Source organism: Phyllobates terribilis, unplaced genomic scaffold (assembly GCF_046119375.1).
Source record: "Phyllobates terribilis strain yellow unplaced genomic scaffold, ASM4611937v1 Scaffold_8__6_contigs__length_399053987, whole genome shotgun sequence".
In the NCBI taxonomy this organism is placed as follows: Eukaryota; Metazoa; Chordata; class Amphibia; order Anura; family Dendrobatidae; genus Phyllobates; species Phyllobates terribilis.
In genome coordinates this window covers 354,408,895-354,480,983 of record NW_027362768.1, presented here as the reverse complement: position 1 = coordinate 354,480,983, position 72,089 = coordinate 354,408,895, and positions in this window count along the sequence as shown.

Genomic DNA, 72,089 nt, shown 5'->3' with positions numbered 1-72,089 from the left:
AATAAGTGGCCTTCTGGAGAATTGGGGACAATAAATACACTTTTGAGAAATATGTAAAGGCCTGCCCATCCTGCCCCATGCTGTAATTCCACACGTTTACCAGCAGGGGAGGATAAACACATTCTGGCCTACACTATGTATGATTATTACTCATTATTTGAGTATTTCTTACACATATTGTCACATTACACAGACGAGGAGGTGACATTATAATAAAATAATGCTGCGTACTTACAGGTGTCATTGTAAATGGTGGACGTAACCTTCCTGCCTCCAATTCCTCCCAGTTTATGGGCGAGAAGAATGGATGTCCTTTTAAATTGCTGCAAGCAACCTGTCTCTTCTCTGGTGATTTACACAAGAGCTGCAAATATATAAGAACCATTATTATATCACAAGTAGTCATATGAATAATCCCAGAAAAACATCAGTGTCACAAATGTATTCTCATTTTCTTATAGAAAGATGAATTTATTATAACAACCATTGCTAGAAAGAAATAGGATAGGATAGGACAGGATAGTACAGTACAGGATAGGACAGTACAGGATAGGACAGTACAGGACAGGACAGTATAGGATAGGACAGGATAGTAGAGTACAGGATAGGACATGATAGTACAGGATAGGAAAGAATAGTACAAGATAGGATAGGATAGTACAGCATAGGATAGGAAAGTACATTATAGGATAAGACAGGATAGGATAGGGCAGGACAGGACAGGATAGGATAGGACAGGATAAGACTGGACAAGACAGGACAGGATAGTACAGGACAGGATAAGACAGGACAGGATGGGATACGATAGGACAGGTTAAGATAGGACAGGATAGGCCGTCTGTAGTAGATCAGACGGGGGCCGATGCCCAATGATCATGATGATTAGCTGTTTGAAGAGATTTTGGTGAGCTCCGCAGCCTCTTTATAATATGAATAAGGCTGTACATAAGAACTCTGTACATATAGGAGGGGCTGTGCCGGGGGCTGCAGCGTTGTCCCAATCACTTGTATTGGATAAAGCTGAAATACCCAACACAATGGTGATGAAATGTTCAGCGTGTTATCACAACTCATGACAGTCCTATCTGTTCTGTGTCTCCAGATATAAGGGTCTAATTACTCACTGTCTCTATGATGTCCCTGATGTTAGAATCCATGGTGTTCGGATAGCGAGGTTTATCATGCTGCACTGAACGCTTAATCCTTAGTCGATTCCGACCAGTATAGAACGGGTAAGATCCTGTGGCCATTTGGAAGACTGTGATCCCAAAAGAGAACAGGTCGACCGTGTAATTAAAGGGCTTCTGACGATGCATCTGTGGAAAAATCAGATTAAAATGATAAGTTAGTATATTTTCCATTCTGGGAGACAAAACAACCGTGGCCAGGTTTACCGGTAGTGTTCCTCCACTCCTAAGCCCCCATAAACATTACATAGGTGTTGGCCAAAAGATCGTTGTTAGCTACCTCCCCCATAAACAGGAATGCACGGCTCGGGCGAGAGCTCCTTTGTTCTCTATGAGAAAGAAGCTGCTAGACTCCTCCGAAGAACAAAAGATCGGTCATTGGAAATCCGATGTGCCGTGTTTTTCTCCTCCCGGGTGAAGACTTGAGAGGTCCTCATACACATTAGACCATTGGCTGAACCCTGTGATATTGGCAGGTTCGGCTGACTTTAGTCTTATATGTATAGGGGCCCTTACACAGTCCATTTATTAGACAGCATTAGTAAATGTGGGCCGCTGTGGTGATGGGTCTGTGATTGCACAAGCTCCACAGTAAGTGAAGATCACAGGTGGATAATAAGATATGAGATATCAGTAGTCACATAGTCACCTCAGGAGCCATATAGCCGGGAGTGCCGGCAAAGTCACTGATCTTCTGAGAGCCAAATACATTCATTGCAGCAAGGCCGAAATCAGCGATCTTAGCGTGTCCATCGCTGTCCAGAAGGATGTTGTCTGGTTTTAAATCCCTGAAAAAAGAAAGAAAAATAGTTCTGTGAATCAGACGTGGATCAGTTGTAGTGCTTGGGTTGCTGTGGGGGCGGCTGCACAGGACCACTCACTAAACACTGGGGGGCAGAGTTACTAATCCCGTCTTGTGAAGACGTATACCAGACTGTCTGAAAACACACCAAATTTCATCACAGTAAATTTGGAGCATCTTTAGTGACTTTTGTCTGACGTTACACCACCTATTATTCGGATTACTTAGTTCTGGCACATTTCACAATTTAACAAAGTAAACCTTCTCCTATGTATAAAAAAGAAATGACTTATTACCGGTGAATAATCCCCCGGCTGTGGAGAAACTCTAGTCCACTCAAGATTTCTGCTGCAAGGAACCTGAGAAGGAAGAAAAAAAATCCTATCAGCATTAATACTTCTATAGAACCACTAATAACTATGATGGGAGACAGCGGCCACAGATGTCACAGAGCTGCTGTTCTCTTACCTGGTCGTGCAGACATCCAGGGGGGCTCTGGAATTGATAAATGCAGTCAAGTCGCCACCACTCAGATATTCCATGGCATAAAATGCATAGTCCTGTGTGAAAGGAGGGAAGATGATGGTAAATAATGTGGCTTTTTTACATCCTGATAACATTTACCATGGTTCAGGGAACTATACTGTATGTTCAGGAAAAAATGTCCCCATGATCTGCAAACTCTGGAGGCGTACGAGTTCAAGATTCAGTCAAAATCCACTAACGATAGTCATCAGTAATGGCGGCAAGGGCACACAGCAGATCTTTTCATTTGCACTGGCAAAGATTGGATTTGCACTCTAATGGAAGCAACTAAACATGATGGGGGGAAAGGGGGGATTTCTAGAAGGAAAGGAGTCTCTTACCGCTGTCTGGAAGGTGCCATAGGCGTGTGTGAAGATTCTGCTCTCTCCAGTGATTTCCAGGACCTCTCTCTCTAAGCGGATGGCGTCTCTAGCGTTCTCCACCAATTCCCTCTTCTTGACCATCTTGATCGCCAGCTGATGTCCGCTGGTTTTATGTGTGGCCAGCATCACCTTGCCAAAGCTGCCCTCTCCAAGCTTCCTGGTAAAGGTGAAACTCTCCAGGGAAATACGGGCAGTCACTGGGTCTGAAATGCTTGTGGTCTGTGCACCAATTACTCCTAGAAAGAAAAACATTAGAACTAACAATTAATCTTACTGTCGCACTCGCATTTAATGCTACAATAAATTGACAATTATTTTAACCCAGTCATGAACTTTGAACATGATGAAGCTGGATACCACCATGTTCCGGCCGGAGAGCCCCAAGTATAGAAGGTGGAGAGCTCTGATGTACATGGTAAGATGTACGGGATACGATTATGTCATTAGGTTACATTTTGTAAAATAAATGAACACTATATAAAACATGGATGTGGTCTGTGACTTAATGACTATAGAATTTACCTTCTGGAGCTTGGTAGATGGCTTTGTCATTCTCACGTCTTCTCTTTGTAGTGGTCTGAGTGTCAGATGTCCTCTTTCTCTTAAGTTGTTCTCTACAACTTAGATCTTCACCACTCTCTTGATGTTTGTGAGAGCTCCTGGTTTTAGCTGACCCGCTAAACCTTATTTCAGAGGTATCATCCTTTCCACTCTCAGATTCCACCATTCTCCCTCTCTTATTTGGGGCTTCATCTGCCTTCTCAGGAGATGTGTTCCCTCTTCTTTTCCCCTTCTTAAGGGTCTTTTTCTGTAGAGGATGCCCAAAAGATGTTGTACAGGGATCTTCTGTCTTCTCAACAGGTACATCCTGTACAATGTCCTGAGAAGTTTCTCCTCTCTGAGAAAAACTCTCTTCCATGCATCTCTTTTTAGCGCTCCTCTTATTCTCCTCACCACACTTCCTTTTACTTCCCATGATAAGTTAATATCAATGAAAAAGAATTTGCTAAGTACACAAAAGTCGTCCTCACTCTTCAACAGTTGAAGGTAAAGTAAGAAAAGTGACAGTGGAATCTTAACTTTACAATTCCATAGTATTGTGATATCATCGCCATTGTGACATCATCAGTCAGAGCGTAAGCGATGATGTCATCAACCGCTGAAGGTCTAAGTTTGACATAATCAGATAACCCAGTATGAGAAAAGTTTTGTTTTGCAGTGTAACATACCTTTTTTAAGATTCTACTGATGGGTCCTAAATGTTGTTCATCTAACTGTCCAAAAAACTATGAGCACCTAGAAAAAAAACAAGGACCGATGCACCAACAAATATAAAGTTTAATAAATAAATGTATCTTTATTAGATATACAAAATTGCTGGACATAATCTGATTAAAAACAACATATGCACAAAGACATATTAAAATAACAATCGGCGATGGAGGAACACAGCAGTGTTACAGAATATAGTAAGGAGGACACCAAATCGCCTAAATATAGCAGCAGAAATAATATATTGTAACATTAGGGTACACGTAAAGATTGCAGATGGAAGAGGAACAGTGACTTCCCAAATAAATAAGTATAAGAGAAATAGTTCTGTGCTCCAGTATATGATAACACAACACAGGTCAAGACAAGTAAATCCCGGTGTTTTCAGGCCCATATTGCCAACGAGGTGAATGTTTCTGTGTCCTCCCCTCACCGTCCTGTTCACTAAACTAAGGTGAATTTACCAACCTGATATTACGTCCCAGGACTCATCTAAAACTGAGTATCTCCCTTCATGGCAGCCATGTTCCCTACTGGCAGAGGTCCCTTTCATTAGGAGAATGCCCCCTGCTACACGGCAAACATCACTGAGGTCTCCAAAGTACCCAAAATATTAGGCAGGTGGTGTTCATGTTATGGCTGATGGGTGTATATCTGCAGTGATGTACATGAATGAAAATAGGAACTAATCCTTATATTTCACATTCTGCCTCCTACTGCCGCTATCCACAGCCCTGTGTTGTGTAGAGGCCACACTGACATTTCATCTACATACAAGAGTATATAAATCTCTACATTCTCCAGTGGGTTTTATACTGTGGTGTTTTGTCCACATTGATGTAATACCCTGCAGTAGCCACAGGATGATGTAGTTTCATGGCTTTATCTCTCTATGGATGTAATGTTACTGTATTATTACTGCGAGGAAAAAAGTAAAAAGAAATTGGCCAGCACTATGGATCACTTGGCTGCACTGGAAGAGCAGCCATGTCATGTATATAATGGATCTCCCAGGATATACGACCACAAGGTCAGTGCTGGACACTCTGAAAGGTGTAGTCCACATACAGGATCTTCAAAGAAAAGATAAAAGCATGTCAGTCACCCTGGAAGTAAAATGCCCATATACTTTATTTCTGTGCAGCGGTGGATGGGATGTGCACACAGGCAACATGAAAATGTATCGGCCGTTTCGCACTGTGACTAACGCTTCATCTGGCCCGAGTCTATCATGACATCAGTGTATGCCTTATATACGCCCTGCTACAAAGTGTCATGGTAGAAACTTATTCTGCTGCATTCGATAGAGGAAGGTCAAGTGGACAAAATATGAATTAGAAGAACACTCTCATGTCAAATTTAGCATTTAACCCCAGAGGTCCTAATGTGTTAGTATGGAGGATCCATTATGCTTCTTTTCTTAATAGGATCTTATGTCTGTCACCAGCCCCGAGTGGTGATGGGACCTTTTCTAAACCTGCAAACTGTAATATATTAATTTTCCCTTCTTGGTGTTTATTTATATGTTCGATTAAATAAGGAGAAAAAGCTCCTGTATTAATTGATTTAAAATGTTCCTTTTGTTTAGACCTGTAGGTTACGTATTGTTCTTCCTATATAAAACGCTCCTCATTCACAGACCAGGACATAGACTATGATGTTTATTGGCATGAAATAAACTCATTACCCTGATGCGTTATGTTTCACAGTCTGATGTAGTTCGTTTTCGCATTATAATCACATATTGTGCAATTGCCCCATCTGTAATTTCCGTTTGGTGCGGATTTTTCTAACCAGGTGGTTTTCCTATCACTAAAGCGGCTCCTCACTAAAATGTATTTTTTTATTGCAATTGCGTTTCAGGTCACTACTTTATAATCTGGATAATTTTCAATTATATGCCAATAGTTTTATAAATAACTGATTTTATAGACGCAGGTAAGGGACGGTGTTTAACAGAAAAGCAAAAGTGATTTTCTATTCTTCTTTCTTCATCTTTAGAATATAAAAGGCAATTGGAGCTTACTCCATTCAGAGCTTCTGGGATTCATTTTTTGGGTACCATCTTTTTGTGAATCTTTCTTTTAATTATGTGTCCTGTTCCATGAAATTCTCCATAATATTATATATACATCACATTCACAAGAAGTGACTGTATGGATTGGATTTTCTACATGTGGAGCATGTGCACTTTCTTATTGCCGGAAAGACTAGTTTTCTGTAGTTTTTAGTAATGATTTCATTGGTAATTATAGAGGCTGAAATCTCTAATAATTCTATTCTGATATCACTAAACTTGCTAGTAAATTTCATATACATTTTTTCAATATTATTTAAATCATTAATAAACTGGTTAAATTGTGAGTCTGTACCGGAACATATCAGAAAAATGTCGTCCACAAAACAGCAAAAAATACAAATAAATCTGATGAACGGATGACTATAGATTAAAATATAATTATTTTCAAAAACGGTCATAAAATATTGGTGTAAATACATGTGACGAAGAATCCTACCGCGGTGCCGAACTGCTGATGATGCCATTTATTATTGAATTTAATAGCACTAGCAGTAGGTATGAAATGTAATGCTTCGCTCATAAATACAATGAATTGTTCATTTGTATTTGGGTTAATCAGAATGTCTTGGACCGCATGGAGACCCCCGTCCTGGGGAATCCTGGTGTACAGACTTTTAATATCAATAGAAGCCAAAAGGAAAACGGGTTGCCAAGTGAAGTCTTCCAAAGTGCTCAAGAAATAGTCCGTGTCCATTATATAGGACGGTACGTCACTGTACCTAATCATTATTAAGGGCCATAGGATTCTGCTGGCCAGGCACATTGGAGAATTTTAATGTTAACTATCTGAAAAAGTTTTTTTATATTACATACAGATTCCCAGAGCAGAGTTATTTTGATAACACCCAAAGTCCCAGGAAAATAATTAATGTTTTCTGAATGTTGTTCTGGAATCGCTGGATGGATCATAGGCTAAGTTCACACAAGTGTATAAAAAATCTTCCGATTTTCATCCATTAAAAAAGAATGATTTTTCATCGTTATTGTCATCTGTATATTATCCGTATATTATCTGTACGTCCTTTTATACATCTGTATGGCATCTGTTTTATAAATCACCAGTTAAAAAAGTTTACAAGACCAACGTGTCTATAAATTAGATGCAAAACAGATGATCAGTATGGGATACCGATTCTTTTGCCCAGCCATAGGCCATAGCACTCGGACAATACACTGGTGTGAATGTACACATGGGAAGAGATATGATTTGATTTCTCTACAGTTAATATTCAGGCACTTGTGTTTTATTGAAAGAACTTTACTTGCACGCTCATTTATATTTTTTCATTATAAATGGAATAATTAATATAATAAAAATCATTATTTATTTTCTTCTCAAAACACAGAGATACAGGTTAAGCGATTATATAAAATAGTATTTACCTGCTGCTATTATTTGAACCTGCTGGTAAATAACAATTTACACATGTGCTGCAGTCTAATTGGAAGTGCAGCTACAGGGAGAAAATGACGTTATATTCTCCCTGCAGCTTCTGCTTCCAGTCATTGGGGTAATGAATAGTCAGTGCTCACTACACAGTGAGGTCGCTGTAATCACTCCCTCCTGCTTGACTGATATCCTGCTCTGCACACACCCTGAATCAGGGTCAGACTGTGACTCAAACCCTACCAGCCCATAAACTATAACCCCACCCCAAACAAGGGGCAATGAACGGTTTAACAAATTTTGCTTTAGTTGTTCATGCCCCTTACCACTCCCTTGGAGGAGTCATCTGTTAATGATGCGGCAGTGCACATGACTGACCAGGACTCCATTCACACCGGGCACTTCAGAGCCCTGTCTTTCAGGATCAGTGGGGGTCCCAGTAGTTGGACAGTTATCTTCTACCCCATCGGATAGAGAATTGTTTCCAAAGTTAAAATTACCCTTTATGTTCAATATGTTTTATTAAACATTAATTAAACATTAATTATTGATTGTTAAACATTTTGCAAATCAAAAAATATATTGAATTTGAAGAAAACATAACAATATGGAAAATGTCCACAGTTCCAATGAGATCACCTCTTTCAATATCAATTCACATTGTAATACCTTGAACATCATATTGTTTATGTAATAATCAGCAATAAGAGGTTCTTATGTTGAGGTAACTTCTATATTATGTCTGAAGAAATCATATAAAGAGAAGAAAGAAAAAGAGAGAGAAAAGACATTGGGATGAGGGATGGGAGGGGGAGGAGGTCCTTATGCCCATGTAGCTGATTATGAGTACAATGACATAAATCTGTTGAAACTATTAAAACATAGTATGAAAATTATGTGAATCCTGAAACAGAATCCAACCGCTCCAAACCCTTCTGAATTTATCATTGGTTCCATTACATTCTGCAGAAAGTTCTTCCATTCTACATAAATTCACCATTTCATTGTACCAATCCAATATACTAGGTGGGTTTTTAAGTTTCCAAAACCGCGGGATTACCATCCTTGCCGTTGTAAAGCAAAATCGAAGTAGGTCTTTCTTTTAAGTACCTATTGAAGAAAGGAGAATTGACAGGAGAGCTATTTGGGGAGACCTTGTTACTCTGTTACCTGTGATACGTTGGTAATTATCGAATACCTTCTCCCAAAATGGTTTCATTCTAGAGCACTCCCACCAGATAGGAATCATGGAACCCACTTCACATTCACATCTCCAACACATTTCTGAAACTGTAGGGAACATTGCATGTCATTTAGATGGGTAGTGATACCATTGTGTAAGTATTTTATAGTTCTTCTCTTTTGCACTCCCAGCATTAGTGAGCGTGTGTGTGAAGAGGAACCCTTTTGCCCATTCAAGAGGGGACAAACTAATCCCCAAGTCCCTCTCCCATGCTCGCTGATATGCCAGCTTCTCCATTCCCTCCTCTCTACCCAATCCCTCACAGATCACAGAAATAGAGTGAGTCGGTCCATTTTCCTGAAGGAACATGTTCTCAAAGCAGGTGTAGCTTGGGAGCGAATTTACATTAGGGTTATGTGCTACTAGAAGGGATTGTATTTGCAAGTTTTCAAACCATTTGATTTTCACATTTGGAGACTTTGTTTGTAAAGATACAAAAGAAGGTATCATACCATTTTCCAATATTTGAAACAATCAGGTGTCCTCCACTGCCCTCCGACCGAGGAAGGACCCCCGTAGATATCCGGGAAGAAAGGAAAGGTTATAAAATATTGATGTGAGTGGACTAATAGTTTTATCTGGAAACACTTTTTCCTCAGTGAATGTCATGTTCTAAGTGTTTCCCTAGTTAATTTGCACTTGACCAAGGTCACTGAGTCTTCTTGACACCATGGTAGATGTGGTAGAGGGACTTCTAAGCCTTCCTGTTCCACCCCCACCCATTGTTTAGTGTCTGCATAAAAGTGCCAATCTAGGATCCTCAGCAAGGCAGAGGCCTGAAAATATCTCTTGAAATTTGGAAGGCTTGCACAACCCATTGATTTATGACGAGATAGTGTCTGTATGTTTATGCGAGGTTTAATCTTACCCCAAATGAATTTAATCATAGCTAATCTTAGTCTACGAAAGAAACTATGGGGAGGAGAGATCGGGACTGTTTGAAAAATGTACAAGAAACGAGGTAAAATGTCAATTTTGATGGCGTTCATTCTTCCAAATCAAGATAGCTTCAATTTACCATATTTCAATAGATCTCTATATGTTCTATTCAGTAAAGCTTGATGGTTAAGCGCAAATAATTTATTAGGATCTGAGGGAATATGGACCCCTAAATATTTCAATGATTCTTTCTGCCATTTAAATGGAAATTTAGTCATAAGTTGTGAGACTTCAGTCCGTGGGAGAGATATGTTCAAGGCCTCTAGACTTTAAAATTACTGACTGATCCAAACCTATCAAATTCTTTTAGAGTCATTGGAAATGTTATTTGTGGTTGGGATATATATAAATAAATCATCTGCATACAGAGCTGCTTTATAAGACTTAGATCTCACCTTGTATCCATGAATATTGGGATTATTTCTGAGAGCATTGGCCAGATGCTCCATTACCACTACATATAGCAATGGAGATAGGGGGCACCCTTGTCTAGTTCCATTGTTAATTGCAAATGGAGCAGAAAGATAATTATTTACTCTCACTCTTGCTGTTGGGCTTTTATATAGTGCCATAATTTTCTGTAGGTAGCAAGGGCCCAAACCTATCTGTCTTAAAGCTTCCTCCATGAACCCCCAGTGAACTCCATCAAAAGCCTTCTCTGCGCCTATAGATAGAAGACTTAGTGGAGTAGACTCAGTTCTTGCTATAGAAATAATGAGTAGTGTCTTAATAGTATTGTCCCTAGCTTCTCGTCCTTTGACAAAGCCTACTTGATCATTATTAACTAAAGAGGGGAGTAAAGGAGCTAACCTATCGGCCCAGGATTTTTGAAAATAATTTAATATCTATATTTAATAAAGACATTGGTCTAAAATGAGCAATTATTGAGGGGTCTTTTCCTGGCTTGGGGAGAACATTAATATGTGCCTCTATAGATTGGGGGACAAATCCAGCATTTCCATCAATTGCATTAAATGTTTTAGCCATTATTGGAGAGAGTTGCTCTCTAAACTGTTTGTAAAATGCCGGCATAAAGCCATCTGGGCCCGGGTATTTACATGATGGGGAGGCCCGTATCGCAGAATAAATTTTATTTATGGATATCACCTCTTCCAGAGTTTTCGTAAAATAACCCTTTAAACAATTTGTCAATAATTAATTTTTATTTGCCTATAGGATTGCAGACATAGAAAATAATAAACCCACCAATACTGACGCTCCCCAAGTCCAATGCCTCCCAGCCAACGAGCCAGAAGAAGTTGTATTGTGCAATGTATGTACACAGAATAAAAGCATTACCAAACAAAACTTAGGATAAAACAATGAGCAAATACCCTGCAGTAAGTAAAGAAATAATAGTAGTATTAATACATGTATATATGGGGGTCTAGCTAAGTATTTTGGTGAGGGATGAAGTATGTAGATGACTAAGATTAGACCCTTAGTCGAGGATCCCACTCTGCATATTCTCTCAAACCTAGTTGAAATAGAAACTCGGGTATATTGAAGTAAAGAGGAACCAAAGTGGTGAATTTGAAAGTAGTGATATCTGCTTCAACATGGAAGGAAAATTTAGATGAAAGGTCCTCAAAGGACTGGGAAAATTTGGATAAAAAGTCCTCAAAGGACTGGAGGGATCTAGACCTGTAATGAATTATCTCTACAAAAATATGCAGGATAAGGAGAAAGGATTACCAGCTTCATGAATAGTTCAAAAAATAGGTTTCTTTATTGTGAAAAAAGCTCTTTAAAAACAGATTTCATAGTCACATAGTGTAGCCAGGGCAACGCGTTTCGAACCCTAAAGATGCGTTCTTTGTCAAGACTGGCTTGCAAATGGCATACCCATGGTATATAAACCATTGTTCACCAATCACATACAAAATGGAAGTCACATGATACATAAATTTGCATACAAAAATATAAAACCAATTTGCAGAGTATATGCATAGTAAAAGCAATCACATGACAAAGAAGAAATCACATATGCATAGACAAGTTACTCGCTATAATGGAACAGTAGTTCCCTCCGTAAATTTAGTCCATTCGGTTGGCAAGTGTTCAGATGATACATCCAAAATGCTTCTCGATCGAGTAGGCGTCTCCTATTATCCCCGCCCCGAGGATCAAAGGTAAGTTTTTCAATGCCAAAGACCTGAAATGAGGATGTCTCTCTATTATGCTGCTCAATAAAATGTCAGGAGGCACAAGAAATGTTATGATTAGTGACATTAAAAATATCAGAAAGATGTTCTGCCACTCGCTGTTTTCATTTTCTTATAATGCATCCCACATATAACAGATCGCAGCTGGCACATCTTATGATGTAAACCACATAATTACTGTTGCAATTCAGATAGCTTTTTATATTGTGGGTTTCACTAGAATCAGCATTAGTGAAGTTTTTAGTGATTTTTACATAGCGACCAATGCCGCATCTGGTGTAACCACACTTGTAAAACCCTTTACAATTAAGCCAGGTATGCCGTTTTTGTAGATTATTTGGGCGACTAGATGCCAATAGCCCCCCTATTGTTTGCGCTTTTTTTGCCACCACCAGAACTCCAGAATCAAGAATTTTAGATAATACAGTATCCTCATATAAAATGGGAAGATGTTTCGGTATTATATTTTTAATCAGTTGAAATTGTGAACTATATCAAAAGGAAATAACATTTCGATTTTTATGTGCTGTAATATCATTGCGATTAATCCTTGCCCTAGACAGATCAATTAGATCCAGTCTATTTTTACTGTCCACAATTTTTTTTGCTCTCTTTAACCCCTTAAGCCCCGAGGGTGGTTTGCACGTTAATGACCAGGCCAATTTTTACAATTCTGACCACTGTCACTTTATGAGGTAATTACTCTGGAACGCTTCAATGGATCCCCCTGATTCTGAGACTGTTTTTTCGTGACATATTGTACTTCATGATTGTGGAAAAATTTCTTCGATATCACTTGCGTTTATTTGTGAAAAAAATGGAAATTTGGCAAAAATTTTGAAAATTTTGCAATTTTCAAAATTTTAATTTTTAAGTCCTGAAATCAGAGAGATATGTCACACAAAAGAGTTAATAAATAACATTTCCCACATGTCTACTTTACATCAGCACAATTTTGGAACCAAAATTTTTTTTTGTTAGGGAGCTATAAGGGTTAAAAGTTGACCAGTGATTTCTCATTTTTCCAACAAAATTTACAAAACCATTTTTTTAGGGACCACATCACATTTGAAGTCACTTTGAGAGGTCTTTATGACAGAAAATACCCAAAAGTGACACCATTCTAAAAACTGCACTCCTCAAGGTGCTCAAAACCACATTCAAGAACTTTATTAACCCTTCAGGTGCTTCACAGGATTTTTTTGAATGTGGAAGAAAAAAATGAACATTTAACTTTTTTCACAAAAATGTTACTTTAGACCCAATTTTTTTTATTTTCACAGGGGTAACAAGAAAAAATGGACCTCAAAATTTGTTGTGAAATTTCCCCTGGGCACGCAGATACCCAATATTTTGGGAAAAAACACTGTTTGGGCGCACGGCAGGGCTCGGAAGGGAAGGAGCGCCATTTGACTTTTTGATTGTAAAATTTGCTTGAATAATTAGCGGACGCCATGTTGTGTTTGGAGAGCCCCTGTGTGCCCAAACTTTGGAGCTCCCCCACAAGTGACCCCATTTTGGAAACTAGACCCCCCAAGGCACCTTTCTAGATGCATAGTGAGCACTTGGAACCCCCAGGTGCTTCACAAATTGATTCGTAAAAATGAAAAAGTGAAAAAAAAAACACTTTTTCATTTTTACGAATCAATTTGTGAAGCACCTGGGGGTTCCAAGTGCTCACTATGCATCTAGATAGGTGCCTTGGGGGGTCTAGTTTCCAAAATTGGTTCACTTGTGGGGGAGCTCCAATGTTTGGGCACACAGGGACTCTCCAAATGCAACATGGTATCCGCTAACAAATTGAATGGAAAATCGGCTCAAATTGTTAGCGGACACCACGTTGCGTTTGGAGAGCCCCTCTGTGCCCAAACTTTGGAGCTCCCCCACAAGTGACCCCATTTTGGAAACTAGACCCCCCAAGACACCTTTCTAGATGCATAGTGAGCACTTGGAACCCCCAGGTGCTTCACAAATTGATTTGTAAAAATGAAAAAGTGAAAAAAAAAAACACTTTTTCATTTTTATGAATCAATTTGTGAAGCACCTGGGGTTCCAAGTGCTCACTATGAATCTAGATAGGTGCCTTGGGGGGTCTAGTTTCCAAAATGGGGTCACTTGTGGGGGAGCTCCAAAGTTTGGGCACACAGGGGCTCTCCAAACGCAACATGGTGTCCGCTAACAATTTGAGCCGACAATTTGTTAGCGGATATCATGTTGCATTTGGAGAGTCCCTGTGTGCCCAAACATTGGAGCTCCCCCACAAGTGACCCCATTTTGGAAACTAGACCCCCCAAGGCACCTATCTAGATTCATAGTGAGCACTTGGAACCCCAGGTGCTTCACAAATTGATTCATAAAAATAAAAAAGTGTTTTTTTTTCACTTTTTCATTTTTACGAATCAATTTGTGAAGCACCTGGGGGTTCCAAGTGCTCACTATGCATCTAGATAGGTGCCTTGGGGGGTCTAGTTTCCAAAATGGGGTCACTTGTGGGGGAGCTCCAATGTTTGGGCACACAGGGGCTCTCCAAACGCAACATGGCGTCCGCTAACAATTTGAGCCGATTTTCCATTCAATTCGTTAGCTGACACCATGTCGCGTTTGGAGAGCCCGTGATGTGCCTAAACAGTGGAGCTCCCCCACAAGTGTCCCCATTTTGGAAACTATACCCCTCAAGGATTTTATTAAGGTGTATAGTGAACATTTTGAACCCAGAGGTACGGCACAGAATTTGTTTACATTAGGTCATCATATTGAATAAGTTGTCATTATTCTTGAGCGCAAGTGCTCGCTACTTGAGTTTGCATCGGGTACTCAGGTATGCACCATGTACAGCGTGTGCTCGAGTGACATGCTCGAGTCCCTGCTCCGCATGTTTCACGGTTATTAGACACCCAAAAAAAAACATGCGGGGATCGCTCGTGCATGGCAGGCAATCCCCGTAAAGTTTTTTTGGCTGCAAAGCATATGGGGCAGAGACTCGAGCATGTCACTCAAATACCCACGATACTCAATGCATACCAGAGCACCCGATGCAAACTCAAGTAGCGAGCACTTGCGCTCAACACTAGTCACCATATCGTCATCTTTTTTCTTACTTTTGAAAAAAATCCCAACCCCAGCCCTAACCCTAGCACAACCCTAACCATAGCACAACCCTAGCCCTAGCACAACCCTAGCCCCAGCACAACCCTAGCCCCAGCACAACCCTAGCCCCAAACGCAGCCCTAACCCTAGCCCAATCCTAACCCAAGAGTTTATTTTTGACGCCGTTCCTTGTGCGGTATAAGTGATTAGACGACTTTATTCTTCAGGTCGGTGTGATTACAGCAATGCCAGAATCATATGGGGTTTTTATGACTGACAGCTGTCACACACTAAAAGACGCATTTTTTGTAAAATCTAGTTTTTGCATCGCCATATTTTGAGAGCTATAATTTTTCCAGATTTTGGCAGACAGTCATGTGACGGTTCGTTTTTTGCGGGATGACTTGACGTTGTTATTGGTGCCATTTTCAGGCACGTGACATTTTTTGATCGCTTTCTATTCCGATTTTTGGGAGGCAGAATAAACAAAAACCAACAATTCAGGAATTGTTTTTTTTTTTTTATTCTGTTCTGCGTGTGGTAAAATTGATGAGGTAGCTTTATTCTTCGGGTCAGTACGTTTACAGCGGTACCACATTTGTATCATTTTTCTATGTTTGGCGCTTATACACAATAAAAGCTATTTTATAGAAAAAAATATTTTTTAGCATCGCTTTATTCTGAGAGCTATAACTTTTTTATTTTTCGGCTGATTGAGCTGTATGGTGGCTTGTTTTTTGCGGGACGAGATGACGTTTTCAGCGGTACCATTTTTATTTATATGCGTCTTTTTGATCGCGTGTTATTCCACTTTTTGTTTGGCGGTATGGTGATAAAGCATTGTTTTTTGCTTCGTTTTTTTTGTTGTTTTTTTACCGTGTTCACTGAAGGGGTTAACTAGTGGGACAGTTTTATAGGTCAGGTTGTTTCGGACGCGGCGATACCAAATATGTGTACTTTTATTGTTTTTTTTTTGTTTTTTTTTATAATAATATTTATTGATGGGTACATTATATTTTTATTTTTGGTGGATTATTTTTTTTATTTTTTTTTTATATTTTTGCAATTTTTTATTTTTTTTTTTTTTCCACTTTCACACAGTTTATACACTTTATTACTTTGTCCCACTCTGGGACTTTCACTTTTTTTTCTCTGATCGCCTGCATGGCACAGGAATGCAGCACCATCCCTATGCCATGCAGGCTATCAGCGGTGCACAGTGTGAAGATTGTTTGGAGATGCACTGGGCATGTCCAAACAATCTTCCTGCTGTCTGGTGACCCGGATGTTGTCATGACGACATCGGGTCGTCATGGCAACACCCGGGAAGCCTTTGCAGACTGCGCTGGAAGCCGGAAGAGGAGGTGAGTATCGGCGATCACCTCCCCTTGCCCCCGCAATGCCGCGATCGACTTCGATCGCAGCATCGCAGGGGTTAATGTGCTGGGAGCGGTGCAGGACCGCTCCCTGCACATAGTACCGGGTGTCAGCTGTGACAATCAGCTGACACGCGGCGGCGATCGCGCCCGCAGAGCCTGTGTGCCCGCGCGATCGCGATGGCGTACTAATACGGGTCTGGCTCTTAAGTCCCAGGGCACAGACGCGTATTAGTACGTCAGATGTTGTTAAGGGGTTAAAGACCAATCCGGATAACCCCTAGATTTCAATTTACTTTTACACCTGATGAATTCTTCATCCAATTTATTTGCATTGTTACAGTTACGTTTGATTCTTGTCAGTTCCCCCACAGGTATAACTTTTATAGTATGGCGCGGATGTCCGCTTTTGGCATGTAGAATGGTATTCCCAGATATGGGTCTGGAAAATGTGGAAGTAGTGATGGAGCCGTGAAGAATCCCCAATTTTAGATCAAGAAATGATATACACTTAGAATCAAAGGTGTAAGTGAAAGAAAGATTGAATTCATTGTTATTTAAATACTTAATGAATTCTGGTATGGCAGACGCATCCCCACTCCAGATGAAGATCAAATCATCTATGTATCTGCCATACCAGAAAACATCACGAGCCCATGGATTGGCGAAGGTGTACAATGCAACATATTCCCAATGGGACATTACCATATTTGCCAACGATGGGGAATAGCTAGATCCCATGGATGCTCCTCTACATTGGAGATAAAATTCCTGATTGTACATAAAAAAATTATTAGTCATAAGATATTGTGTACAAGACAAAAGATAATTAATTAAATCCAAGGTATAATTACTATACTTATTAAGATGGAAATCCAATGCTTGCAGAGCGACATCATATGGTATACTTGTGTACAAAGACACTACATCACACCCTAACCATGTATATCCCTCCTGCCATGTGATATTTGTTAATTGGTCCAGAACGTCTCTTGAATCTTTAAGAAAACCTGCAGATCTCTGCACTAGCGGTTGAAATAATGTATCCATCCAATTACCAAGATGCTCTGTAACAGAATTAATATTAGAAATGATTGGTCTCATTGTGGGGGGATTGATGCCCTTGTGTATCTTGGGTAGACCATATAAAAGTGGTAGCATGGGATGCTCAACAATGAGAAAGTCTTTTTGTTTAGCTGTAATAACCCCTAAAACAAAACCTTTGTTTATTATAGCATGGGTTGTTATTTTGTAATCTGTGGAGGGATTTGATGGAATTTTTGTGTAAGTAGTTGTATCAGACAAAAGCTCCAACATTTGGTTGTGATACATGTCTGCATCCATAACTACTACTAGTCCGCCTTTATCTGACATCTTAATAATGACATCCTCCATCCGTTTTAGTTCCTGTAATGCCTTCATTTGTTTTTTGCATAGATTTTTTTCTCAAAGTAATAAAAAGATGAAAGATGTCAATAAATTTGTAAGAAACCTGACGGTAAAAAGACATTTTTTTATCTGCACCTAGCAATATAGATCATGACAAAATAACCAATGAATTTCAGACTCTTAATTTTCAGGAACAATCAGCATTACTACACCTTCAAGATTTGGAAACGGAAAATCGCTCTCCACAACCTAGCATCAATTCAGCAGAGTTTTTTTCAGGGCGGAATCTTTTTTTTTATCCTATACAATCGAGAACGGGAGCAATGGATAAATTCCAGGAAACTATTCAACGTGAACTAAAAAATCTCCATATGCAGGTGGAAAATAACAGCTCAAAAAGTAATTTGAACAAAAAACAAATGAAGGCATTACAGGAACTAAAACGGATGGAGGATGTCATTATTAAGATGTCAGATAAAGGCGGACTAGTAGTAGTTATGGATGCAGACATGTATCACAACCAAATGTTGGAGCTTTTGTCTGATACAACTACTTACACAAAAATTCCATTCCACAAGAATGTGGTTGTGTATTTGGAAGACATTTTGATTTATTCACCAGGTCTGGAGTCCCATTGGCAGAGTGTACGTGAAGTTTTGCAGTTATTGAGTGATAATTCACTCTTTGCTAAGCTAGAGACATGTGAGTTCGCTGTGCAGAGAATTAGTTTTTTGGGCTACATTGTCTCCAGCGAGGGCTTTGAGATGGACCCTGTGAAGGTTCAGGCTGTGCAGGAATGGCCTAGGCCTATTGGTTTGAAATCTATACAGAGGTTTTTGGGTTTTGCCAATTATTACAGGAAATTCAGTAAGAATTTTTCTGTAATTGTTAAACCTCTAACCGATCTCACCAGGAAAGGTGCGAATACGGTCCCGTGGACTACTGAAGCCATTGAAGCGTTTGAGTATCTCAAAGAGAGGTTCAGTTCTGCCCCTATCCTTATACAGCCTGATGAGAACAAAACTTTTTTGGTCGAGGTCGATGCTTCATCGGTGGGGGTCGGAGCAGTTTTGTCTTAGAACAAGGGTGGAGTACATCCTTGTGCCTTCTTTTCGAAAAAAATTTCAGAAACCAAACTGAATTATGATGTTGGAAATCGGGAGTTCCTGGCTATTAAACTTGCGTTTGAACACTGGCGTCATTTTTTGAAAGGCGCTAGATTTCCTATTCAGGTTTTCACAGATCATAAGAATTTGATCTATCTGGATGCTGCCAAGCGCTTGAATGCCCGTCAAGCTAGGTGGGCACTTTTTTTTTCTCGGTTTCATTTTTCTGTTACCTATATCCCTGGTACTAAGAATGTTAAAGCCGATGCTTTATCTCGCAACTTCTCTCCTACGGTCGGTGCCGAGGAGGAGGAGAGCATTTTGCAGAAAGGAGTTGTGGTGGCGGCATTGGACTCCGATTTGGAGAATGGGATTCTGAATGCTCAAGATGATGCTCCATCTAACACTCCCCATGGGAGGTTGTTTGTGCCTAGAGCCTTTAGGAGAGCTTTGTTTGTGGAGTGTCATGAGTCTCGGTTGGCAGGTCATCCAGGAGTTTCGGAGACCAAGAGACTTATCAGTGGCAGTTTTTGGTGGCCTGGATGGCAGAAGGAAGTCATCAAGTGGGTGCGTCAGTGTACTGTGTGTGCCAGGTCAAAGGCTTCACATACTCCTGCTGCGTGGTTGCTTTGCCCTCTGGAGGTTCCTAGTGCGCCTTGGACGCATCTCTCTATGGATTTTATTACTGATCTTCCTGGGCCGGAGGGTTTTACTGTCATCTGGGTGGTCGTAGACCGTTTTAGTAAGATGTGTCATTTGGTTCCATTCATTAAGTTGCCCTGCGCCAAGACACTCACTAAGGCGTTTGTTAAGGAGATTGTCAAGCTCCATGGCGTTCCCACGCATATTGTTTCTGATAGAGGACCTCAGTTTGTGGCTCGCTTTTGGCGTGCTTTTTGTGACTGGTTGGGAGTTCATTTGTCATTTTCGTCTGGTTATCATCCTGAGTCTAATGGACAGACTGAAAGAAAGAACCAGGATGTTGAACAGTTTTTGCGTTGTTTTGTGGCGGACAATCAAGAGGTGTGGTCTGAGTTTCTGCCTCTCGCAGAATTTGCTCTTAACAATCATACATCCTCCTCTGCTGGGTGTTCTCCTTTTTTTTGTTGCACTGGGAGACATCCGTCTTTTGGTTCGTTCTCCAAATTGGGGTTGGCGGTGCCGGAGGAGGAGAATTTTTCCGGTGATTTGGAGAGAGTTTGGACTAATGTACGTTGTAACCTGCAAGAGGCTAACAAGAAGTCCAAGAAGTATTTTAACAGGAAACGTAAAGAGGTTTTGTTTACTGTGGGTGACATGGTTTGGTTGTCCTCAAAGAACTTGCGGTTGATGATTTCCTCTAAAAAACTGGGTCCTAAGTTTGTGGGTCCATTTAAAGTGCTTCAGGTTGTTAACCCATCTGCTGTCAGGTTGGATGTCCCTACTTCCTGGAAGATTAATCCTGTGTTTCATGTTTCCTTGTTGAAAAAGGCTGACGTTTCTAATAGGGACGCCACTGTCACAGTTCCTCCTGTGGTGGAGGACGGTGAATATGAAATTTCTCGTATTTTGAATTCAAGATGGCATAGAGGGATATTACAGTATCTTGGTTCCTGGAAGGGTTTCGGTCCCGAAGACAACTCCTGGGTAAGGACGGATGATGTCTCTGCTCCTAGGCTTGTTAAAGCTTTCCACAGGAGGTTTCCTGACTGCTGTACAAAGAAGAGGAGATGCCACACAGTGGTAGACATGACCATGACCTGATTTTGAGTTGTGTTGCTGCCGTCAATTTCTACATTAGGTAAGTTTTTCAAATGAAATGGAAAATGTCTGATGTTCACCCTCTGATCTGTGATCTATGTTCTGTTGTGAATAAAATGTGGCTATAAGAGATTTCCCAATCATTGCATTCTTGTTTTCTTTCCATTTTTACACACGGCCCCAACTTTTTGGGAATTGGGGCTGTAATTTATGGTCATGTTCACAATGTTCACAAAGATAAAACATGGATATATCCATTTTCCATCGGATTTGTAGATAAAACTCGCCCCTTCGAGAGAAAGTTTGTAAGGAAAATGCGCAGCACTCGGATGCTATCCACGTCATTTGAGCGATGTCTGTCTTTTAGGGTTTAATGGGCAGGAGACGCTTGGAAACGCTAAAGGGACGTCACATAAATGTGTCACATACATTGACATGATGCAGATTTTAATTCTACATTGCAAACAATTTCTGCATGAAATCAGCAGAGACATTTATTTTCAGCGTGCAGATTACATTTTGTAAACTTCCATCCGCTTTCCTGCTGCTATAATACGCTGCGGCTTTTCCACAGAGAGAGGACCCTGGTCCACAACATTTTGCTTATTTTGTTGGGAATTGGGCCCTCCGGAGTATGGGAGCTGACACTGATATGGAAGGTTTTATGCTGTTTGTGCAGTATTTGGGACATTAATCTATCAATTATTCGGCCAGGGTATAACAGTATTTTTAGGTAATGATTTGTATTGTACTAATATTTAAAACTTTAATACAATAAACTTTACGATGTGATGTCAGGACTATGGCACAGTTATTTGGCCGGTGTATTTCAGTATTGTACAGCACTATTATTTGGGGACTTTCTGACGTGTATTTATGGACTGTGGGGTAGAATTATTTTGTGCACTGTATTGCACTATTTTCCATAGAACTGTGTGGCTATATTATTTGGCCAGCATATGGTAGTAGTTTTTGGCACTATGGATACTATTATTCTGAAACTTTGTGTCATCATTTTGTGGACTGTACAATTCTGTTCATACTAATGTAATTGCTTCTATTTTTATAGTCTATGTCAGTGGTCCCCAACCTTTTTTGCACCAGGGACCGGCTTGAAGCAAGATCATTTTTCCATGGCCCAGCAAGGAGGGGGTGGGGTGGGCGGGGCTTTGGTCATATGGGGGCGGGGTAATGGAGGGATTTGGAGTTTAGTGCATACTTATCATATAGTGTAGACCAGGTCCCCGCCAGGAGCTATGCCAGGAGCCCCACATAATGTGCTGTGCCAGGAGCCGCATCACTGAGGCCCCATCACGCCCTGCAGCAGGACAGGGCAGCTGTCCTGACAGCTGCTGTTCAGCTGCATTTACTTCATCCCAGGGGCGGACACAGACTGTAGTGGGCCCCTGTGCAAGAAATTTTTGGGGGCCCCCCCCGCCCTTCATAAGGCAACAAAGTTATGTAAACATAACCCCCCCATGTGCATCTCTCACCCCCCCATGTGCAGCTCACCCCCGTGCATCTCTCATCCCCCTCCGTTCATCTCTCATCCCCCTCCGTGCATCTCTCATCCACCCCCCGTGCATCTCTCATCCCCTCCGTGCATCTCTCATCCCCCCTGTGCATCTCTCACCCCCCGTGCATCTCTCATCCACCCCCGTGCATCTCTCATCCCCCCCCGTGCATCTCTCATCCCCCCCCCGTGCATCTCTCATCCCCTCCGTGCATCTCTCATCCCCCCCGTGCATCTCTCACCCCCCCGTGCATCTCTCATCCACCCGCCGTGCATCTCTCATCCCCCCCGTGCATCTCTCACCCCCCCGTGCATCTCTCATCCACCCCCCGTGCATCTCTCACCCCCCCGTGCATCTCTCATCTCTCCCCTCCCTCCCATGTGCATATCTCATCTCTCCCCTCCCCCCATGTGCATCTCTCATCTCTCCCCTCCCCCCATGTGCATCTCTCATCTCTCCCCTCCCCCCATGTGGATCTCTCATCTCTCCCCTCCCCCATGTGCATCTCTCATCTCTCCCCTCCCCCCCATGTGGATCTCTCATCTCTCCCCTCCCCCATGTGCATCTCTCATCTCTCCCCTCCCCCCCATGTGGATCTCTCATCTCTCCCCTCCCCCATGTGCATCTCTCATCTCTCCCCTCCCCCCATGTGCATCTCCCATTCCCCCCACTCCTAGTTAATTGTATTTAAAAAAAAATAAAACTTGTTATACTTACCCCCATGCGATCCCTGCAGAATCCTGGCGCTCGTCCAAATCGCTGACACCAGGTTCTCCTGACTTCCGGCCATGTGACGGCGCCGTCACATGACCGGAAGTCAGGGGAATCATGAAGGTGCTGCCGCAGCAGCGCAGCGCTAAGATGTCCCGGACCCGGCGCTTAGCATGCAGCCGGGGGCCCCATGAGGAGAGAGACGCACAAGAGGGGGGCTCCGAGGGGGCTCCTACCAGCCGGGCCCCATACTGGAGTCAGGGCAGTCATGCCCTGATGGCGGCCCTGCTGGAGGCTGGAGGGGCCCCCTCTCCCCGCGGACCGGCTGAAAAACCCCAACGGCCTGGTCCTGGTCCGTGGACCGGCGGTTGGGGACCACTGGTCTATGTAACATTTTGCACACCGTACGTGCGGTATTATTTTATGACAGAATTATTTGACCACTTTATGGAATTATTTTCTTATAGACTGTATGGTGCCATTATTTAGTTATTGTATCGTCGTTTTTAGTAATGTGTTACTATTCTTTAGAGGTTTCATATGGTGGGTATTTAGGGATTGTTTGGTGGAATTAATTTGACCACTGTATGGCAGTATTATTGAGGCATTATAATAGGCCCATTGTATGAATGTTGAAAGTATATCCAGTGGAGCCGTCACCACAGGGAGTCTCACATGTAGACCCAGGTGATGTGTTTGACCTGAGAAAAATACCTCCACTAGCTTTGGGGGGAGGGTGGGAACAGTTCTGTCCATTCAGAGGGCTGATCCCAGTGAAGGAGAAAAGAAGCCACATGGTTAGAGCTGGTGGAATGTCGTTGAAGGGATAGTATCTAGTCTGAGGATCTGGACCATGGATGAATCGATGGCTTATGGCGTAGAGATCAGTTATCACCTGAGCTGAATAAATGTGCTACAGTTGTGGGATCCGTGATCCATTGTCTGGATTTGATACATTTTCTTAAAGGACTGTTGCTACTGGATACCTTTGCTTCTATCGTTTTATGTGTCATATGGAGAATCGTGGACTGTGACTACAGACTATACTTGCTGGAGATACGAAATATGTGGGCCAACCAAAAGTTGGGGGATAGTGATTATCGCTTGGCACAAATGCAGTGGAATTACCTCCCCGGGGAGGGGATCTTGTGGACTGAGACAATTGTATTTTGGACATTTACCTGGAATTGCTGTATTACCATGGATGTAAGGAATAAAATAGTGTTGCTTGTAGATGGTAAGCTTAGGAGCAGGGACCTCACTCCTCATGTAACAGTTTAAACTGTCTTACCTTGTATTGAACTTATTGTATGTACATGTCCCCGCTTAATTGTAAAGTGCTGCGGAATATGTTGGCGCTATAAAAATAAAAATCATTATTATTATTAACCTGCCTAAGTAATTATTGAAATGCACCATCTCAGATCTTCACAGTATGGACCCCAAAATAGTAAGGATAAAAACTACAGCAAACACTGCAAATAAAAAAACTAAGAAAGTTGGAAAGCAAAGAGGAAGCAATAGGACTATGTGACCCAGGACCTGGTGCAGCCATCTACTAATGTGCAGGACACCCTGGGGACAATGTCCTCCCCATCCATTAGAACTACAAGGTCCAGCAGACAAGCAGCAGAGCACATCACTCCTTCCCTCCATGTTCCGCTGCCGACATTACCGCACATGGCCGCTAGATGGCGGGGCACCTCTGCTGTTGCAGCCAATACTAGCGTGCAGGTGAAGTCGCTGGCCACTAGGTGGCGGGGCATCTCTGCTGTTGCTTCCATTACAATTGCTGAGTGCAGTCGCTGGCCACTAGGTGGCGGCACACTTTTCCAGGCTGGAATGTTGAGTCTCCAGTCTGATATAACGCAGTGGATTGTGGGCAGCAGAGATGACAGCCGCCCTGTCTCCTCCACACTCCGCGGAGAGATCCTGTCAGTGAGCCGCCCTTCCTATCAGGGCGCCGGGGAGAGCCTGACCGCTGCCTCCATCCATCACCGGCCGCTGCTGCGGGCACAGGTAAGTAGCAGCCCCGTGACCGCAGCCCATGTCCCGGGCTGAGAAGCCTCCGGCTGCTGATTGCTGCTGGCAGAGGCGATGGCAGCCGGGACTGGCAGCAGGTGATGGGTCCTGTGTGATGTGCGCACATACTGGTCAGATGGGGGCGCAGCAGTGCCAGGGACGCTGGCAGGAGGAGATGCCCATAGCGTGTGGTGTCTGGGGTGATGGGGTGAGACTCGCACCTGCCCTGGTAACGCTGCCAGTGCCCGGGAGACTTGTGCCGCTCACTGTGCCCGGGGAGACTCGATCACCTGCTGATCTGCCAGTATTCTACAGCTGGGATTGGCTGTAAGAAGCGGATTGTAACCAAGTCCTAGTGATTAGCTGCAGCGTCGCTATGTGCCATTGTGATCGTTATATACCAGGGATTAGCTGCAGCGTCGCTCTGTGCCATTGTGATCGTTATATACCAGGGATTAGCTGCAGCGTTGCTATGTGCCATTCTGTTCGTTACATTCCGGGTTACAATGTGACCCTATAAGATGTGAGTAGCCCCTGAGTAATACACATGAGGAGGTGAAGGACCCTCCTGCTGTTCCTCCTGGCCCGGTGGCCGTGGCACATATGGACGTCCACTCCAGTGATGGGTATAAATGTTATTATATTATTTTCTGATAACTGAATATTTTATCAACTGTATTTTCTGCCGTTAATGTTAGTGCGGTCCCAGTGTGCTATGAGATATACCCCAGCACCTTCTCTCCTGCTGATCTCCCTCCCCTCAGTCCTCCGCCCTGCTGATATCCCCCCCCTCCATTCCTCCGTGCTGCTGATATCCCCCCCTCCATTCCTCCGTGCTGCTGGTATACCCCCTCCTTCATTCCTCCGTGCTGCTGATATCCCCCCTCCATTCCTCCGTGCTGCTGATATCCCCCCTCCATTCCTCCATGCTGCTGATATCCCCCCTCCATTCCTCTGTGCTGCTGATATCCCCCCCTCCATTCCTCCGTGCTGCTGATATCCCCCCTCCATTCCTCCATGCTGCTGATATCCCCCCTCCATTCCTCCGTGCTGCTGATATCCCCCCCACTCCATTCCTCCATGCTGCTGATATCCCCCCCACTCTATTCCTCCGTGCTGCTGATATCCCCCCCACTCTATTCCTCCGTGCTGCTGATATCCTTCCCACTCCATTCCTCCGTGCTGCTGATACACCCCCCCACTCCATTCCTCTGTGCTGCTGATACCCCCCCACTCCATTCCTCCGTGCTGCTGATATCCCTCCTCCATTCCTCCGTGCTGCTGATATTACCCCCCCTCCATTCCTCCCTCCTGCTGATATCCCCCCCCCTCCATTCTTCCGTCCTGCTGGCCGGGTCCCCGCCTGTTTCTTCTCTTCTTCCATTGTTGGCTCGTGCCTGTCCCATCCAAGCAGTGGTGGTAGCAGGTATGGCCACTGACTTGGCTGCAGCAGTCACATGCCAACAGTACTGGGCAAGGAGCCTGGTGGGACCCGACCAGCAGCATGGAGGACTAGGGGGGGATCAGCAGGGGCTGTTCAGTATTTCCATCCCACACTCAGCCCATACCTACATATAGAATGTGATGTCTGCAGCCGATCTATAGCTACTGATTGTCTGCAGCGGTCCTATGATCCACCACCAATAGAGAGGTTATTTCCCTGCCAGAGCGCTCAGCACATTGTGTATGGACTCCATAGAAAGTCTCTGGTCCTCACACCGCACTGTGTGCACGCTCCTGCAGCCGCTCACTGCTTCTGCTGCTCAGGGGTTTCTATAAAGTCTGCTGCATGATTGTTGGGGGTCTGAGGACCCCAAACCCTCAATCTGCAGGACGTTTAATCCCCTGCAACATATAAAGGAATCTTGTGAACTCCTCGGTGCACTTCACTATTGGGGGCGCTGTCCGGGATCGTCCTCACCCACTGGGATTCTGGCAATAATGAGAAGCGATAAATGACGAGTGAGGAAAATCCTGGAGAAAAGCCGCAAAGAGAAACCTTCAGGGTGTTTCCTACTGATTCTATAGAAATCCTTTTCTCCTCCAGTAACATAGTCTATTAGCCCCCATAGTGACCGCCTGGTGGTCAGGGGGTCCGGGGTGTTGTGCCCTGGTTGTCAGGGGGTCTGAGATGTTGTGGTCAGGGGGTCTGGTGTGTTGCACCTGTGGCCTCTGTACATTTATAAGGGTGGAGTCGCTGATATCAGCCACAATATAGTGAGACATAAAGATGGAGAAATGCTGGAGATCTCCGGATCCACTGTGATCTCCTAGAAGAGATCTGCCGGTGACGCCCCAGAAACGATGACTGTTCGGTGCTCCGCACCTTGGATACGAGTGGGGTCTCATTCACACCTCCGTGATTTTCACGTGTGCAAGAAAAATGCTCCCGTGGTCCTCCGTGTTCTGGATATAAGTATAAGGGTCTGTGCACACCACGTCTTGTAGATGCCGGCGACCCGCTCAGCTTTACTACAGGAAGAAGCTGCAGAAACCGAGACAGGGAGAACTCCGAGCAGAAACCGCCTGGAGAAAGGAGCGGTCACTTCTAACCGCGTGGCCTCTTCATAAACGTGAAACGGTTAAAGGACTGACCATGTGCACAGCGAGGCGGATTACATTGCAGGGTATATGGTCATTCTATCTATTTATTGGGTGGTTGTTCTTCAGACGGGTTGTGGAGCGTACCGGCCTGATAAAGGCGCTGTGTGCACAGAGCCTAAACCTGCAGCGGGAATCATAGGGTCAGCCATGAATCTCTGCTCGTAGATCACATTGCAAATGCACAAGGGATTTATTAGTGTGAACTCCCGGTAACAATGCTCACACTCACTGGGTGGATGTGGACCAAGCCTGCTCATATTCACCACCTAACATGTATGGTGTTTCTTCATGTCTGGGAAGGAAAGATCAGGCATATTGGATATCAGCATGCCCAATCCTTTTCTTCTGAGAGAAGCTGTCACCAGAGGCGTCTGACAGCGGCTATCTCTCTGGTGAGAATAAATGCCCTCTTGGCTGTGGAGTGTGCATGTGTATAGCGGGGGCAGGAGGAATAGTGACGGCTGGACAAGCTTTCTTATGGCGGCTATCCCATGACTATTTCCCGGAACAAACAGCGGTGGAATAAGTATTCATCACGTCACTACTATTCTAAGTAAATATATTTCTAAAGGTGCTATTGCCATGAAATTCTCACCAGATGTCGGTAACAGCCCATCCAATCCACACAGGCAAAGAAATCACCATAGATGTCCATAAATGAAGTTTTGTGTAATGAGAAATGACAATTTCTCAGCTGGAGGACTACGAGGTATCGAGTGATATCATTGCTACTAATGGAGACAAGTGTAGAGAATTCTGCTACTTCTGGGCTTAGGACCATTATGTGCAAAAAGTGTATGGTGTGTGTTAACAAAATAGGAATACCTCTTTAAAGGGGTTGTCCGAGCTTTTATACTTTTCAATGTGTGTGTCTAAGTTGCAGAATGCTGACCCCTTGTAATGTACTCACTGTCAGCATTCTGCACCGTTGCCTACATACTATACTTCAGCATGTGACCAGCCTCACTCCTGATTTTGGAGGACCTGGTCACATCCTGACTAGTCTTTTCGTGTTCTGTTCGGAGACTAGTCATGAAGTCACAACTAACACCACACCCAGTTTCTGCCGGACCCTCCTCCTTCAGCCTCCTGTGCCTGCACACAGTGCAAGGCGGCAGTGGCATGTCACAGCTGGTTGCACTAACCAGTCCAATCAGCTGCTAGCAGAGACATACAGGTGAACTGAATGGTGGAACAAGGAACTGAAAGCTTCTTCCTCCACTGATCAATCTCAGGAAAGGCTGGAGGTCCTGTCACTGATGATGATGGTAAAACAGTGCTGCTGTAGGTGCAGCGCAAAATCACATTTTGCAAATGGGAAAGTAATCAGACCTAGGTATTTCCAGTAGCTGCAGAGCAGGTGACATTACTTTGACCGATGTCCTAATAGACCTTTCTTCAGTCAAGGTCTAATAGGAGCAGTAAGATGTCAGTCATGGGGGTCACTGTTAGGACCCCAACTTCTATAGAAACTCATCAGCACCGTAATCGTATCTCCCTCTCCTTCTGTCCAAACCATCTAGATGCTGTGGTTGCTACTGACGGTAGGGTATAAGGGGTTAAACTGCCAGGATCAGGAATAGCTCCTCCAGCAGCGGGACTGTGTAATACAGCTGTACGACTGCTGCAGATCTCGTAGGTGCCCTGACGACACCTGCCTGATCAAAATGTGCACTATTGAGCGGGTGCTGGATCCTGACTGTGAAGTATATTTTCGATGCTTCTCGGGAACCAGTTATCCTTAATCTTTCAGCAGGTTAAGGGTAGAGAGTCTGATTCCAGTGATGTGTCAATTACTGGGTGTGTTTTGCTGTTTTAATACAATCAGTATTTTATCAGCAGGACATTATCACTACTAGACTAGGTGTCTCGTGTCTCCTAGTCCAACCACACCGCCATCACTGGTTAGCGGCTTTCTGTCAATATACAGTGTACATAGAAAGCTGCCAATCAATGGTGTGTTCGGGGTTATACAGGGCTCAACATCTGAGCTCTGCTACAGAGAAAAGTGTGATTCTATCACAATTGCTGCACCCAGTAAGTGGCACATCGCTGGAATCAGGGTCTCTGTCCCTACATCATGCTGCTGTCAGATTACATAGCAAAAACCTGCTGACAGATTCCCGTTAAGGCCCAGCTATAATATCACTGTAACACTATCATTAGATGTGAGCTCCCTATACCTGTATACCTGCTGCTGTGGTGCTGCACAAAAAGTTATTCACAAAACGAGTGTATACATGTATATCTATATCCCCTGAATGGTATTACTGCTAGATTTACTATAGATATACAGTACAGACCAAAAGTTGAATCTCATCAAGAGAATGCCAAGAGTGTGCAAAGCAGTCATCAAAGCAAAAGGTGGCTATTTTGAAGAACCTTGAATACAAGACATATTTTCAGTTGTTTCACACTTTTTTGTTAAGTATATAATTCCACATGTGTTAATTCAGAGTGAATGTACAATTTTCATAGTCATGAAAATACAGAAAAATCTTTAAATGAGAAGGTGTGTCCAAACTTTTGGTCTGTACTGTAAATATGAGGTTCTTAGCGCACATTTTGAGCAAATTGTGCGAGCCCATCTGCCAACGACAAGGCGACCTCTTCAGATGGGTCCCTACACTAACCTAACACTAATTTATTTACTAACTGGAACTCGGCCTCACAAATATCTTATTATTACTACCATTTTTACGATTTATTAAAAATGTACCTTTTATTATTTACTTTATTTATTAGTTTTATCATTTTTTTATTACTCTTGTGACTCTAATAATGGTATTACTAAAATCCCTATGTCTAAAGCTTTTGATCCAGAAGAAGGCAAAAACCCCAGGACACATTCAGCCAATTTGTATCACTGGGGAAAAATTCCTTCTTGACCCCGAGAAAAGGCGATCAGTCCTAGGACCCTGGATCAAACCTAATTATGTTATTACTAGTTATCTAATTAATATTGCAGTGCTAATTATACTACTACTATAGTTATTATTATTTTATATATAGGGTTTTGTTCTTTTTATAGATATTATACTATTATTAATATCCCGCTATTTTATTACAGAACTATTCTAACTTTTAGATTAGGTTTTGTTCTTTTTATAGATTTTATATTTATTACTTACGTCCTGCTATCTTATAGTACTATTCTAACTTTTCTATGACTATTTCACTTTACACTACTGATTGAGGTACTACTATAATTATTTTAATTTAGTGTTTTGTTCTTTTTATAGATATAACTATTTTATATTCTTACTATTATTAATACTGCTATTTTATAACTATTATTCTAACTTTTCTATTATCATTAATACTACCCTATTCCTACACTGTTGATCCAGAAGAAGGCAAAAACCCCAGGACACATTCAGCCAATTTGTGTCACAGGGGAAAAATTCCTTCTTGACCCCGAGAAAAGGCGATCAGTCCTAGGACCCCGGATCACACTGCTATTCCACCTACTACTGTACTATTACTACGGATATTTTATTACTACTTTTATGACTTTCTTATTATCACTAATATAATGACTCTTGTTAGTCTAATACTGATCTATTACCACTATATTACTATTCTCCTGCTATTATTATTACTGGTGTTTTTATACTTATGGGCCGGTAATGCCGCATCTGATGTTATCGGCAGAGAGGTCCCAGCAGGACGGTCCACAGGATGTTCTTCTTTCTTGTCATAGGGAAGACTTGGCTGACTTGGTGGTGGAAGTTGTGCGGCCTGGTCCTGCTTCTTCTTGTGCTGCTTCTCGGGAGCTTAATGTCCAGTTTGATCTTCTTTGCCGCCTTCTGCTCTTCTTTCTTGTCTTCCTCTTCATCCAGATAGTCCAGCATTTCTCTTAGAGCCATTTGTTCTTCTTCTTCCCGTTTCCTTTTCTCCCTGGCTTGGATGCTTATGGGTGGAGTGGGCCGTTCTTCTCTCCTTACAGTATACCTTCTTTGGGCTTCTGGGTTGGTTGGCATGAGGCGCTCCTTCTTGTAGAGGGGAGAAGGGAGAAGCTTCGTACAATACGCCAGTCTTCTCAGTATCTCCTCAGGGGGGACGTATCCGGGGCACATGGTGACTGCTGACATCTTCACTGACAATGTATCCAAATCCTATAAAACATCAGGAATAGTCAGCAGGGGTTTTGACTATAAATTCTGGTGCAGGGGAAGGGCAACATTGGGAAATGTATATGATACTGACTGTTACATATGTCGGCTCCATTACAGGGGGATTTTCAGTTGGAACAAGTTATCACTTATACCTGGGATAGGTGATGACTTATAGATCAGTGGGGTCCGTCCGCTGGGAACTCCAGCTGTCACCAGAACTTTTATCCCCGTTAGATGGTAGAGGAGGTGCACATGCTCCACCGCCGCTCCATTCACCCTCTCTGGGGCCTGCAGGAGCTGTACTCAACGTTCTCTGGCACCCTCGGTGGTTGGGCGAGGGTACTGCCGCTGCCTCCTAACAGGATAACAGGGCCCTGTTCTGGCGATTGGTGGTTCCCAATGGTCGGACTCTGATCTTATCCCGCAGATAGGTGATAACTTGTTGGGAGCTCCCCTTTAGTATGTGGTATATATGGAGGACGGGGTATCGTGCAGAGTACTAGCAATACTACACTGCGGCCATCCTGTGTGCGCCGGGGCCGTTCCCCATGGAGGAGCAGAGCGGGGGGTAAATATCAGGATCTTGTCGCCGGATCCATCCAGATGGGAGATGTGACGAGTGCGGCCTCACCCCCTGATATCTCATCCTATTATGTGTTGGGGAATAATAAGTTGGTGATGAGCAGATTTCTCAGGACGTCTTGGTTGTGGTCTGTGAGTGCGTGTGATGGGATGTGGCTCCTCCGTTATCTTATAGACGTCTTATACCTGGAATCTCGCGCTGACTGCAGGTGTCTGTCTTCACACTCGGATGAGATATAACAGACTGACTTCTTTTTTTTTTTTTTTTTTCCAAATTCAAACTGAGCAATCCTATTGGTTGTTCAGAAATGCAGTTACCATGGTGACAGAAGTATCTGAAGATTTAAAGGGACAGGATGCTGTTATAGTGCTATAATACATTTTACTATAATGTTCCCCAAATACTGTATATTATGTGGCCCTGTGCAGATAATGTGGGGGCATATATAGCTCTCCATATATAGCTCTTCATATTTTACATAGATTCATTTAGAGGATCTGCAGAGATATTTTGGGGGAAAATAACTTATGGTAACAATTGAACGTGTATAAAGAAGGCTGGTTATCTATTAATGGTCATACGATTGCGGTTTATGTTCAATACAAATCTAAATATTAATCAGAAGTCACTGGGAGAGATTTATCAGCTAAATGACAGAATCCTGTAGTTCTGTGCAGCAAAATCTGTATTTCATGATTTGCTTCACATGTTTTAAACTCTTTCTGTGCCTTGTCTGACAAGAGGCGTGGCTTAGCTGAAAAGGGGTGTGGCTTATATGAGAGGGGAGGGGCCTAACATTCTACTCCAGAAATTACACCAAAATTGTAGCTCACATTTCTGGCAGAAACTAAGTAACTAACTAACTAGATGGTGTAAATGTGGAGAAGACAGTGTAAGAATGTGGCAGATGGATGAAATGGCCGCTGCGGGAGGAATGTGACGCCCCACACTGATTATTACCAGTTCTTGCAGCTGCAGCGCTTACTGAGCGGAGTCACTGGAGGTGACGGGTGGGCGACCCCTGAATAGAATAAAGCTCCACATCGCCAGCATGGTCTATTCACTGGGAATCATTCACTATAATATCAGTCAGCATTAACTGAAGGAAACTTCCCAGCACCTCCTAACAGCTGGAAGTAAGTGCCGGGTGCTGTGACTGTGTGGCACCCCAGGGGTCTGGTTTTCCACAGTAATGTAATGTTATGTCTGAGAGCAGGTGGGAGGTCCTTTGGTCAGGGATCCTGTGCATGCCACACCTCCTGCCCAGTCTTGGGAGGGGAAGAACTTCCCCTGTGTAAACCCGGGGCTGAGGCAGGGTGAGTCAGACAAGGAGAGTGGAGACAAGAAGCAGCATAGGAAACAGGAGAGTTCCAAGGAGTCAGGGGCTGGCAGCTGCAGCGCTCGCCCTGACTAAGAAGATTCTTTACCGGACCCGGAGTCCGAGGCTGTGGGGACTAACTTCTACCCAGCAGCAGAATCCGTCAGGCAGGGGATTTCAGGTCCTCTGGCCCAGAAGCCCGAAGGCACGGTCACACGCGTGGGACCAGCACCGCCATCGTGGAGCGGAAGCCATTAGAAGGCCCCGAGTCACCGGCCATACGGGTGAGCACCACACGGTACACTCAGGGACGTGGGCTACTTACATCAGCTTCTAGCAAGGTAGCCAGAAGAGTACAGTCAGTTTGTGAGGCCTACAACTCCGCCTGGCCAGGGGAGATCCCATCTGCTCAAAGACTGACCAGGCCCCGTTTGCTAGCAAGTACTCCGGGAGGGTCTATCGTTGTTACCAGTAAAGACCCTGAACTACACCGTACCGTCTCTGAGTGGTTCCTGCTACCCCCATCATCCACGTCGGCTGCCCTGAGGCCATACCCCTCCCGTTGGGGGTTATACTATCACGCTGCACAATCCTACCACCGGCCTCAGCGGTCTGCCCTGCAGCAGCAGCTCCCTGGCTGCACTCAACGGGTGGCGTAGTCATCAACTATTTACTACTAATAGACTGCCGTCTAGTTTGACTCCCTGGGCACGGACCGGGTCACCGCCACGAGACTACAACCCTCCACTGATCCGGCTCCGGGTAGGCTCCCGCATGCGCAACGCAGCGCGACACAGGCCCAGGGGCGCGTCAACTTTGGCGTAGTCGGCAGGATTTCGTGCCCGCAACCACCGGGTACTGCGTGCCTGAAAAGCAAAGACTGTTCAAACTTACCAGTGGTGAAGATTCCCGCTATCCGTGGAGGTTTCCCGCCATCCGGCGCCATCTTCTACCTTCTTCCCGCCATCGGTGAAGTTTCCCACCATCCGGCGCCATCTTCGGCCTTCTTCCCGCCATCCGTGGAGTTTTCCCGCCGTTGGACGCCATCTTGGGGACGCCGCGCGGGAAGAAGAGGGGCGTGGACTCCGAAAGCGCGCGAGAACTGAAGCCCCGCCTCACGTCCGGACGTTGCGTAAGGTCCTGGAAGGAGCCCAGCAGACGCCGACGTCACAGGAGCGCGACGGAAGGTCCTCAACCCTGACGATCCACTGCGGAGCCGCGGCCTACGGAAGAGGATCATCGCAAGGTAGGCCACGGTCCACTAGGGGGGAGGAAGATGTCGGATACGGAGGAGAGCTTCACTGCCCCAACCCCCGCCAGCGCTACCGCTGCTGCAGTTATGCCCTTCACCATGCCCTATATCCCGGGAGCAGCTTGGCTACCCCAGTACTCAGGGGAGTCACATACCCTGCATGACTTTAGAGAAAAGCTGGATAGCCTCTTCCAGGTGTACCCCCTCACAGAAGAGCAAAAAGTGAGCATCCTGGTGGCCCAACTAACCGGGGCAGCCAAAAGGGAAGTAAAATCCTGGCCACCTGGGAGGAAGACTGTCGCAGGGATACTAACCCGGCTGAAGGACACCTTTGATACCCGCACCTCAGCCGAGATTAAGCTTAGATTCTACGGGTGCAAGCAGCGAGCGCATGAGAGTATAAGGGACTATGCACTAAACCTACAAGAGGCCCTGAGGACCATAAAGCAGACCGACCCTGATGGGGTGGGAAACGAGGACAGGCTGTTGACTGAACAATTTATAGAGGGTTTATATTGCAATGCCCACCGAACCCAGTTGCGGGCAATGGCCTTACAGGATCCCCATCTGGACTTTGCACAGTTCAAGGACAGAGCCATCCGGGTGCTCCGAGAACCGGCACCAGGTGGCGTTGTGACCCACAGACGCCCCACTACCACTTACTACCAGGAGGCGGCGCCCTTGTCAGCAGGGCCTGTGGGAGCTGATGCGCAGGCTTTGGACAATGACCCGGCTCCAGACCTACACCATCAGGTCCAAGAGCTAGCTAAGAGCGTTGCTGCGCTAACCCGAACTGTGCAGTCTTTACAGGTTTCCACCCCAGGGAAGATCCAGCTGGCATCCGGACCGGAGGACATCCCGTGGCGTCGACCAAGGAGGACCCCACCGGCCAGAGGAAGACCCAGTGACCGATACAGCGAGGACGGACGACCCATCTGCCGCCGCTGCAATCAACCCGGACATATGGAAAGGTACTGTTCTTTAAACGGGCACAACCTGGGGTAGAGGGCCAACCCCCAGGAAAAAGATCACCAGGCCCATCGAACTGGCGCGACAGATATGTGGGAGGACGTCCAGTCTTGCCTGTGGTACTGGATGGCATTCCCATGAGTGCCCTACTGGATACCGGGTCACAGGTCACCACCATCCCGTACGTGCTCTTCAAGCAGTACTGGAATGACTCGGATATTACCCACTACCCTGACGACGACTTGAGTATCATCGCCAGCAATGGCCAGCCCGTGCCACAGATCGGATTTAAGGAGGTGGCCCTCAAAATCGGTAGAGTCGAACTGGCCGCACAGGGACTGATCATTGTAGATATTGATAAACATGAGAGTCACCCAAAAATAACTCTAGGAACTAACGTAATTGAAAATTGTCTTGCAGAGGTGATTTTCCTTTTACAGCAGGTTGCCAAGAACGCCAGCTCCGGCGAGCAGCGGGTGCTCCAGAAAGAGATCCGGGCACTGATGCAACGGCAACAAGTGGAACTCTCCGGCGGTGAGATTGGTAGCGTAAGAATGTGTGACCCTTTTCCTCTTGCCATGCCCCCAAAAAGTGAAATGATGATTTGGTGCCGGGCAGCTATTGGTCTGAGAGGAAGAGATTACCAGGCAATGGTAGAACCAGTTTACTCAGACAGTAGGCCCACCATTTTGACAGCACGGGGGGTGGTCAATGTACGCCATGGGAGGGTGCCCATTCGCATAATAAATATCGGGGAGAGGGAAGTGTACCTGCCCCGGTATGCCACGCTAGCCAAATTATATACCACTAATCAAAATTCTATACAATCTGTGGAACCCTTGCCTCCATCTCACCCGGAGGAAGGTAACGGCTCTAAGAAAGACATGGAGGACTGGTGTCAGCAACTACATTTGGGTACTGATTCCACTCCCTCACATCAGAAACAAGGAGTCTATCGGGTGGTTCAAGAGTATGAGAGAGTGTTTAGTAAACACCCGTTAGACTTCGGGCGAGTCAAGGGGGTAGAACACCGCATCCCCACGGGAGATCATCCTCCCATAAAAGAGAGGTATCGACCCGTACCCCCTGCACATTACCAACACGCCAAGGGGATGCTTAGAGACATGAAGGAGGCTGGGGTAATCCGGGATAGCTGTAGCCCCTGGGCAGCCCCACTAGTTTTAGTCAAAAAGAAAGACAACACCATGAGGATGTGTGTAGATTACCGGAAAATCAACCGTATCACACACAAGGATGCGTACCCCTTACCAAGGATAGAGGAGTCATTGGCTGCTTTAAGATCTGCTAACTTCTTCTCTACCTTGGATCTCACTAGCGGGTACTGGCAGGTTCCTGTAGCAGAGGCGGACCGGGAGAAGACCGCATTCACCACCCCGATGGGACTTAGTGAGTTCACCTGCATGCCGTTCGGACTCTGCAACGCCCCAGGAACCTTCCAACGATTAATGGAGTGCTGTCTGGGCCACAGAAACTTCGAGACGGTCCTGTTGTACCTGGACGATGTCATCGTATACTCCAAAACTTATGAGGACCACCTGAAACACCTGGCGGAGGTGTTCGAAGCTCTGGCGAGTTACGGCCTAAAGGTGAAACCCTCCAAGTGTCACCTCCTGAAACCAAAGGTGCAATACCTGGGACACGTGGTGAGCGCTGACGGAGTGGCTCCCGACCCCGATAAGATCACCGCAATTAAGGGATGGCCAAGCCCCTCCAGCGTAAAAGAAGTGCGGCAGTTCCTAGGGTTGGTAGGCTACTACCGAAGGTTTATTCCCGGTTTCACCAAAAAGGCAGCGCCTATGCAGGACCTCCTGATAGGCCAGTCCCGGAAGGCCAAGAACCAGAAGCCGCCCTTCAAATGGGAAGAGCTAGAAGAAGAGTCCTTCCGCCAGCTGAAGATGGCCCTCACGGGGGATGAAATCTTGGCGCACCCAGACTATAGCCAGCCCTTCATCCTCTACACCGACGCCAGTAACATCGGGCTAGGAGCCGTACTATCCCAGATTCAGCAGGGGAGAGAACGAGTGATCTCCTATGCCAGCCGAAAACTGCGACCCACCGAAAGGAACCCCGAGAATTACAGCTCATTTAAGCTAGAGTTCCTGGCCGTGGTATGGGCAGTCACCGAGCGCTTTAGGCATTACCTCGCTTCTTCCCGGTTCACCGTATACACGGATAACAACCCGTTGATACACCTGGACACGGCAAGACTCGGTGCCCTGGAGCAGAGGTGGATGGCCCGTCTGTCCAACTACGAGTTCACAATCAAATACCGGGCAGGACGCTCCAATACTAACGCGGATGCCCTGTCCAGGATGCCCAACCTGCCGGACGAAGGAGAAGATCCGGAGGGACTGGAAGAAGTTGAACTCCCTGCGTTCCACCGTCATGGGACTATCCAGTATTCCCACCGGGTAAGGGGTAAACAGGCTGCTACGTTGAACCCCTTACCCCACTACAACTGGGCGGAAACGCAAGACAGCGACCCTGCCGTCCGACTGGTGAAGGAGATGCTGACTCGGCCGGAGGCTCGACTTGAACCAGACGCTCCGGAGGAAGCCAAACAACTATGGGCGGAGAAGAGTCGACTATTCCTTTACAAGGGGAAGTTGTGCCGCAGAATGGTCAACTCCCGGACGCATGAACTACTCTGGCAAGTAGTGGTGCCACGAAGAGACGCAGCCATGGTGATGGAGGCATACCACGACGGAGCTGGACACTTCGGGTGGAAAAAGCTGGAGTTCCTGCTGCGCGAGCGGTTCCACTGGGTAGGCATGAGGGGAACCATCGAGAAGTGGTGCAGAGACTGTGGCCCGTGCAATCTGAGAAGGAAGGACCGGGCCAGCCAGAAGACTCCCCTGCAGTCCATCGTCACCCGGCAACCGTTGGAACTGGTAGCCTTGGATCATGTAAAACTGACCCCAAGCAGAAGTGGCTACGTCTACGCGTTAACCATCGTGGATCATTACTCCCGGTTCTTGGTTGTCGTCCCCGTCAAGGACTTAACGGCTCAAACAGCAGCTAGAGCCTTCCAGCAGCACTTCTGCCGTCCACACGGGTACCCGGACCAAGTGCTGACGGACCAGGGACCTGCCTTTGAAGCGGAGGTCTTCCAGGAATTCTGCAATCTGTATGGCTGCCGGAAGATAAGGACTCGGGGTAGGACAGACCCCTACCTGGTTACGTCTCCCTGTGTTGGTGAAATGGACACCTTTGCTTTTCTTCAAAGACTGCACCCGGTTGCGGACACGCCGCAACCATCTTATGTGTTTTTCTTATTGTGTTGTTATTGTTATACTTTGTTATGTTTTTCTAAATGTGTTTAGTCCCGGAGTACTAAATTTCACTAGGGGGGAATGTGGCACCCCAGGGGTCTGGTTTTCCACAGTAATGTAATGTTATGTCTGAGAGCAGGTGGGAGGTCCTTTGGTCAGGGATCCTGTGCATGCCACACCTCCTGCCCAGTCTTGGGAGGGGAAGAACTTCCCCTGTGTAAACCCGGGGCTGAGGCAGGGTGAGTCAGACAAGGAGAGTGGAGACAAGAAGCAGCATAGGAAACAGGAGAGTTCCAAGGAGTCAGGGGCTGGCAGCTGCAGCGCTCGCCCTGACTAAGAAGATTCTTTACCGGACCCGGAGTCCGAGGCTGTGGGGACTAACTTCTACCCAGCAGCAGAATCCGTCAGGCAGGGGATTTCAGGTCCTCTGGCCCAGAAGCCCGAAGGCACGGTCACACGCGTGGGACCAGCACCGCCATCGTGGAGCGGAAGCCATTAGAAGGCCCCGAGTCACCGGCCATACGGGTGAGCACCACACGGTACACTCAGGGACGTGGGCTACTTACATCAGCTTCTAGCAAGGTAGCCAGAAGAGTACAGTCAGTTTGTGAGGCCTACAACTCCGCCTGGCCAGGGGAGATCCCATCTGCTCAAAGACTGACCAGGCCCCGTTTGCTAGCAAGTACTCCGGGAGGGTCTATCGTTGTTACCAGTAAAGACCCTGAACTACACCGTACCGTCTCTGAGTGGTTCCTGCTACCCCCATCATCCACGTCGGCTGCCCTGAGGCCATACCCCTCCCGTTGGGGGTTATACTATCACGCTGCACAATCCTACCACCGGCCTCAGCGGTCTGCCCTGCAGCAGCAGCTCCCTGGCTGCACTCAACGGGTGGCGTAGTCATCAACTATTTACTACTAATAGACTGCCGTCTAGTTTGACTCCCTGGGCACGGACCGGGTCACCGCCACGAGACTACAACCCTCCACTGATCCGGCTCCGGGTAGGCTCCCGCATGCGCAACGCAGCGCGACACAGGCCCAGGGGCGCGTCAACTGCATTATACACCGTGTGCACTGAGGGATCAGCAAACATTGAGGAGCAGATGACAGAATCTTGGAACATTTCAGTTTGCCAGCCATGATGAGTTTTCCACAATAAATTGATTTGTGGCAAAATATTGATGGGAAAATACGTGTATAACACATGGAGGTCTTCTCTAACTTTTTTTATTCTCTTTTGAGTTTTTTAACACAAACTTAGTGTCCAAGTGATCTCAACCTATCTGACTAGAGGAAAACGGATGGTAACTATTAACTGCACTAACAGACTTTATAGGAAAAATCCAGCTCACCAGCAATGGAAATGCTGGAAATCCAGCGTCACAGTCATACAAAAATTTCTTTAACCCGTTTCTGGCATGAGGCGTAATAAGACATCCCTGTGCCCTGGGCCTTAATGACCAGGTACGTATTATTACACCTCGGCGATCGCGCCCACACACATGCTGTGCTGGCGCGTTCAGCTCCGAGTGTCAGCTGATTCTGACAGCTGACACCCAGTATTCTGTGCCAGGAGCAGCCCGGCACATTAACCCCCAAAATGCTGCGATTTGAAGTCGATCGCAGCATTTCGGGAGCAGGCTGAGGTAAGACAGCCCCTCCTACCTTGGATCGGAGACCCCTCGCTGTCTCAGTGGGGTGGTCTTGTTTGTTGCCATGGTGACCCGATGTCTTCATGACTACATCCGGGTCACCAGGCACCAGCAAGTTTGTTAGATCATGTGCAGAGCACTATCTATCTAACTTGTGTCAGTGCAGAGCTTACAGCCTGCATAGCTTAGAGATGCTGCTGCATCCCTATGCTATACAAGCAATCAGCCTGCAAAAAAATGAAAGTCCCATAGTAGTACAAAGTAAAAAAGTGTCAGAAAGTAAAAAAAAAATTGGAAAAATATAAAACAAAATGAAAAAATCTTAAAGAATAAAAATATATTATACCCATAAATAAATATTATTATGAAAAAAACAAAACAATAAAAAAAAACATATTTGGTATCACCACGTCCAGAACGACCTAACCTCTAAAACTGTCCCACTCATTAACCCATTTAGTGAACACGGTGTAAAAAAAAGATGCAAATAACAGTGCTTTATCATCATACCGCCGAACACAAAATGGAATAAAATGCAATCAAAAAGACAAATGTAAATAAAAATGGTACCGCTGAAAACGGCATCTTGTCCCGCAAAAATGAAACCGCCATACAGCTCCATCAGCTGAAAAATAAGTTATCGCTCTCAGAATAAAACGATGCAATAAAAATACAAAATATGTAAAGAATATTGTCGATATAATCCCATGTCAAGCATTGTATCCTATTTGGCAGGAGATTATAAAGATCTACTGCATACAGTTGTAACTGGATACTTCTACAGCCAAGAAGGAGGAAGGGGGCCCGAGAGAGTGAGTGACAAATATTTCACTTAGCAACTCCAAGCCAAGAAATTACACCCCCACCAGCTAGCGGTGGGCTTCAACAGGAAGACCCCCTGGAGATCCAAGCCATGCCGTTCCCTTTGTGTCAGACAATTATAATTCAATACCAAATTATGGAAATGCTATATGTCCTAGTTATTTATAAAATACATTTTCAAGATCCCAAGAGAATGGGGAATGTCAGCCTTACTCCCAGCCCAGTCTAGCGCGTAGGGATGGGGAGATACTAGACACAGCCTTTTGAAGACCCGTAGGGTCACTGTCTTTAGTCTCCACGCGTAGCAGGGGCCCGCCTGGATCGTGATGACACCAGAACCGGCTCCCTAGGACCGTCCATTAAGGAAGTATAACCCATTTTCGTTTTTGGAGTTTATAGCTGAGGGAGGCCATGGGTGGAGATTTAGGTCCAGTCCAAGGGGTAGGAGGGGGAGTGACCCAGAGAGTTTAAAAGCTCCTGCAGTTCTAGCCCAGGGCTTTTTCTCTGGGAGGTTGCGACAACACATCATGTGAGGGAAGTCATCTCCACAGAGGGACCCACAAGCCTACCATGTGGCAGCCCTCCCCCGCAAGCCAGGCTTTCCATCTGACTGGTAACTCACTCTTAATATCTGTTTTTATCTTTTGTACCACTACTATTGTGTTTGCATCTCTGACCATTATGTATTTATAATCCTTATGTATATAGGCGATGTGATGGCGATTAAATATATAGTTTAACTTTGGGCTGATCTTTTATCTCGATCCACGAATCCTCATGTCCATTGTACGGTCCAACTAACACGATACCCGGGCTGGTTTCTGGCCCGATAATTCCCGTTAATGGACCGGGGGGCTTATATCTAATAGAAACTGGTAGCAGCTCTACCAGGCTGACAAGGTTCTGTTTCACTGGGGCTAGTGGAAGGGGCCTCTCAGCCTGTCAGGGGTGTGAGCGAGTGTGGTGCCACGTCAGACACTGAGTGGGCAACCTCTTCTCACGCCCGGTATCTTCCTGTACCTGTGTGGACAGGGGTGTCTGTGTAGAACTGTACCAATCTGACATTACGCATCCTCGAGGTGGTGCGGAATGTCACGTTGGTGCAAAGGGCAGATCCATATCATGTGATCCATCAGACGTAACTGTGATGTCAGGCGGGTGGCGAGGTGTGGATCCTTCACATGTGGTGGCAGTGGTGGGATTCTGCGGGATCTCTCTGGTGCCATATCGCCAGAAAAAATTAACATACCGGCATGAGCTGAAACGACACACACATGCTGCTGCTCCCAACGCACGTTTCGCCATCTGGGCTTTGACTAGGGACAAGGAACAAAAAGGCAGAGTTGGTATTTAAGCCGGAGTCAGCCAAAAAGGGTGCAAAGTGCTATATAGCAAGCCGCGATTAGCTGGTAACAGAGAGAGGGATTGTCATGCATGACAACGTCACATCCGGTCCGCGTGACTCGACTCGCTTGAGCGCATCAATAGGGCAGAAGTGACGGCGGTATGCATTCAGCGTTGGAGCGCAAAACAAGATGGCGACTTCTGCGCTCCACGTTAGAACACAAGGGTCAAATTACAGCCGGCTGGGCTCAGCGCAATAAATATACAAGGAACCTCATGTCCTGAAACGTAAAACAGAAGTGTGAAAGGTGAATGAATGAATGTTAGTGACCTATTATGAATAAACAGTGTGTGGAGGGGGGTAAGCAAATGTGAAAAATGTAAGTAAGAAAGAAGAAAATAGAAAAAGAAATTAAGTAATGAGTATACAGTACAGACCAAAGTTTGGACACACCTTCTCATTTAAAGATTTTTCTGTATTTTTATGACTTTGAAAATTGTACATTCACACTGAAGGCATCAAAACTATGAATTAACACATGTGGAATTATATACTTAACAAAAAAGTGTGAAACAACTGAAAATATGTCTTATATTCTAGGTTCTTCAAAGTAGCCACCTTTTGCTTTGATGACTGCTTTGCACACTCTTGGCATTTTCTTGATGAGGTTCAAGAGGTAGTCACCAGAAATGGTCTTCCAACAATCTTGAAGGAGTTCCCAGAGATGCTTAGCACTTGTTGGCCCTTTTGCCATCACTCTGCGGTCCAGCTCACCCCAAACCATCTCGATTGGGTTCAGGTCTGGTGACTGTGGAGGCCAGGTCATCTGGCGTAGCACCCCATCACTCTCCTTCTTGGTCAAATAGCCCTTACACAGCCTGGAGGTGTGTTTGGGGTCATTCTCCTGTTGAAAAATAAATGATGGTCCAACTAAACGAAACCGGATGGAATAGCATGCCGCTTCAAGATGCTGTGGTAGCCATGCTGGTTCAAAATGCCTTCAATTTTGAATAAATCCCCAACAGTTTGACCAGCAAAGCACCCCCACACCATCACACCTCCTCCTCCATGCTTCACGGTGGGAACCAGGCATGTAGAGTCCATCCGTTCACCTTTTCTGCGTCGCACAAAGACACGGTGGTTGGAACCAAGGATCTCAAATTTGGACTCCTCAGACCAAAGCACAGATTTCCACTGGTCTAATGTCCATTCCTTGTGTTCTTTAGCCCAAACTTGTCTCTTCTGCTTGTTGCCTGTCCTTAGCAGTGGTTTCCTAGCAGCTATTTTACCATGAAGGCCTGCTGCACAAAGTCTCCTCTTAACAGTTGTTGTAGAGATGTGTCTGCTGCTAGAACTCTGTGTGGCATTGACCTGGTCTCTAATCTGAGCTGCTGTTAACATGGGATTTCTGAGGCTGGTGACTCGGATAAACTTATCCTCAGAAGCAGAGGTGACTCTTGGTCTTCCTTTCCTGGGGCGGTCCTCATGTGAGACAGTTTCTTTGTAGCGCTTGATGGTTTTTGCAACTGCACTTGGGGACACTTTCAAAGTTTTTTTTTTGCTTTTTTCTTGCCATAATACAAATTCTAACACTCTATTCAGTAGGACTATCAGCTGTGTATCCACCTGACTTCTGCACAACACAACTGATGGTCCCAACCCCATTTATAAGGCAAGAAATCCCACTTATTAAACCTGACAGGGCACACCTGTGAAGTGAAAACCATTTCCGGTGACTACCTCTTGAAGCTCATCAAGAGAATGCCAAGAGTGTGCAAAGCAGTCATCAGAGCAAAAGGTGGCTACTTTGAAGAACCTAGAATATAAGACATATTTTCAGTTGTTTCACACTTTTTTGTTAAGTATATAATTCCACATGTGTTAATTCATAGTTTTGATGCCTTCAGAGTGAATGTACAATTTTCATAGTCATGAAAATACAGAAAAATCTTTAAATGAGGTGTGTCCAAACTTTTGGTCTGTACAGTATATGATTGTGAACTAAAAGTAAACGACACAAAGTGAATAACAATTGATCATACTTTCCATACACTAATGAAAGTGCTACAGTGCATATATGAACAATAAAAAATGTGTATATAATTTATTTAAAACAATAATAAATATATAAGGATTGAGAGGAGCCACTAATTTTAGAAACCTCTATATCAAAAGAGCTATTGTATTAATATACAGCAGCCTGTCACTGGTATTTATTCAGATAAGTATGATGAACATAACTCCGGAATGTGAAGACCAATTCCTCGTTGGCGAAATATCATCAATTCAGATGCATTTTTATTGTGTAAAAGCGCCAAAACATAAAAAACTATATAAATGTAGTATAGCAGTAAATGTACTGACCCAAAGAATAAAGCGACCTTATCAATTTTACCACACGTGGAACAGCATAAAAAAAGTAAAAACAATTCCTGAATTGTTGGTTTTTGTTTGTTCTGCCTCCCAAAAATAGGAGTAGAAAGCGATCAAAAAATGTCACGTGCCTGAAAATGATACCAATAAAACCGTCAACTTGTCCCGCAAAAAACAAGCCCTTACATGACTCTCTCAGCCGAAATATGGAAAAATTATAGCTATCAAAATATGGGGATGCAAAAACTAGTCTTTGCAAAAAAAAGCGTCTTTTATGAATATGAATCTGGTATCGTTGTAATCGCACCAACCCGAAGAATAAAGTCGTCTAATCACTTATACCACACGAGGAACAGCGTAAAAAATAAGCTCTAGCATTAGAGTTACGGTTAGACCACGGCCTCATTATCAGTATTCGGTCAGTATTTTTTCTCAGGAGTGGGAACCAAAGCCAGGAGTGGGTGATAAATGCAGAGTTGGTGACTTGTTTCTATTCTACCTTTTCTCTGATTGCTCCTCTCCTGGTTTTGTCTCCCACTCCTGAGAAAAAATACTGACCAGATACTGATAATGGGGCCCTGGCCTTAGGGTTGTTTTAGGGTTAGGGTTGTGTTGACGTTGGGATTTTTTCAAAAGTAAAGAAAAAAAAAAAAATGATGACGATATGGTGACTAGTCTTGAGCACAAGTGCTCGCTACTTGAGTATGCGTCGGGTGCCGGGTATGCACTGAGTATCGCAGGTGCTCAAGTGACATGCTCGAGTCTCTGCCCCATATGTTTCACGGCTGTTATACAGCCAAAAGAAAAAAACACATGGGGATTGCCTGCTATGCATCGGCAATCCCTGCATGTTTTTTTTTGTTGTTTTTTTGAGTGTCTAAAAACCGTGAAACATGCGAGGCGGGGACTCGAGCATGTCACTCGAGCCCCCGCGATACTTGTTTCATACCTGAGTACCTGATGCAAACTCAAGTAGCGAGCACTTGCGCTTAAGACTAATGACAACATATTCAATATGATGACATAATGTTATCAAACTCTGTGTTCTGTGTCGTACCTCTGGGTTCAAAATGTTCACTATACCCTGTGACAAAGTCACTGGCAAAGTACTGGAGGGAAGATGTGTAGCACTGAGATTAGGAGCTCCAGTAATTAAATATAGGAAAAAGGTTCCAGCACACGAAGGGGTTACTCAGCCATCTTTAGTTCTAAGGTGGTTAAACACATGTAGAAAGGAAGGAGGTCAGAGGATAAAATCCCAGCCTTTTAGAGCATTTGTGTGTAGGGTGGGTTTGGAGGTGAAAGCTCTGAGCTGTTTTGTCATGTGAAGGAAAGACAAACCTTGAGTTGTTTGTTCCTGAAGCGGGCGGTTACTCGTAGCTACAAGGACTGTGCCATACGTTATGTTTTGTTTTTCCGGTTAGGCCAGGAAGGCCGTGTTTGTTTTTGCTGTGGTTTATGCAGCATTCTTAATAAACCCAGCGAAGATTTAAAGAGACAATGTTCCTGTGTACCGCTATATGCAACCAAGTGAGCCGATCTACAACAACCCCTTGATAAAATCCTTGGGGGGTCTAGTTTCCAAAATGGGGTCACTTGTGGGGAATGTCCACTGTTTAGGTGCATCAGGGGCTCTCCAAATGCGACATGGCGTCCGCTCTCGATTCCTGCCAATTTTGCATTCAAAAAGTCACACAGTGCTCCTTCCCTTCTGAACCCTGCCGTGCGCGCAAACAGTGGTTTTTCCCCACATATCAGGTATTGGCGTACTCAGGAGAAATTGCACAACAAGTTTTGGGGTCCATTTTCTTCTCTTACCCTTGTGAAAATAAAAAATTTGGGGCTAAAAGATCATTTTTGTGAAAAATGTTAAATGTTCATTTTTTTCTTCCACATTCCAAAAATTCCTGTGAAGCACCTGAAGGGTTAATAAACTTCCTGAATGCTGTTTTGAGCACCTTGAGGGGTGCAGTTTTTAGAATGCAGTCACTGTTGGGTATTTCTGTCATATAGTCACTTCCACCTCCTATCCACGATCTGTCACAAACTCTCGCAACCCTTCAAACCTTATTCCCATCCGCCCAGCCCCCGCCTCCCCAGTCCCACTAACAGGATCTCTATGCAATGCTCGCTCCGTGTGCAACAAACTTTCCTACATCCATGATCTTTTCATTACTAACAAACTCTTTTTCATCGGCATCACCGATACCTGGCTCACCACCTCTGACACGGCGTCCCCAGCTGCACTTTCGTACGGTGGATTCCATCTTTCTCACACACCCCGCTCCAATTTCAAGCATGGTGGAGGAGTAGGTTTTCTCCTGTCAGGCAACTGCTCCTTCACCCATATCCCACTGCCACCCTCCATTACTCTCCCCTCCTTTGAAGTACACTGTGTGCTCATCTACTCCCCCCTCCAACTGGCCGTTGTTTACCGCTCCCCAGGACTAACCACCACCTTCTTTGACCACTTCAGCACCTGGCTGCTTAATTTCCTTTCGGATGACATCCCCACTGTCATCATGGGTGACTTCAACATCCCCATTGACACTTCCCACTCATCTGTCTCGAAGCTTCTATTCCTCACTTCCTCCTTCAGCCTTGCTCAATGGTCTTCAGCCCCCACTCACAAAGATGGCCACACACTGGACCTCATCTTCACCCTCCTCTGTTCCCTATCTAACCTCTCAAGATCACCTCTCCCTCTTTCTGACCACAACTTACATTCTCTTACCTCTCCTCTCCAGGTACACAAGCCACACTCCACAAACTTGCACACCCTCACAGAAATCTCAAACACCTTGACCTACACTCAATCTCTGAATCCCTTCTCCCTCTCACAGGCATAAGTTCATTACACAATGCAAATGCTGCTGCCACTTTATATAACACCTCAATAGCTGCAGCTCTCAAATCGGTCGCCCCCTCACACGTATCACAGCTCGCCCATTCAACCGGCAACCCTGGCACACCAACCTGACTAAAGAACTGCGAAGGGCCTCCAGGGTTGCTGAGTGGAAATGGAAAAGGCCCCACTCCAACGAGCACTTCATTGCATTCTAACAGTCCCTCACTACCTTCAAGTCCACACTTACTGCAGCAAAACAAACATACTTCTCATCTCTCATATCATCCCTGTCTCACAACCTTAAACAGCTATTCAAAACTTTCAGTTCTCTCCTCTGTCCCCCAGCGCCTCCTTCATCTCCTCTCATCTCAGCCGAAGACTTTGCCACATTCTTCAAGCAGAAGGTTGACACTATCAGACATATCTTTTGACTAAAGTCCCCACAGCCCCTCCTCACACCTACTCAACCATCCTCCTCCAAAACCAGCTTCTCCACCATTACAGACAATCAATTCTCCTCTTTACTCTCCAAATCAAACCTCACCACCTGCAAACTTGACCCAGTCCCATCCCACCTCATCCCTAACCTTAACACTATTCTCATCCCAACCCTAACCCACCTTTTCAACCTGTCACTAACAACTGGTGTCTTCCCCTCATGTTTCAAACATGCCTCGATCACACCCATCCTCAAAAAGCCATCCCTTGACCCATCCTCTCTGTCTAGCTATCGCCGCATATCGCTTCTCCCCTATGACTCAAAACTACTGGAACAACACGTCCATTCTGAACTGTCCTCCCACCTCTCCTCTTTGACCGCCTCCAATCTGGCTTCCGACCGCACCACTCCACTGAAACTTCCCTGACTAAAGTCACCAACGACCTACTAACTGCCAAATCCAAGCAACACTACTCTGTCCTCCTCCTCCTGGACCTGTCATCTGCCTTTGACACAGTCGACCATTCCCTCTTACTACAGACTCTCATCTCTTGGCATCATGGACTTGGCCCTATCTTGAATCTCTTCATACCTAACTGACCGGACATTCAGTGTCTGCCACTCACACACCACCTCCTCATCTCGCCCCCTCTCTGTCAGTGTCCCCCAAGGTTCAGTCCTAGGACCCCTGCTCTTCTCCATCTACACCTTCGGCCTGGGACAGCTCATAGGGTCTCATAGCTTTCAGTATCACCTCTATGCTGATGACACACAGATCTACCCCTCTGGAACCGATTTCTCCTCCTTACTAACCAAAATCCCACAATGTCTGTCCGCTATTTTATCCTTCTTCTCTGACAGGTTTCTAAAACTTAACATAGACAAAACTGAATTCATCATTTTTCCACCGTCTCACTCAACCCCCCCCAACTGACCTATCCATCAAAGTCAATGGCTGCCCAATCTCCCTAGTCCCGCAAGCCCGCTGCCTCAGGGTAACCCTGGACTCTAACCTCTCCTTTAAACCACATATCCAAGCCCTTTCCACTTCCTTCCGACTCCAACTCAAAAAATATCTCCCGGATCCGCACATTCCTCAACCACGAATCTGCAAAAACACTAGTGCACGCCCTCATCATCTCCTGCCTTGACTACTGCAACCTCTTGCTCTGTGGCCTCCCTTCTACCACTCGCACACCTCCAATCTATCCTAAACTCTGCTGCCCGACTAATCCACGTGTCCCCCGCCTCTCCTCTCTGTCAATCCCTTCACTGGCTCCCCATTGCCCAGAGACTCCAGTGTAGGGCCAGCAATGGCAGCCCTGGGAGCAGCAGTACAGTATATCACTATAACCATAGTGAGCATCCAGGAGATGTGTGGCTGGCATGGCCGTGCTGTTTATGTGGCAGAAGCCACATGATATAAAGACAAAGTAGCACTCTGTAGTGCTAAAGCATGGAAACATGAAATACATGGAATTTGAATGTCATTACTGCTTTAGATAATAAGAAAAAAATGGAGATGTTTAGCACACAATTTGGCCAATTCATGCAAACCCAGCAGCCAACGACAAGGCACTTTCCGGTTTGCTGGGAACTGATCTAATGTGAATCCTCTGCTAGGCTAAAGCCTGAATTTATGGGTAGCTAGGATCCTGCTGCAGTTAAATCCACCACAGGCTGGAGGGTGGAGCGCTCGGTCAGAGAGACAATATACAAATAGCAAAAACTGTCACTTCCAAATCAGAAAACTGGTGTGTACAAGGCCACTCTGGAGCGGGGCTGCGCCCACTAGTCGGGTTCTGCCCGGGAGTATGTATAATGCATATATCACCGCCTTCCCCGGGTCAGAAACCAGCGACTCCGCACAGTGCACAGTCTCTGCGCTGGAGGATTTATAAGTCTGCAGTTACACAGTGACCCGACAACCTCTTACAGCAGGGGTCTCAAACTCGGCTTGGTATATGGGCCGCACACGGAAAAAAATTTAATTTGGGGGGGCGCATTCTTTGCAGGACAAAGTGACATTTTTAGTGATACCATTTTTTTCTATACACCTTCTAAACATTTTTGCTGTTTTATTTTTTATAGCTTGAGTCTTTGTGGATGTGGCGATAATAAAACATGCACTTTTTTTGTTTACTTTAGTTTATACAGTACAGACCAAAAGTTTGGACACACCTTCTCATTTAAAGATTTTTCTGTATTTTCGTGACTATGAAAATTGTACATTCACACTGAAGGCATCAAAACTATGAATTAACACATGTGGAATTATATACTTAACAAAAAAGTGTGAAACAACTGAAAATATGTCTTATATTCTTGGTTCTTCAAAGTAGCCACCTTTTGCTTTGATGACTGCGTTGCACTCTCTTGGCATTCTCTTGATGAGCTTCAAGAGGTAGTCACCGGAAATGGTTTTCACTTCACAGGTGTGCCCTGTCAGGTTTAATAAGTGGGATTTCTTTCCTTATAAATGGGGTTGGGACCGTCAGTTGTGTTGTGCAGAAGTCAGGTGGATACACAGCTGATAGTCCTACTGAATAGACTGTTAGCTGCTTTTTTCTTGCCATAATACAAATTCTAAGTAAAGAAATACGAGTGGCCATCATTACTTTAAGAAATGAAGGTCAGTCAGTGCGAAAAATTGGGCAAACTTTGAAACTGTTCCCAAGTGCAGTTGCAAAAACCATCAAGATCTACAAAGAAACTGTCTCACATGAGGACCGCCCCAGGAAAGGAAGACCAAGAGTCACCTCTGCTTCTGAGGATAAGTTTATCCGAGTCACCAGCCTCATAAATCGCAGGTTAACAGCAGCTCAGATTAGAGACCAGGTCAATGCCACACAGAGTTCTAGCAGCAGACACATCTCTACAACAACTGTTAAGAGGAGACTTTGTGCAGCCGGCCTTCATGGTAAAATAGCTGCTAGGAAACCACTACTAAGGACAGACAACATGCAGAAGAGACTTGTTTGGGCTAAAGAACACAAGGAATGGACATTAGACCCGTGGAAATCTGTGCTTTGGTCTGATGAGTCCAAATTTGAGATCTTTGGTTTCAACCACCGTGTCTTTGTGCGACGCAGAAAAGGTGAACGGATGGACTCTACATGCCTGGTTCCCACCGTGAAGCATGGAGGAGGAGGAGGTGTGATGGTGTGGGGGTGCTTTGCTGGTGACACTGTTGGGGATTTATTCAAAATTGAAGGCATACTGAAGCAGCATGGCTACCACAGCATCTTGCAGCAGCATGCTATTCCATCCAGTTTGCGTTTAGTTGGACCATCATTTATTTTTCAACAGGACAATGACCCCCAAACACACCTCCAGGCCGTGTAAGAGCTATTTGACCAAGAAGGAGAGTGATGGGGTGCTACGCCAGATGACCTGGCCTCCACAGTCACCAGACCTGAACCCAATCGAGATGGTTTGGGGTGAGCTGGACCGCAGAGTGAAGGCAAAAGGGCCAACAAGTGCTAAGCATCTCTGGTAACTCCTTCAAGATTATTGGAAGACCATTTCCGGTGACTACCTCTTGAAGCTCATCAAGAGAATGCCAAGAGTGTGCAAAGCAGTCATCAAAGCAAAAGGTGGCTACTTTGAAGAACCTAGAATATAAGACATATTTTCAGTTGTTTCACACTTTTTTGTTAAGTATATAATTCCACATGTGTTAATTCATAGTTTTGATGCCTTCAGTGTGAATGTACAATTTTCATAGTCATGAAAATACAGAAAAATCTTTAAATGAGAAGGTGTGTCCAAACTTTTGGTCTGTACTGTATATAGAGCAGCATTTTTAGTGGCAAAATATTTTTTCATGCTTTATTTTGAAGTTTTTGTACCAAAATCTAGTAGTAACGTGCCCCACCCTGGTCTGCGTCTTGTAATGTCCCCCATCTTTGTCCCCATCGTGTTGTAATATTCCATGCTGGGCCCCATATTGTCGTAATGTCACATACCGGTCCCCATATTGTAGATATGTCCTCATCTTGTAGCAATGCCCCATCCTGGTCCCCATCTTGTTGTAATGTCCCCATCTTCTAGGAATGTCCCCATCCTGGTCCCCCTCTTGTAGTACTGTCCCCAGCCTGGTCCCCATGTTTTAGGACTGTCCCCAGCCTGGTCCCCATGTTTTAGGACTGTCCCCAGCCTGGTCTCCATGTTTTAGGACTGTCCCCAGCCTGGTCCTCATCTTTTAGGACTGTCCCCAGCCTGGTCCCCATCTGTTAGGACTGTCCCCAGCCTGGTCCCCATGTTTTAGGACTGTCCCCAGCCTGGTCCCCATCTGTTAGGACTGTCCCCAGCCTGGTCCCCATGTTTTAGGACTGTCCCCAGCCTGGTCCCCAACATTTTAGGACTGTCCCCAGCCTGGTCCCCACCTTTTTAGGACTGTCCCCAGCCTGGTCCCCACCGTTTTTAGGACTGTCCCCAGGCTGGTCCCCACCGTTTTAGGACTGTCCCCAGCCTGTTCCCCACCGTTTTAGGACTGTCCCCAGCCTGGTCCCCACCGTTTTAGGGCTGTCCCCAGCCTGGTCCCCACCGTTTTAGGGCTGTGCCCAGCCTGGTCCCCACCGTTTTAGGGCTGTCCCCAGCCTGGTCCCCACCGTTTTAGGGCTGTCCCCAGCCTGGTCCCCACCGTTTTAGGACTGTCCCCAGCCTGGTCCCCACCGTTTTAGGGCTGTCCCCAGCCTGGTCCCCACCGTTTTAGGGCTGTCCCCAGCCTGGTCCCCACCGTTTTAGGACTGTCCCAGCCTGGTCCCCACCGTTTTAGGACTGTCCCCAGCCTGTTCCCCACCATTTTAGGACTGTCCCCAGCCTGGTCCCCATCTTGGAGGACTGTCCCCAGCCTGGTCCCCATCTGTTAGGACTGTCCCCATCTATTAGGACTGTCCCCAGCCTGGTCCCCATCTTGGAGGACTGTCCCCAGCCTGGTCCCCACCGTTTTAGGGCTGTCCCCAGCCTGGTCCCCACCGTTTTAGGGCTGTCCCCAGCCTGGTCCCCACCGTTTTAGGGCTGTCCCCAGCCTGGTCCCCACCGTTTTAGGACTGTCCCCAGCCTGGTCCCCACCGTTTTAGGGCTGTCCCCAGCCTGGTCCCCACCGTTTTAGGGCTGTCCCCAGCCTGGTCCCCACCGTTTTAGGACTGTCCCAGCCTGGTCCCCACCGTTTTAGGACTGTCCCCAGCCTGTTCCCCACCATTTTAGGACTGTCCCCAGCCTGGTCCCCATCTTGGAGGACTGTCCCCAGCCTGGTCCCCATCTGTTAGGACTGTCCCCATCTATTAGGACTGTCCCCAGCCTGGTCCCCATCTTGGAGGACTGTCCCCAGCCTGGTCCCCATCTTGGAGGACTGTCCCTTATGCCGTTCTACACATACAAGAGAAAAAAAAAGATTCTTCTCACCTGTCCTCCGTTCCCTCGGCGTCTTTTCTGCACCTGTGGCCCGCAGGCACCATAGACCCCGATCCAGGAGCTGCCGGCAGCTGCGCTTCAGTTCAGTGTACTGCCGCGCAGAGACCGGCTCTCTGTACAGCAATACCAGTGGCAGCCGCCGGCCTATCAGAGGCCAGCAGCTGACATCTGCGCGTGTCAGTGACGTCATACACTGCTGCGCTGGGACGCAGATGTCAGCTGCTGGCCTCTGATAGGCCGGCGGCTGCCACTGGTATTGCTGTGCAGAGCAGTACACTGAACTGAAGCGCAGCTGCCGGCAGCTTCTGGACCGGGCCGCCATCGGGGTCTATGGTGCCTGCGGGCCGCGTGTTTGAGACCCCTGCCTTACAGCAAGCCAACCATTTGCTTTGTGTGTAATACCAGGGTGAACCCAAGGTTATGTAATGATTTGTACTCACAGAACTATAATAAAACAATAGATTTGTCACTTAGCTGATTTTCTTATAGAATGATCAGACTCGCAGAATTGCAAGAAATCAGTTCTGCAGTTTTGTAGGAAAGACTTTGCCCATAAATCCAAAAGACTTTGCTAAAACATCTGAAAAGAATTCTGCCACCATCCCTTTCTTTTAGGAAGGATAATGGCCGTTCTCTTTCTTCCCTTTCAGAAGGCGTTTAATGTGTCCAGCGACTGCTCTGCACTTATACCGCTGGCAAACACCGCAATGAGGAGCGACGTCCAGGAAAGTCAGGCGCGCGGCTTACTACGTCTGGGGAGGCGCAAAGAAGCGCTGGAGAGCGCAGAACTGCTGGGAATGGAATTGGAGACATTATAGGGAAACATTATTTCTCCAACTTGAGAAGAAAAAGTTGCTTTATTATGTTTAAAAGTAAAAATGGATGAAACTTACTATTATGCTCTAGTTAAAAAAAAGGTATGGAAAAGTTGTCATCTTTGCATTGGTCCAGGATCTCCTTCTGCCAGTGACACCTATGTGGGAATGGAGCTGCCAACACCTGGGACCAGCGCTGATATAGTGTTGTGGGAAAACGCTGCAAAGTCAGAATGCTTTAAAAAATAAGTGTTGTGTAGGGGGGGCATGTCCGGCAGCCATTGGGTGCGTATGTGTCCAAGGGGGCTCCGAGCTACACAGAGGGCTCATCCCGGCATGGAGGGCCATCAGTGTGACTCCTCTTGGTTACAAGAAGCTTATGGGCCCATTTTCAGATGAGTTTGGCTGTGCTCCATTAGCATGGCCTACGCGATGCTCAGAGTTGCGGCCTCACTTGAGCTGAGGTGGGAGACCAGAGGACCTTGTCTGCCATTGTCCTGTTACGAATGGGCCCCAGACTGTGAGACCCGACTCAGAAACACATGGCCCCTTAGCAGCGCTTCACTAATTGGTACTGTCCCTTGCCACAAGATGGCGTAGTTGGCCCAGACCAAGGGTGCAGTTGTAGGTAGACATTGTTCCCCCTGATACCATCACCTATTTACCAGCGCTCAGAGGGAGAGCGAGAGGAGACTGAGGAGCAGGGCACAGATACGCCCTCACAGACATTATCGGGCGCACTTACAGTCTGATGTCAGCCATACCAGTGCGAGTGGCAGTATCTCTCATTAGTCAGCACATGTAATATGCAGGTACTGTTATGTCTGACCTTATTCTGAGCATAGTACTCTGCTGCCCTCATGTGGTGAATGTGAAAACTGAAACATCTCTGCACATATAAATAAAAATGATTATTGTATCATAGCACCAACATATTCTGCAGCACTTTCCAATTAAGTAAGGACCTGTACAGACAATAAAAACAATACAATGTAACACATTTTATCCGTTACAGGAGGAGTGAGGGCCCTGCTCGCAAGCTTACAATTTATATACTGAACTCTCTCAGTATCTTAAGCTGTGCAAAGCCCCCCGCTCTCATTGTCTGATGCCGGTGACATCTGCAGCATTAACTCTGGCTTTGTGGGGTCCGTCCTTTTCAGGCTCATTATAGCTCATTTGCTAATTCTACTTTGGCTACATGAATACAGTTCTCTATGAATTTGTCTGTCACCCCTCCCCCATCAGATCCTCTTGTTTGTGTGTCTGGAGTAGATCATTAGTGATCCGGTCTCCTTGGGAAACTGTGCGATCTCCTTTTGCGTTGGATTCTATCCTTCTCTTCCTGCCCCTCTTGGAGTTGTACACCCCCGGTAGCACACCGGACCCTTACCTTATTCTGTGACAGAGACCACCTACTACACGGCTCATTAGAAGGGGAGATGTAGTGTCCGTCCTTTGCTCGGCTTCACCTGCATCCGGCTATTGCTAACCCGGGCTGTGGAGTCAGTAAGCCAAACCTCCGACTCCTCCATTTCCAGGCCTCCGACTCCCTCATACACGGCTCATGTGTAAGTGATAAATTTACTGTAGCACAGATTCATCTCAGCTAAAAGTCTAGACCCTTAGATCAGGAATAGGACAGACATTTATAGGACATTTCATAACTTTACCAAATTCTTGTGCAAAAAATATTCCCCACAAACTACTGTACCCAATTTATTATATATTTTAGGAGTCTGAGCTGATCCATTTTATACGGACTCCACCAAAATGGGCTTCATCTCACAACAGAACAGCAGATAAGCTGCAACTTGTTAGGGTGCTTTCACCTTGCATTCTGTGTCCCCATCGGGGCATACTTCCGAAGTTCCCCAAAAAACAGGGTCCAGGCGTATTCACTGACTGGACATAGTAGACTGGGTCTGGATGTCTGTCTCCGGGAGGCGTATACTGGACGTTCGCTCAGTTTGCATCATTACAGTCTATGGCCCCTTTGGCGCATACTCCTGGACCTTGTTTTGTGGGGGTATTTCAGACATATTCCCAAATATCCACGGCTCTTTTTAGGGAATGTACTGATCTCCACCTATGGCCGGGATAGTTTCTCGGCTATGTACATTGCAGAGGGCATATCACATCCCTCCATCCCTTGCCCCTTGGGTCTGCACCTTACACCTTCATTGCAAAATTCTTCAACTGTAGGGACAGAGACTTTCTTCTTTGCTTGTCTCGAAAAGACCATATGTAGTTTGAGAATACTCGCTCAGTTCTGTCAAATTCCTGAAGGAACTCAACCTTATATACTCCATGTTCTCTCTGTCTCGCCTGAAGGTCATTGCTGACAACCAGTCTGACTTCTTTGAAATCCCACTGGAGGCGTTTTCACGTTATCTGTCTTCAGGTGGGCTTACTATTCAGTCTTTTGTACATATGCCCGGGTAGTTTCTATCCTAGTTATGCGCACCCTAAATTGTACCCTTTACAACATTGAAATTTATATAAAGAAGGTATGTGTGTATTCTTGTACTGTACGGCCAAGACATATGCAAACACTAAGAAAATAAGATCTAAACTGCACTATTGCTAAATAAAATGTACTTAGAAAAAATCACGGTTGTTAGCGCATAAATTGGCCAATTCATGTGTGCCCATCAACCACGGCAAGGTGACCTCCGCATGATGGGTAACTATTTTCCTAAACATGCCTCTCTTGGGCTATAAGCCTACAATTTTAAGTGGGCAGTTAGAAAGCAACACTAATTAAAAGCACCCTTGGGTTGATGGGTGGAGTGCAGAGTCAGAAAAGGAGGCAGTCAAAACCTCCATGGTAAACTGCAAGAAAACAAAAAACCTGACCACCACCTCTTGGCCCTTACAGAGTGCTGCTGTTCTTTCTTATTTTATGTTATGCAGTCATTGCAGCGTGCACCTGTTCACACTATATGGAGGGTGTTAGGGATCCGGGTGGTGGAACCTCTGTGCTGCGGTGCAAGGAGGGACCAGAGGGGCGTAACTAGGTATCTACTCGAACTGACCAAGGTCGCACGGCGGCTCAATCGACTCCGTGAACCAGGGAAGGACCGAGCAGAGGGACCAGGTGCTACTCTGGGCCAGTCCTTGTATGAGAGCAGGTGACTCCCACGGGTCAGAAGGCAGGGACTGACAGGTACAGCAGATGAGCACGGCAGGCAGACTGACGGGTGATCCGGGTAGACGGACTGGCGGACACCACAGATAACTGGCAGGAGCATCCAGGTAGACTGGATGGTAGGCACGGCAGGTAACTGGTACGTTCTCCGGGTAGGCAGGCAAGCCTGGCCCATAGACAGACTGGCGGGTTTGGACCGTAGGCAGACCGTCGGGCTGGAGAGTGTACTTGGCTGGCGGACTGGACAGGTAGTCAGGCTGGCAGACTGGACAGGTAGTCAGGCTGGCGGACTGGACTGGTAGTCAGGCTGGCGGACTGGACTGGTAGTCAGGCTGGCGGGCTGGACTGGTAGTCAGGCTGGCAGCGGGACCTGAGGGCTGAAGCAGAGTTTAGAACACAGAGCTACAACCTTGCACGGGCACCTCCATTTTGGAGGAGGTGCCTGTTATATAAGAAGTCCTCTGGCCACTGGCCAGGGACTCTTTAGGACGGCGCGCGCGGCCCCTTTAAGAGGGAGGGAGCACGCGCCCTAAGCACAGTGCCCGGGAAGCTGCGCTTGCCAGCAGCAGCAAGAGTGGAGCTGCTGAGACGCTCTGCAGAGCATGGAGCAGCTGGAGAACGAGGAGAGATGAGTATTGTATGTATTTGTTTTTTTATACGTGGTGACCATAATACTGCAGAACTGGGGGGCTGCATTATACTGTATGGAGTGGCTGAATTATACTCTATGGGGGGGCAGAATTATACTTTATCGAGGACTATGGGTTGCATTATATTATATGTACTATATGTTTGGCTGCATTAAACTATAGGGAGGCTGCATTATACTCTATTAAGGACTAAGGAGAATGCATTATACTATATGAAGGACTATGGGGAGTGCATTATACTATATGGAGGGCTATGGGGAGTGCATTATACTATAGGGAGGGCTATGGGGAGTGCATTATACTATACAGAGGGCTATAGGGAGTATATTATACTATATGGAGGGCTATGGTGAGTGTATTATACTATTTGTGTGGCGCCCCTGAGGGTTCGGTCGCCACAAGGGGGGGATACTGCAGCCTGTCAGCAGGTGTAGTGTCTCCTCACCCAGGTAAGGAAGGTGCACTGGTCAGGACCCTGTCTTGCATCCAACACTACACACTCCTGACCTATGGGAGGCAAGTATGCACCATAGTGCTGCCTCAGCAGGATCACGAGTGGGGGGAACCAAAAGTTAGGGGAACCATGTAGTGGGTGAAGGGTGTAGAACACACTTTTATGTTTGCACACATAGTTTCATATATAATAGCCAGCCATCTTAAGCACAAGGTTCTTGATTCTTGGTTCTTGGCTCCTGTTCTTTGAATGTGGTCTTTGCAGCTGAAAGTGGCCTTGTGTAGGAGCCTGCAGTGTGCTGAAGATGCACAGTCCTCGGTCCTCGTGCTCTGACCTTGAAACGAGGAGCGGGTACGAGTTAACAGAGTCTCTACCCGGTCAAGTTCCCTTGCTTAAGAAGGTCGGGAGCTCCATAGCAAAAGGATCCCAGGAGGATGCAGACGGAGCGGTATACGCCACCTGTCCTCGCTATACTGGCCCAGCCAGAGGGACTCCTGCTGCAAGAGGGGTACCGGCCCCCGATATCTGACTTTGTCACTTTAGGTCTCTGTCAGAGAAGCCCGGTGGGCTACAGTGGATCCCGTCGCGGGACGGACGCAACAGCAATTGCCGCCGTGCCCCAAATCTGTGGAAAGTCCAGAGGGATACCCAGCCTTTAGTCTACACACGTAGAGGAGAGGTCCAAAAAGGGGAGAGTTAGGAACACTCTGAGGGTCCTGATCCAGGCACCTGAAGGACTTGGGTGCGCTGAGCCCTCATCCCTGGTGGCCGCAGTCATCCGTGAGGAGCAGGGAGAAGCCTTGCGGCTGAGCTAAAAGAACTGTGAGTAAAAGACCTGAAAGACTATCCTTATGGCCTATGGTTCCTTTATTTCTGCGCTGCACCACACCGCACCCGAGTGACCAGGACTACTCTCCCCATCCTCCTGTTACTTCTGCCCTGAGACACAGCTCCGCCTGTGGGGAGTTATACCATCGCAAGCTGCCACAACTCCCGGCCTCAGAGGACTGCTAGCAGCGCTGGTGGCGCATCAACAGACACCGCAGGTGGCGTAGTCGATAATACCACTCAACCCTGAAAGCCCTTACATCCTTTTTAATGTGACGGCCCTGGGCACGGAACGGGTCCGGTCCACGACTGCATCCCCCCTAACATCTGACCCGGTTCCGAGTACCCCCACCATCTTTTCCCAGGGCAGGGCTGCGAGCGTCACACATATGGAGGACTATGAGGTGCATTATACTAATATGGAGGACTATGGGGAGTGCATTGTACTATATGGAGGGCTATGGGGAGTGTATTATACTATTTGGAGGAATATGGGCCACATTATACAATATGGAGCGCTGTGGGGCACATTATACAATATGGAGGACTATGGGGAGTACATTATACTATAGGGAGGGCTATAGGGAGTGCATCATACTATATGGAGGGCTATGGGGCAGTGTATTATACTATATGGAGGGCTATAGGGAGTGCATCATACTATATGGAGGGCTATGGGGCAGTGTATTATACTATATGGAGGGCTATGGGGCAGTGTACTATACTATATAGAGGGCTATGGGGAGTGTATTATACTATATGGAGGACTATGGGGAATGTATTATACTATATTGAGGAATATGGGCCACATTATACAATATGGAGGGCTGGGGGGCACATTATACAATATGGAGGACTATGGGGCGTGCATTATACTATAGGGAGTGTATTATACTATATGGAGGGCTATGGGGCAGTGTATTATACTATATGGAGGACTATGAGGTGCATTATACTATATAGAAGGCTATGGGGAATATATTATACTATATTGAGTAATATGGGCCACATTATACAATATGAAGGGCTGTGGGGCACATTGTACAATATGAAAGACTATGGGGCGTGCATTATACTATATGGAGGCCTATGGGGCAGTGTATTATACTATATGGAGGGCTATGGGGCAGTGTATTATACACTGTGTGCAGAAATATTAGGCAAGTTGTATATTAGAGGATTATTTTTATTATTGATCAACAACTAAGTTCTCAATCAACCGAAAAGACTCATAAATATCCAAGCTTAATATTTTTGGAAGTTGGAGTGGGGTATTTTTATATTTGGCATTCTTAGGAGGATATCTGTTTGTGCAGGTAACTATTACTGTGCAGAATTATTAGGCAACTTAATAAAAACCAAATATAATCCCATCTCACTTGTTTATTTTCACCAGGTAAACCAATATCAGTGCACAAAATTAAGAAATAAACATTTCTGACATGCAAAAACAAAAACCCAAAAAATTAGTGATCAATATAGCCACCTTTCTTTATGATGACAGTCAGCAGCCTTCCATCCATAGATTCTGTCAGTTGCTTGATCTGTTTTTAATCAACATTGCGTGCAGCAGTCACCACAGCCTCCCAGACACTGTTCCGAGAGGTGTACTGTTTTTCCTCCCTGTAGATCTCACATTTTATGATGGACCACAGGTTCTCTATGGGGTTCAGATCAGGTGAACAAGGGGGCCATGTCATTATTTTTTCTTCTTTTAGACCTTTACTGGCCAGCCACGCTGTGGAGTAGTTGGATGCATGTGATGGAGCATTGTCCTGCATGAAAATCATGTTTTTCTTGAACGATACTGACTTCTTCCTTACCACTGCTTGAAGAAGTTGTCTTCCAGAAACTGGCAATAGGTTTGGGAGTTGAGCTTCACTCCATCCTCAACCCTAAAAGGTCCCACAAGTTCATCTTTGATGATACCAGCACATACCAGTACCCCACCTCCACCTTGCTGGCGTCGGAGTGGAGCTCTCTGCCCTTTACTGATCCAGCCTCTGGCCCATCCATCTGGCCCATCAAGAGTCACGCTCATTTCATCAGTCCATAACACCTTTGAAAAATCTGTCTTAAGATATTTCTTGACCCATTCTTGACGTTTTATCTTATGTTTCTTGTTCAAAGGTGGTCGTTTTTCAGCCTTCCTTACCTTGGCCATGTCCCTGAGTATCGCACACCTTGTGCTTTTTGATACTCCAGTAACGTTGCAGCTCTGAAATATGGCAAAACTGGTGGTGAATGGCATCTTGGCAGCTTCACGCTTGATTTTCCTCAATTCATGGGCAGTTATTTTGCGCCTTTTTTGGCCAACACGCTTCTTGCGACCCTGTTGACTATTTGCCATGAAACGCTTGATTGTTCGGTGATCACGCTTCAAAAGTTTGGAAATTTCAAGACTGCTGCATCCCTCTGCAAGACATCTCACAATTTTGGACTTTTCAGAGCCCGTCAAATCTCTCTTCTGACCCATTTTGCCAAAGGAAAGGAAGTTGCCTAATAATTAAGCACACCTTAAATAGGGTGTTGATGTCATTAGTTAACACCCCTCCTCATTACCGAGATGCACATCACCAGATTTACTTAATTGGTAGTTGGCTCTCAAGCCTATGCAGCTTGGAGTAGGACAACATGTATAAAAAGTATCAAAGTGATCAAAATACGCATTTGCCTAATAATTCTGCACGCGGTGTACTATATGGAGGGCTATGGGGCAGTGTATTATACTATATAGAGGGCTATGGGGCAGTGTATTATACTATATAGAGGGCTATGGGGAGTGTATTATACTATATGGAAGACTATGGGGAATGTATTATACTCTATTGAGGAATATGGGCCACATTATACAATATGGAGGGCTGGGGGGCACATTATACAATATGGAGGACTATGGGGAGTGCATTATACTATATGGAGGACTACAGGGAGTATATTATACTATATGGAGGGCTATGGGGAGTGTATTATACTTTATGGAGGACTATTGGGAGTGCATTATACTATATGGAGGGCTATGGGGAGTGTATTATACTATATGGAGGACTATGAGGTGCATTATACTATGTGGAGGGCTATGGGGAGTGTATTATACTATTTGGAGGAATATGAGCCATATTATACAATATGGAGCTCTGTGGGGCACATTATACAATATTGAAGACTTTTGGGAGTGCATTATACTATAGGGAGTGTATTATACTATAGGGAGTGTATTATACTATATGGAGGGCTATAGGGCAGTGTATTATACTATATGGAGGGCTATGAGGCAGTGTATTATACTATATGGAGGGCTATGGGGCAGTGTATGATACTATATGGAGGGCTATGGGGCAGTGTATCATACTATATGGAGGGCTATGGGGCAGTGTATGATACTATATGGAGGGCTATGGGGCAGTGTATGATACTATATGGAGGGCTATGGGGCAGTGTATGATACTATATGGAGGGCTATGGTGCAGTGTATTATACTATATGGAGGGCTATGAGGCAGTGTATTATACTATATGGAGGGCTATGGGGCAGTGTATGATACTATATGGAGGGCTATGGGGCAGTGTATGATACTATATGGAGGGCTATGGGGCAGTGTATGATACTATATGGAGGGCTATGGGGCAGTGTATGATACTATATGGAGGGCTATGGGGCAGTGTATGATACTATATGGAGGGCTATGGGGCAGTGTATTATACTATATGGAGGACTATGAGGTGCATTATACTATATAGAAGGCTATGGGGAATATATTATACTATATTGAGTAATATGGGCCACATTATACAATATGAAGGGCTGTGGGGCACATTGTACAATATGAAAGACTATGGGGCATGCATTATACTATATGGAGGACTATGGAGAGTATATTATGCTATATGGAGGGCTATGAGGTGCATTATACTATATAGAAGGCTATGGGGAATATATTATACTATATTGAGTAATATGGGCCACATTATACAATATGGAGTGCTGTGGGGCACATTGTACAATATGAAAGACTATGGGGCGTGCATTATACTATATGGAGGGCTATGAGGTGCATTATACTATATGGAGAACTATGAGGTGCATTATACTATATAGAAGGCTATGGGGAATATATTATGCTATTTGGAGGAATATGGGCCACATTATACAATATGGAGGGCTGTGGGGCACATTATACAATATGGAGGGCTATGGGGAGTGCATTATACTATATGGAGGGCTATCGGGAGTGTATTATACTATATGGAGGACTATGGGGAGTATATTATACTATAGGGAGGGCTATGAGGTGCATTATACTATATGGAGGGCTATGAGGTGCATTATACTATATGGAGGGCTATGAGGTGCATTATACTATATGGAGGGCTATGAGGTGCATTATACTATATGGAGAACTATGAGGTGCATTATACTATATAGAGAGCTATGGGGAGTGTATTATACTATATGGAGGGCTATCGGGAGTGTATTATACTATATGGAGGACTATTGGCCTTATTATACAATATGGTGGGCTGTGGGGCACATTATAAAATATGGAGGACTATGGCATGTATTATACTAAACAAGCAAAATGCTGCCTATTCATCGAGTAATTGGATTGTTTATGTCAGAACAAAAATCCTTGTTCTCAGCAGCACATCGGCCGGTGTAACCTGCAGATGTGCTGCTGATAACATGATGCTGTATGGGGACAGATTGGTCTATTAGTGATTGTTCTGTATCCATCATTCTTCCTCAGCTGGTGTAAAGAGGTCGGGAAACAAGCGTCGAACGGCTTCAGTATTGTGGATTGCGCTCGTTTAGCGGCCTGATCTCAGCGCATGTAAATACAAGCTAAATGTTTGTGTGGTGCTGTATGTCAGCATTTGGGACCCCACTTTAAACTTTTCCCCAGGGCCCCACTTTATCTAAAATCGGCCCTGCACCCATTTAAATGGTTCCCGTACGCTGCACAGACTGGGAGAGAGAGGGGAGACTATTTGTGGCTTATGTAGTGGCGCTCAGTTTTGTGGACATAGGAGTGAAAGTTTTCTTTTAATTTATGAAATTCAATTCATGTGCTAAATTTAAAAAAATAATATTAGTAACAATTCAACTTTATTTTAGTCCTTAGGTTATGGGTGAGGATCTTTTGGCAGAAAGAACAGAGGAAGGACAAACGGACACAAAAACTACTCAGACCTTGGCCTCTTACATAATGCCGTCTGACGCCGAGTTCAGAGTCCAATGGTTTCAGAAAGCGACCACTTTCCTAATGAGCAGCGAGTAAAGATGATCAGCTCTCCGCCATCACTGACTGTCTGACAACTGGAGCTTGTCCATCTCTAATCATTCCTGCTCAATGGGGGCCACAATATTTTTACTTCACAGTAATCTCTGACATCTTTTCGGAGTATATTGTATACATAGTGATCTTTATACGGCTGGAGCACTTACAGTAGCCAATCAGATGGCGTGCAGGTAGCGTTGTGCGAGATCCAGTATGCCGTCCTGCTTCTATCATTAGAGGGTCCTGCTAGAGAACAGCGGCCACACTATTATACTGTGTCCAGAGTTACAAGAGTCTGTCAGATGTGGACTGCTACGTTGCAAAAAATGCTTAATAAGTTATTTTTTTTCAAACTGGATTGATATGCAAAATATTTTTAATAAAATCATTTTCTTATACTTGCAGGGTTTCTGTTTATTCAGTAATGTTGTAGCTGTTTTCTCTCACGCTGTGGATGATTGTAAATGAATACAGTTTCCTACATAATCATTGCAGCGGATCAGTTAAAAACGGGTGCCGTATGTGTTGTACCCAGGACCGGCATCACCACCCGGGCAAGTGCCTGGGCCCTGAGCGAGCAGGGGGCCCACTCATCCTCTGGGACACCAGCGCACTATGGGGCCCATGAGTCGGCGAGGCCTGATGCCAGCGAATGGGCACTTGCACTGGGCCTTCCTCAGTGCTTTAAACTGTTTGCAATACTTACCTCTCCCTGTTCCTCTGCTGCTCCTCTATCTTCTGCGTCTTCTTACTCTGTGACATCTCAGGGCAGAGGGCGCGATGACGTCACTACAGAGCGCCCTCTGCTGAGCAGTCCCAGTGCAGAGAGTCGGAAGACGCTGATGAGACAGGCCTGCTTCCAGCAAGGAGCGGTGAGTATTTGATTTTTTTTTTATGTAAGGAGTATTATATGGGGCCCATTATCTATGGAGCATTATATGGGGCCTATTCTTTATCAAGCAATATATTGGGCCCACTATTTATGGAGCAATATATAGGGCCCATACTGTATGGAGCAATATATGGGGCCCATACTGTATGGAGCAATATATGAGGCTCATTTTACTTTATGGAGCAATATATGGAGTCCATTATACTGAATGGAGCAATATATGGGGCTCATTATACTGTATGGAGGACCATGTGGTGCCCATAATACTGTATGGAGGATATTCTGCCACCGATGTACGTGGGGCGAGATGTGTCTGAGGGATGTGACACGGATCAGCAGTGGCATATAGCGTCAACTCACTGACCTGAATAGATGAAAGCTACCGCACTCCTGAGGTGATGGTGGTGCCCAGGTAGGACTGAGGACCTTATGAGTCTTAAGTAGGTAGTGGAGAGGGTTAAAGGTCACTCTCTAGGCTGATCATTGGTAGCAGTGGGATTAGAGCGCGCATATAACAATCAGAAGGACCTGAGAAGCGGAAGTAGCGTTCTCTAAGGTCCTACAACGAGAAGGGCCGGTCAGGTGACCGGAAGTGACGCGCGAGTGCGTTCCACGCTATGTTGTATGCGTTCCACTGCATAAGAGTAGCGCTGGAGACCATTTGGTAGGATGGAGGGATGTGATAGGATCAGGATAGGAGTTCAGGAGGGTAGGGGATCAGGAGGGAGGAACCGCCGAAGGAGACGAGAGGTAGAGATTGGGAAAAGGAGTTACGCCACTGTACTAATCTTGAACTACATTGTGCCACACTCTCTAATTACGTCAGAGTCCAACGTATTCCAAGGGGACTTAGAGTCCCATTACGCCCTACACTTTTCTATGACCAAGAGGACTATTGCATAAAGTTTGAACTTATTTTAAACAAATGCTCGTTTGATCTCATGACTTTAACGATTGAATTCTTACAGAAGGAAATCATCGCATCCAAAGAACAGATTTCTAGCATTGAAACTCAACTAGCATCCACGATCTCCATAGAAGAATTGAATTCTCTAAAGACCAAGGTAAATCAGAACCTGGAACAACACCGACAGGATGCTGAAAACAGGAAACTACTGAAATTCATCCGTGACGCAGAGGACTACCAGAAGGATCGAGTATACAAATGGCGCGACTTCTCCAGCACACGACGTGGTCCGGGACAACCGGGTCACTCCTCCACCGACCTTTCCTCTTCTGGCACGGAATTGGACAGACCAAATCACCCATCCACCTCTACTCATTATTTAGGTTTTCGGAAGAAGTACAACCGAAAAAGAGGAGGACGAGGAGAGGCGGTACCAACAGTTGGCGACAGGAGCTTCGTCAGGGTTACACGCTCCCAGGTATGACCCCATTAGTTGTGAACATTTCGTCACGATCCCTCAGCATAGCGAAACTATCGGTGTTACAGAAAGGCCTGTCTTTCTGCCCGTCTTACAAGTGTAATACTTTTGGTTTAGAGATGGATTTACAAAGGTTTTTCAGATCTATTAGACTCAAGGCTCACTTTTCTCAGGAGGTTATTCCCAATACCACTACACCTATCATTAATCCAGTCAGCATCACAGCGGCTAGCCTAGGATTAAAGAATAAAAGTACTTATCGACCCCCCCAGAACTACCATGCTGCAGAAACTTTCATCGATTTTATTAAACAATTTTTCCAAAAATTACGATCAGATATTGATTTAGGCCGGTTACATTACCAACAGAATCTGTCCTCTTTGGACAGACAAGCACTAAAAACACTCCAATCTGATTCTTCCATTATCATAAAATCAGCGGACAAGGGCGGGGCGATAGTAGTAATGGACAAATCCACCTATCTGAATGAGATTCATAGACAACTAGACGACAACTCAGTTTATGAGAGACTTACACACGACCCCACCTCCACTATTAAGGAGGCTATCTCCAAAACCCTGGAACATCATTGCCTTAAGGGAACAATTGACAACAAAACCTGTGAATTCTTAACCAATACCTTCCCAATTACTCCAGTGTTTTATACCTTACCGAAAATTCATAAGAATCTCGAAAACCCCCCGGGCCGTCCGATAGTCGCTGCCACTAATTCCATTCTATCATCTTTAGCGATTTTCTTGGAAAAAATATTGACCCCTTTGGTTAAACAGACCACATCCTTCATCCTTGACACAGGAGCCTTCCTCACTATTATTAAAGAGATCGCAAAGATCTACCCAGAATCCTTATTAGTCACATTTGATGTCAATAACCTATATACCTCCATCCCACATGAGAAAGGGATCACTTGTGTAAAAAACCTACTGGATATTTCCCATACACCACCAAAGTTCAACCGCCTCTGCCTAGATCTTTTAACCTTGGTCCTATCTAAAAATTTCTTCTTATTCCAAGACACTTTTTACCTACAGAAACAGGGTACCGCAATGGGGTCTAATGTAGCCCCCCCCCCGTATGCTAACTGCTACATGTCAAGATTTGAGGAAGAGGTAGTATACACGAATCCACTATTCAAGACCCACTCTAGGTTATGGAAGCGATACATAGATGACATTTTCTGCATTTGGACAGGGCCCATGGAGACTTTGACACAATTTTTTGAAATTCTGAACTCATCCTGGGATGGTCTTGGTTTCACCATGTCTTCCAGTAGACAATCTATTCATTTCCTTGATACCACCATCATCAAATATGAGCTGGGCTTCCTCTCTACTGATTTGTATGTGAAACCCACAGACAGAAATAGTCTTCTACACTACATGAGCCTTCACCCGAAATCCATCTTTACCTCAGTACCCAGATCCCAATTCCACCGGGTTCAACGCATTGTTAGTAACCCCTCTACACAGGATGTCAGGATCACTGAGATGAGGGAAAAATTTCTTGACAGAGGTTATCCACCAGCCATGTTATCTCGAGCCTTAGAGCCCACTACAAGCACTCGTCTTACTTCTAACAAACGCATACCATTCGTCCATACTTACCATCCTATGGTTTCAATATTACATAAAAAGATCAGACAACACTGGAACATATTGAAAACAGCTTATCCAACAGTTCCAGAATTTAAGGTCCCGTTCTTACCATGTTATAAAAGATCCACCAACCTCCGTGACCAACTCGTCCACTCAGACATCGGTACCACTAACACTCAACCAAGACAGAGATTCCTATCCACACCGAAACATTGGACTTTTCCATGTTTACAATGTCACCAATGCAATAACATTATCCGGGGAGATACTATCTATCACCCACAATCAGGCAAACAGTATAAAATTAGGGATTATTTCACATGCAACTCTTCCTACGTGGTTTACGTTTCAAAATGCCCTTGTGGCCTGATTTATGTGGGGGAGACTACTCAGTGTATCAAAGATAGGATCTCTAAGCGTAAATCAACAATACGTTGTAAAAATTTACTCTTACCAGTTCCCTTACATTTTGTGACAGCCGGTCATCTGGTGTCACAACTCAAATTCCAGGTGATTGAACATGTCCCCCCTCCCAGACGGGGAGGAGACCGAATCCGTTTGTTAAAACGCAGGGAGTCTTTTTGGATCCATGAGCTACAATCACTATCCCCTAAACGACTCAATAAAGAATATGATCTTAGCTCATTTACTTAGTTATCAATTAGCTCATGCAATCATATTGAACATGGGCTTAACTATGGCATTTAACAGGGACCTTTGATTTTCTACATATAATACCGTTTATCCAAGGGACTACTAACTCAGTTGTCATTATCATATTGACCTATATGGGATACCCAGTTATTGTAATCATTACTCTGATGTCTTGAAATATGCGATGCCTTGCTGATATGATCTATATTATTCTATGTTGGTTTAATGATGCATACTATGATCACGCTATTTATACCCTTTTTCTCATTTTCTTTAGATCCCATCCTAATTGGTGTTCCTCCCTCCTGATCCCCTACCCTCCTGATCCTATCACATCCCTCCATCCTACCAAACTGTCTCCAGCGCTACTCTTATGCAGTGGAACGCATACAACATAGCGTGGAACGCAATCGCGCGTCACTTCCGGTCACGTGACCGGCCCTTCTCGTTGTAGGACCTTAAAGAACGTCAAATGACGCTACTTCCGCTTCTCAGGTCCTTCTGATTGTTATATGCGCGCTCTAATCCCACTGCTACCAATGATCAGCCCAGAGAGTGACCTTTAACCCTCTCCACTACCTACTTAAGACCCATAAGGTCCTCAGTCCCTCATAGCACCTCCTGACAAACGGTGGACACCGTGTCCAGCTACCATACATCACATCTACAGGTAACTTCATAGGGACAATCCCCTCACTCTCCATACTAGTAATAGCCTTGGTCCATGGCATTTATGCCTTTATTTTTATCCCCACAGCTTACAGAACCTAATAAGCTACTGCTTTAATATACCCACTTCTGCTAACTGGTAGGTTCCTTTCTATAAGATTTCAGGATCTGCCACCATTCCCTCTCCTAATCCTCCTCCCCTTCCCATCCTTTTTTTCCCATGTTGTACTCCCTTTAAGCACTTTTTCATGACTAATTGGTTTGATTTGATCATGTTTGGTCACATCTGTATTATTTATACATGTCTATATGATACTTACTGCCATTTTTATTTTTGTAGTACACCGATGAAGGTCTAATGTGACCGAAACGTCTGTTGTTTATTTTTCTGCACTACTTTATTAAAAACTATAAAAGAACCCATGAGTCTTCTGAGTGCCAGGTTACTTCTCTACTAACTCACTGACCTGCGCTCCTGTTCCTCATGAACTGCACGTGGTAATCCGGAATGATGATGCAGTGATGAATTCAACAGATTTATTTACAGTTCTTGATGAGGTGAGATGAGGGAAAGTGAAGGATGAGGAAAGGGTAGGAATTGTAGGTATTAGAAGCGCCAGGTAAAGTGGTAACAAGAGAATCCTTTCTCCAGTCCTGCAGCATGAGTAGTCAAGATGGATGTGAAGAAGAAGGAAGTGCTGAGCAGGAGATAGGAGGAGTTACAGACCGAAGGGGTTTGTGGGTAAAACACAAGAATAATGCATGTTATAACATACAGTATTATAACAACGGCCAGTAGATGGCAGCAAAGTACAACAATACAATAATCATGTAACATTAGGTAATGCCCCAAATGGATGAAAGTCTTTTCAAACAAAAAGCTGGACAGCACACTCCCCGTCTGAAATCCCTGGATTTCACTATATTAACAGTCTTGAGGTGGGTTTTTTTTCCTGAAGTACTGAGGGATACCTCAACCTGAAAGACAAACAATGCATGCAATGCAACAATAACATATAACAAACGATGTAGGCGAATGTCTATAACAGTTCCTGAAGCAATCCAAAGGATGCCCATCTTCGGATTGGAGAAGCCGCACTAGGCCAAACTGTCTCCAACCCAATTGTAATCCAGTGGTTACAGTTCCTGGTTGCAATCAGAATGAGTGTTTTTAGCAGTCCAAAAGTTTCTTGAAAGTTCCAAGTTCAAGTTCCAGATGTGTTGGCGCAAACAAGCCTTGTCCATCTGGAGAAGTGTTCAAATTGCTGCCAGCCCAAGCCAACCTTCTCTTTGGCAATGGGGGTGCTGACATCAGGACGGATCTCTGGGTCAACGTCTGGATCCTGAAGACTGAAGCTGTCTTCAACAGCAGTCTCTTCACACTGGCCGCAAAGGTCCTTTTAACCAAGAAGAGTTTGCGAGGGCACCAACAGACACTGGCCTAGTAGCAATGTCAGCAGGGTTAAGATGTGATGGAACATACTTCCATTGCTCAGGTTTAGAGGATTTCCTGATCCTTTCAACGCGGTTACTGACATAGACATAGAAGCGTTTTGTCTGGTTGTATATGTAGCCCAGAACAACCTTGCTGTCTGTGTAGAATCTTGTGTCATCCACGTGAATAGCTAGTTCATTCTGCATGAAGTCTGCAATCTCGATGGCTAGTACAGCTCCACAGAGCTCAAGTCTGGGTTTGGTGTGTTCAGGTTTAGGAGCCAGTTTAGCCTTTCCAA